Here is a 71,986-nt window from a genome sequence, read left to right on the forward strand (position 1 = left end):
CACTTGACAAGCTAATCACACGCTTGTTTTATTATTTTTTCCATGCTAGAAGCATTTGAGGGAAGTGATGAGTGATGAGCAGCTTCCCACTGGGTGAAACAAAAACTGCTTTTTCCGCTTCGCCTCCTCTCTAACGTGTTTGAACCGAACATCTCTGCGTGAGGATCTCTGTGGTAATCTGCACCCTCCTGCCCACACTGCCAAATGCCCTGTAAAACTTGAGATTTTCCAGGAAAAATTTGTCAAAAGAAATGGTGAAATGTTGTGTTTTTTCCTATGGCATACTGTAAGGCTAAATGATGAGATGATGTCGTAAACAGAGCAGGGATTTTCTTTAAAATTAAACAAGAACAAATACATGTTAATCCAAACTAATGAGGTCTTTGTATGTTCAATAATTTTTCAATATGAAATTAAATAAATTGCATACTATTGCAAAAAGCTCTCACATTTCTTGTATATCAATGCATATCATGCATTTTAAGAGTGAATATAGCACTTTGTCAAAAGTGTGATTGCTAAAGGTGGTGGCAGATTAAAAGATTGTATAAAATCAGATGGATTTCCTAGGTACCTAAATATTTTTAAGCCTGAAAATCCTGTACAATCATCCTTAATTTCTAGAGTTGGTGTGTTGAAATACTTGGCAATATTTAAACCAACAATTAAGAATGAGTTATGAAAACATTATTAAAAATAAAATAATATTATATATATATATATATATATATATATATACCCAATATATCAATTGGGTATACACATTTGCACTGCATGTGTTTTCTTTTTCCTTCCTTCCTTCCTTCCAGCACCAGCAGCTGACCAATCAACAACTTTTTCATGTTTATTTTTCATATTTTATATGTGTAGTGTAACATGCATGTCACTGAAAAAAAAAAAAAAAAAAAAAACTCAATGCATAAACTCGCCTGTGCTGCAGATGTCAGAAAACAGGCACAGTTTTACTTCTCACTGTTACAAAGTGTTGACACTGGAGACTCCTTAATTCCATAAAGGTTACTTAAACATATCTTTTTACAAAAAACATCTTGTTTCATTTAATCTGAGATTCTGCGGTTGAAGTAAATGAGATATTACTATTGAAACGATGTTTCAGAATGAATGAATTCAAAATTGGAAATAAGAAAGGACCTACAATTGAACCATGAAGAATACCTTTTTTTTTGGCAAAAATTAGACATGTTTTGTAGCTTTAAACATTGAAATCTTATATAATTCTGGAAATATTTACCCTGGTGTAGGGACAGAGCGATGTGTGTAATGAATGTGATGCAGCTTCAGTAAAGTTGGAATTGCTTTCAGTCTGATGCTGCTGTTGGGGTTTAAATGGAATGGCGCTGAAGGACACAAGAACGAATCCTTTTTCCTGGAGCCAGAAGTGGCAGATCGATGGAGAGTGTAGGAGTGGAGTGTACCTTTGTGTTCTCTATAAAGCTGCTGTCTGATTGTGTGTGTGTTGGGGAGAGACAGGCCCGACCTCTCCCTGTTCATCTCTCGCCTCATTCAGCAGCTTGTCAATAATTGGCCTTGAGCTCAGCCCCAGACGCCCCCCCCCCCCCCCAAAAAAAAAACCCGAACTCACACACACGCAGTCACACACACATGCAGTCACACACACACACACACACGCACACTGTTTTACTATCCATATAAGGACGTCTCCCTAAATTTTGTTGTTTCTTTCCGTATGGGTCCCATCAAGATGTAAAAACACACCCACACACATAAACAGTCATGTGTCTGTGTGCATTTACTTTAGATGGTGATTTTTATTCTAAACGTATCATGATTCGCTATAATGAAAACAACATTCTTATGTAGTATTATTAAGATATTTTATTATTTTGAACAGCAACATTTTTAGTATACAACTGGATTTTTGTCTATTTGGTTTCAGACTTTTTTTATTTACACGTTTAAGGCAATGAATAAGTATAAAATTTATATAGATTGTCATTATTTTATTATTTGTGCCTTTCTTGACTAGCTTGCATTTTCTTCTTTTACTCTCTTAATTCAATCAGAGTACAAACACTTACTATTCTCTCTCTACCCTCATGCTTCACTCTGCACGAACGTACACTGTGGATTTCAGGATGCAAAAATTTGTAGTCTCTTAAACAATTAAACACAGCAACAGAATATTAGAGAATTTCAATTTCAGGCTCTTGCTTATGATGTCATAAGAGGCGTTACAGCAGTTGAGCAACCGGCAGCTTTGCTGACTGAAAGACAATATTAGTAAAACTTTTCTTATTTTTTTATTTCCAACCTTTTAATCAGCTTCTTTCTTTCTTTCTTTCTTTCTTTCTTTCTTTCTTTCTTTCTTTTTTTCTTTCTTTCTTTCTTTCTTTCTTTCTTTCTTTCTTTCTTTCTTTCTTTCTTTCTTTCTTTCTTTCTTTCTTTCTTTCTTTCTTTCTTTTTTGCATATTTTACTCCATGTTACCTCAGGAGGACTCTAGGCAGGAATCATACACATGCACCCAGGCACGGTTTCCATGGGAACCTAAAGCAGCAATTTGGCTCTAAAAATAGTGTCTTTATCAGGGTAAAATCTGGATACACCTATTTATGTATTCAGTGCATGAATGAAGAATTAAAGCGGCCGCGACATGGAGGAGAGGCTCAGCATGAGACACGTGATGACACGGCTAGTGTCTCTTATCTGTTATCAGTTTGTTGATGTCATTTGGAGAGTTCCCTGCTGAGCAGTATTAATGAAATATGCCAAAAACATCTCATCTCGGCAACTAGAGATACATCAAATAATACCATCATCACACCTGTGTGTTTCTAATTACTTTGGACAGGTGAAAACCTTGAAATGATACCTCTTTCACCCCACCTCACTCCCAACACCCTCTTTCACCCTTATTATACTACCACCCATTGAAGTTATTATTATTATTATTATTTTTTTGCATTCAGTGGTTTTCTTGACTAGCTGTGTCCCTTATTGGAGCCTTACTGAGCAAATCATCATAAGATTTAGTAAATAAGTCCCAGTAATAACTTTTTCCACCACAGCACGATAGAATTCTGTTTCTGTAGAATTCTGGTAGACGATGTTGATAAATTTTCTATAACAGAAATTCTGACATTAGATTTTATCAATATAAAATTGCAAGTATATATTAAAGCACTTGTTGTAATATTTTATTACTTTTATAGTAACTATTCATTTAACAGGACTTGCTACAGCAGACACTTCATATAAGATAATGAATATAAATCATTAAGGTCCCATAAGGAGACATTTATCTGACATTGATGGAAGAAGTCTCCAATGTCAGCATTTCGTAGGTAACTGGATCTACGACATCTTTCAAGACCGAGGTAGAAACCAGTATTTAGCTACACAACCTGCATGGATCACTAGCTAACTAATTACACCAACTACTTAAGCTAATGTTAGTGATAAATATGTGGTGGTTCTCACGGAAATGCTATATTTGGACATGTTTGGCAGCTAGTGGTTTGGTGAGAATGTTATGGGAGTTTAGAATGAGTTGGTGATGATGTTGTGAGGATGATGCTGATGATGATGCAGTGAGTATGTTTTAAGGGTATGATGTGATTAGGATAATGTTTTAAGGGTAATTATGATAATGTGGTTATGAAAATGATGAGAGAGTGAGGATGATGATGTGATATGGCTGTTGTGATGAAGATTATGAAGATGATGATAGGGATGATAATGATCATATGATGATGATGATGATAATGATGATGATGACAATAATGATGATGTTGTGAAAATGATTATGTGGTAAAGCTGTGTTGAGGATGATTTTGATTAGATGGTGAGGTTGATTATGATGTGGTGAGGATGAGTATATCTTGAGGATGTCAGGATGATGTGATGAAAATGGCATGAGGATGTTATGAGGATATTGAAGATTGTGAAAAGGTTATGATGATAAGTTTTTTCGTGTTTCTCAGTACAACAGAACCATGCTTTGTGATTTAATAAAAAGCTGTTATTTTATGTCTTATTAACTAATTTTATAGAGTGATATAAAGAAAGACTGAGGAGGGAATGGATGTTCAACTCAATTCAGTTTTATTTATGCAGTGCTTTTAGCAATGATAATTGTCGCAAAGCAGATTTACATAATCGAAACATTATGGAAAAATATGTTTAAATCAGACTAACCCAGATAAAGAAGCAGAAGTGGTGGTGGCAAGAAAAAACTCCCTGAAATGACAATAGGAAGGAACCATGAGAGGAAACAGACTCAAAAGAGAGCCCATCCTCAATCGATTGTTTATAGTGCAATAATGTAAGTGAGAAAAGCATGCATTCCACAACAATAATTGTAACTGTAAATGAAAGATAATTATGATGTAACACCACAGTTTGGAATGTGCTACTTTAGGTGTTCATTATTTAATAGTGTGTATATTAAAAGCTTGTGTTATAAACTGTCTCTAACTTTAACATTGATTATTTTAGTCCTGGTCAGCTCCACACACTCCCACACCCCTTCCTCCAGGTTTCTTAAGGAGTGCTGTCTTGTATTCATTTACACCTTATCTGTTTCTCACAAGCTCTTCTCTGTTTTCAATGCGAATAATGGTGCTTTCTGGAGAAACGGCGCTCAACACCATTCCTCATTCACCAGCTTTTGTACCTCGCCATTTAAAGAAGCTGTCAAGCCCTGGCTGCACTTGGCAGGGAAAAGGGCCGAATTCTGCAGTGCTTCAGGAATGACAAAAAGGAAACTTTCCCCCTTTTTTGTCTCCCTCTTTTCCCCTTCCTCTCTTTCTCTCCCTCTCTCACTGGTTTGCCTGCCATTATATGGGCCTCAGAAGGAGAGTTTTAGCAACATGTAATTTACTCTCGATTTTTTTTCTCTCCGTACTGTAAAGTGGCTTTAGTGATGGTAATTTCTGCCTTTTGTAGGTGCGGAAAGATAACCATCAATCAGTTGTCAATTGGTCAATTGCAGAAGTGATGAAAAGGAAAGGATGGAACAATCCTCTCTCTCTCTGTGGTTACCTAGAGGAGGGAGGGAATGAGGGCAAACATGGAGGCTGGAGTGGGAACAGTGGAAGGGATCCAGAGCACAGGTGGGATCATTTTTTAAATGGATCTTAGACTTATCAGTTTAGTATCGTGATGTAGCTGAGGTCATAGATTTCATTTATTATTATTATTATTATTATTATTATTATTATTATTATTATTATTATTATTAATTCCCAATGCTTGAAATTGAAAACATTTTAATGATAACTTTGTAAATGAATTTATCTTGTATGGTGCAACATTTCAAAAATAGTCCCTTATCCCACACAATGCAACTAGAAGTTCTTCCACAAGATGTGTGCTCCTGTTTCCAATTTCTTGGGTACCCCGAGTGTAAAAAAAAAAACTATTTTGTGTCCTGCTAGGATATTAAAAAAGCCCTCCTTTCATCCCTCCCTGTCCTAATATATTGATTTCCTTCACTGCAGCAAAAAAGGGGAGGATTACAGGGCCTCGTCCTTGGGAAGAAGAAGGGAAGGTGATATGATCGGCGTGTAATCCGGTCCATGCTTTCCAGGCTGCCGTATTGTCTATTCTGTTCGGCTATGTGAAAAATGTTGAATATCAACAATGGGTTTCAGTGCCGTATTGTTGAGTTTTGTATGAACTAATCTTGCTTCAGTCACAAAAAAAGAAAAGAAAAGAAAGACCTACGGCTTGGACAAAAAGTCTATAGCCTGGTGCATTCCCAGCTCCCTGTACACTCAGTCACAGACAGGCAGAGCGAGGAAACGTTAGTGCTGGTGCTCGGGCTCTCCTCTGGTTCTTCTTTGGCTTTCTTTTCTGATACTTGGATGTGTGTGTGTGTGCACATTTACGGTTAGGCCTTGAGAAAGAAATCAGTAGCTGGAAAGGTAAGCAAACTTACTAACTGTCATAAAGATTTAGGGAGATTTCTTGCTGTCTCTGTTAGTGACAGTCTGTCTCTCTGTCAGTCAATCCACCTGTCTGTCTGTCTGTCTGTCTGACCTCCCACTTTGGCCTAGAGTGATTATGTGTGTGTGTGTGTGTGTGTGTGTGTGTGGTCAGCCTTCAAGGCCCATGCAGGTTGTTTTGATATGGCTGAACTGAAGTGTGTCCTTTGAGTTGCAGCAAGTCCAGGCACTTTTAAACACGTGTGTGTGTGTGTGTGTGTGTGTGTGTGGGTGGGTGTGGGTGGGTGTAAGCACCTGGAAACACACACATCTCCACACACATCTCCTCTATGCTGGTACCTCTATTCCTCTTCTGAGTCGCAGGTGCTCGGTATGTCCAGACCACAAAAAAAGGCAAATTACATCGTCGAAAAAAGTGTGCACACTAATTAAAAGAAGGTTCTCGAGTTGTTTTGTCTTGATGGCGCACGCCTGTGTGAGTGCGTGCGGTGTGTGTGTGTGGTGTGCGTGTGTGAACATTTCTGAACTGTAGTGCAGCGGAAAGAAGGAGGCGGGATGAGGGTGGACTGTTCTCCGATCTTTGAGTGGTGATGGTGAAGTTTGTGCTTTAAAGAGATTTTTGGTGTGTGTGTCACCGTAAGTGTGAGATTTTGATACAGTCAATGAAAATACTGGCATTTCATTGCTCAGCACACATATGGCAGGTGCGAATTAATGCAAATATATATATGTGTGTGTGTGTGTGTGTGTGTGTCTGCATGTGTGTTGTGTGTGTAGTGCTATGATAGTCAATATATAACTTATAGCTGTTAAGAAATAAACTTTAACGCAATGTTTACAAATCATGATGTATGTGACTGTATCACTGCTCTCATGTTGAAATGATTCGAATTTTTAATAAATCCGAGTTTTACTTTGCTTTGTGTGTTTAAGGTCTACTGTGTTTTTATGTATGTGTGTGTGCATATCTGTGTGTTTGTTTACACGTACATTTAGGAATTTGGCAGACACTCTTATCAAGAGTGTCATAGAAAAGTGAGTAAGTTTCTGTATTGGACAGATCCTTATACTGAGTTTCTAGGTTACTAGTAACAACACATATTTAGTTCTAAATAGCCGTATCTAAACTGGATTAAAACCTGAAGAAGTCAAAGGAACTTTTAAAATCTAAAATGTGCACAAGGATTCACTCGCACAGTTCCTTCTTTGTACCAGTTTGTGATATTTTTTTATTAAATTTTCCAAAATATCTGACCGCTTTGCCACGGTCAGATCTTCTTCTAGAGGAGATCTTCTCAAGATGTTTTCCTTCCAGTCTTAATAGACTCCTGTAGTCTTAACCAGGTGCTCTGTGAAACGTTTTTAGCAAAACAGCCCAAAAGAATGGTGCTATGGCTGTTTGTATCTGCGTTTTTTCTACATGATGTGTTCTGTATGAATAATGATTCTTTGGCACTACTACTACTACTACTACACACACATTTTCTCAAAGCATCGCTGCTCTGTGGCCTTGGCCTGGCGCGCTCCAGTCTTGAGCTCCTCGGCCATCATTGTCGCTCAATTATAGGGTGGAAGTGAAGTAGAAAATCTGGTAGCAATCTAGCAATTAGTACAAAAAGGGTCTCCAGTGTGGATGAAGAAATGACGGATGACGGAGAGGCCACAGGCTAGAAAGAACGAGGTGGAAAAAAAAGGAAAAGCCCTCCCTGATTGGGCATGGACAGTGCAGTTTAGTGCTGCATGGATTCATCGTAAAGCCACACGAGCCAGAGGGAGCTCCTTTTCTTCCAGATCCCTTTGTGCCTCCTTGTCGTTGCATTTCTTTTCCCTTTTTTTCAGCCATTACGTGCACTCAGAGAGAGTGGCAGCAACAAAAGCATAAGTTCTGGGCAGCATAAGGAAGTCTGTAATAATAATAGTAAAAAAAAAAAAGCCCAGGAATGTTAATGCAATGAAGGACAGTGAGTGCATGAGACCTTTATCAAGGGAAACAGCATCCGGTTTGGATGCCTGGTTTTAGAGCGAGACATTAACTAGCAGAAAAATACACTCAAAGCTTACCAGATGATACAGATCTTTATTTATTTATTTTATTTAATGAAAAAATATATATTTTGAAATCTCATCTCTTTCTCACATAATAGAGTTTTACTGAAGAAGTCCTATAAAAATAGTTCTGCTTAATTATGGACAGAAATAGTTTTGCGTTATATATAGCTGTGTGTGTGTGTGTGTGTGTGTGTGTGTGTGTGTGTACGTGCGTGTGTGTGTGTGTGCGTGTACGTGCGTGTGCGTGTGTGTATAACGTGTTAGTTTTTTGTAGTTAATCAGTTCTTGCTCTGCAGGAATTTCTTCGGGACTTCTTCATTCAGATAGGAAACTTGCTCAGTAATTAGCACCCTCTCAGACAAATGGTGAGTTAATTGTACAACACTTTTTATGTTTAAATGCAAGAACTATTTAGCGAAGCAAAAATTCCCTTCCCTCTGAATCGTTGAGTTAATGCCAACCAATACAAATTGAAGAGTTTAGCCCCTCCCACTTATATTTGAATCAGATTTGCATAATATAACGTGTGACCCTTACAGCAAACTAGTACCAGGATTGTTTTAGGATGAATGGTGAAATACTCAACAAAGTTTTACCCCCAATAAACTTTATTGAATGTATAAAATATTGACCCATATGATCACCAGAGGTAAAATAATCTTTGTGAGGGTGGAGCTTAAAGTACTGAACGGCTTTGATTTATGATTGGTTGCACAGATTACACATGGAAATTGAGGTATTAAGTTTAAATTCAAGTTTAATCGTGTGTCTAATTAAGTGCACATTTGAAGTGAATATTTGATTCTTTACAAAACATGGCTGCTATTTACCAATTAGATTTCAGTGGATGTCAGAGAGCTGGTGTCACAAAAACTGATCAGGATCTTCACAATTTGTTTTAAATAAAAATGATATAAAATATTTACTTTTTATAAATATATGTGGAATATAAACCCATGCAAAGTATAAATATGTTGTTATAATCAATTATCATATAATGCCATTCTATCATTATATTCACAGCGTTATTACAATGCTACGGTACATGCAGATTGCTCTGCTGTGATTGGCTGGGCACACTTGCTCCAGTTTAGTCCCCAGTAATCATGCATTGATCTCTTTTATTAGAACAGAATGCAGTGTTCAGATACTATCTAAGCCTTATGAACACACAAACTCTCTCTCTCTCTCTCTCTCTCTCCCTCCTCACACACACACACACACACACACACACACACACACACACACACACACACACACACACACACACACACACGCACACACACACACACACACACACAGTCACAGAGCCATTCCAGAGTCCAGTGTTGACCAGCAGGGGACATGGAGAGATGGGATTAGCGAGAAAATCACATACCCGGTTAATTAAACAACAATGCTCTTATTATTGCATGGCTTCTGGATCCAAATTTGAGAGCAACACACTCCAGAGTTCATAAAGCATTTATATAACCAGCTTTGATGTATTATGATCTGGCAATTATACGGATGTTGGTCAAGAGAAGAATGTTGGAAAATAAAATAATAATCATCATCATAAAAACTCAAATGAAGTGTAAGGAATGTAAAAATGTACAGAATTTTATATATATATATATATATATATACAGAAACGGATATAAGAATACTTAAGTGCACTCAGTTATAAAGTTTCTGGAATAGTGAAGTGATAGAAATATTATAGTATACATTATAGAGAATTCTACAGAATACTGATGTGTCTGGCACATTGAAGTGTAAAGAACCACTAATGTGTGTGAAATAAAGCAGATGGATTATCACAGTGTATGGACTACAGAAGTCCACTACAGGGCACTATATAGACACACATATTCACACATTCATTATTTAAGTGATCAAGGCTCTGCCCTCATGTATATGGATTCTTTTGAAAACTATTTTTTTCTGTCCGTTTTGGTCTACACTGAAAACAGTATTTTTATTTTTTCTACTGTTCAGTATACACTTCTTGACATTATCCTGAAGGTGTTAGTATAACGAGAAAACAAGCAGAGATAAAGCCTTGTTTAAAAAAACAGCTGCACAAATGTGAACTGTAAGAGTGAACAGTATTGGAGGTTTTATAGTGTGTGTGTGTGTGTGTGTGTGTGTGTGTGTGTGTGTGTTGGAGTGGGATTGTAGGGATTCCTGCTCTCCCTTTCTCTCTCTCCAGGGAGTCCGCAAGACCGTTTTTGTCCCCAGGGTATGACGAGCACTTTACACTTGCTGTGTGTTCCCATATAACGGGGGTCAACAACAGTTGTTTAATTTTGCTCCCCCACAGGGGGAAACAAGCGACTGCAGGGCACTTGCTCATCACAAAGAGCCTAACTGTCAGCCAAATCAAGATGCATGAACTCGATTCACAACGTGACACAAATCTGGAGAAGCACACATGGGTCACATCGTTCCCAGACTGAGAGAGAGTGAAAGGGATCTCTATGCAGTATGTGTTTATTAAAGCTGTAATGCATCAATTTAGACATGATAGATTGATCAAGAGACCTTTCGAAAATACGTTTGATGGAGGCCAGTGACAGCTGAACTTCTGTCATAAAACTTTTATGGCTAGCTGCGGCTGTTTCGATGAATGTCTTGAACTTGCCCCAAAGGCTATTTAGGCTAAGTCACAAATGCTAGTAGTGTTAAAAGACCTTCCCAGAAGCTGATGTTTATTCCATTCATCTTTAGTGTTAACTTGCATATATTGTTTCATGATGCGCAAGTTATTCCCCTGTGTGCTAGATTGAGTACTTGAGAAACTCCTAATCTTTTGGAATTTTCAAACACAATAGAAAAACAAAAAACTGGTAATGGAGGGTCTCCCGGCTAAACCACCTGGGATCAGAAGAGAATGACCAGACTGGATCCACTACACACCTCAAAACTTGATGTGGGTGAGCAAAAGCAGAAGAAGACCACATCAATTCCATCCAAGAACAAGAATCTCGTGCTATCCTGGTCACAGATTCACCTAAACTGGACTGCTGAAGATTAATAAAAACATCACCAACACAGTTTTGATGAAAATGTGCCCATGATAGCCTCAGATTTCAGTTCTTGGCTTGCAGGAGTGTAACCTGATGTGATCCTTTAGTGTTGTAGCCTCTGTATCTGCCTTTTGCTGTACTGTGTGTAATGAGATGCTTTTCTGCTCGATGTGGTTATTGGAGTTGCTCTATACTTTCTGTCAGTGTACACATTTAGCTCAGACTACTCTGGTCATTCTCCTCAGATCTCCCACATCATTCGAAATAAACTCTTTGTAAATGTCGCATGAACTCGTCTGGTACCAACAACCATGCTTTGGTTAAAGTCACTGAGATCACATTTTTGATTTTCCCTGACTCTTATGCTTAATGTGGAGATTACCTGAAGCTCTAGACCTGTATCTGTATCATTGTTCTGCTGCTACATACTGACTGATGAGATAACTACATAAATGATCATGAAAGTGGACTCCATTTGTGTGTGTGTGTGTGTGTGTGTGAATATTAGTTGTTAATTTACATTTTTAATTCATTTACATGATCAGCTTTGTACAGTTACATAAGCTTCATACATCTTTTTATTTGAGCTAATAAATTGGATTTGTTTGCTTTATTGTTTATACTAATCTTGCATAGAATTGAGAGAACGTTGATCTGTCAAAAAATCAGGAAAGACTCAATGATATAAGGCTTGATATAATGATATATTAGTTGTTAATTTACATTTTTAATTCATTTACATGATCAGCTTTGTACAGTTACATAAGCTTCATACATCTTTTTATTTGAGCTAATAAATTGGATTTGTTTGCTTTATTGTTTATACTAATCTTGCATAGAATTGAGAGAACGTTGATCTGTCAAAAAATCAGGAAAGACTCAATGATATAAGGCTTGTGATGACCATATTGGTTTTGTGTAGGCATCACAAAAGTTTTTCACCCTTTTCCCCCCAGAAGCCTCTTCATGATTCTGTCTGATGATAAGTGAAGCCACCGCTGTGCTCAGGGGGGAAAATGAGTGCCATTACCTGGACAAAAACACTGTCATTTGGGTAAAGAATGAGAGTCGGCAAGGTGAACACGATACTGAGCGTGATATTACCAAAAAAAGGAGGAGGAAGGGTTTGATGCAATTTGTGAGAGCTAGCAAGTGCTCTGTGTAATCACCGAAGGTGTGAGATCGTCTGACTTTTGCATGTTCGGAACTTAAAGAAATGTCAGAACGTGTGTAAAAAAAAAAATTGGTTAATGCAGAGGATGTCAGGAAATATTAAGTGTTAAAGATTTTAAATTACAAATAAATTCTAACAACTGAAATGTCATTATATATTATTACATTTCCAAATTAGTATATAACATTAGATCATGTAATCACAAATATTTTTAGCTAAAGTATACTGTATTCAATTAAATTTAAATATTAAACAAAATTTTTTTAATTATGCTTTATTTTTTAACACATTCACCGCTTTTAAAATATTTGAAAGTATTCCATGGTACAAGTCACATGTTTAAAGGAAGTTGCATCATATTGTGGGAATTTGCTGCAAATCACAGAAAGAAGAAAATACAGCTCTCTTTCCCGAGTTATACATTATTTATTGAAAAAAATCCTTTTTGTGTAAGTGATTAAAATGTCTATAATGTCAAAGAGCAAAATAAAGTTTATAAGCAGTAAAATGAAATGGATCAACATTTCTTTCACATTTAAATGCATTAATTTATCTTATATTAAATATGGTGTAAAAGTGTCAGAAAATCTTTGAAGACATTTAAAAAAAAATCACTTTTCAAGAATTCTTCCAGGGCTAAATGGCACTCAAATCATGGCCTCATCCTTGTACTGCACAAGACCTGATACCAAATCCTAAAAACACTTTTTACCATTGCGCAAAGACATGCTAGTTTTCCTCTTTTTTAAGTGACGAAGATGCTAAAACATTTGGTGTTGCCTCAAAGTCTCAGATTTCACCCCAATTTCCTCCCCATATTGAAAGAAAAAGTGAATTAATTGAAGCGCTTGTCTAAATTGGTGCCGTGTCGATTGGCTCATTGAGGCCGGTTCTGAATGACAGGAAGCGTTTTTGCACTTGATGTTTGTTTAAAAAAAAGGGGGCGAAGGCTCGCGAGATCCAGCTGAATCTCCAAATCAGCGTGAATCTCCACATCTGCCATCTTGAGGGTTAAAGGACACAGATGGCCGACTCGCTGGCACACACCCAAAGCCCCGGTGTGTATGTATGCGTGGGTGTGTGTGCGAATGCGGATGCCAGGATGTGAAGAGAGGGAGACAAAAAAAATTCTCATTTTCTCCCCACCGTTAAAAACGTTCTCAGGTCTGCCTGACACCAGATGTTCCTCGAACGATGCTGAGTGACATCTTGTGTTGTCGCAATCTTGGTTTTTAATCACTCTCATTTATCCAAATGGGGCTCCAATAGACGCTGTGAATAGGAAATTAGCTGTCTGTGCTAACGCTGGTGGCAGGCTAAATCGTTTTAAGGCCGCACATAAACGAAGGAAAAAACGAGAAAGTGTGATGAGGAGTTTAATCGTAGAAGCTATATGGACAGATTGGAGGCGCTAATCGCATTGCTAAGTCTGTTTGTTGCATAGTTTTGACTTTAGAAGTGAAGAAGCTCATGGCTAATATTAATAAAACTCATTTTGAAAATATATCGTTCGTTCTCTTTGGCTTTTTGCCTCTTCACAGTAAACGATATACCTCATTTTGCTGTCTTTTTGTATTAGCTTTATCCCTTCCTTTCAGGCTCTTTTCTGTTGCAATTGCCACTGATCCTCAGCACTGATAATATTAAGTGGCGATTTTAGAATCAAATTGCTGCTAAAATGGCTTTTAAACCACTAACACGTATGAATATGTAAATTCAGTTTAAACGAATATGAAACTAATCCCGACGGGGAATCTTTAACTTGAAAATTCACATCAGAGGTTCCATATTTAGTGTCCCTTTCGCTCTCAGATCAATTTGAATATGACAAAATTAGATTTTCTCTCAGATCTTAAATCTTCACATGCCTCAAATTCTAACACTTTTTGTAAAAGTAAAATAAAAAGAATCACCATAAATTCATATTTATACTGTGTTTATTTGAGGATCTCCTGCAAATGTGAAAATAGTGGACACTTAGTCATGGATAAATTTTTTTATTTAGTCATTAAATATTCTTCTCCACCTCCTTCATCTACTGCTTTTATAATCTATCTATCTATCTATCTATCTATCTATCTATCTATCTATCTATCTATCTATCTATCTATCTATCTATCTATCTATCATCCATCCATCCATCCATCGATCCATCCAATTCCTTCAATTTTTAGCAAAATCAATAATACATCAATAATAAAAAAGGAAATAAAGGAATTTGTGCAGAGAATTATCATCCACAAATCAAGTACCATACGACACAGAAAAGGAACATTTTACATACTTACAAGTAAAACCAAAAATAAACACACACACACACACACACCCACACACACACACACACACACACACACACACACACAGATATACACACATGCTCTACACATACATATGCATATATTTCTATCTTAAACAACTCAGAGGCTAATAAGTCACATAACAGTTTATTCTTATATAACCAATTATTGACTATTGTCTCAAATAAAGGAGATTAAGTCCCACTTTCAGGGCCATATGATCTCCACAGGTATGTATTAGTGAAGTGCTGCTTGACAGATAATTTCCTTCTCAGCAAATGATCAAAAATTTAATTAGCAATATAAATGCCGTAAGTAGGCGCAGCACATTTTGTAGACATTATGTCTTGCTATCTTTCCAGAAATTAGTCTTTTAAAATGAAATTGGTGTATTAAAAATATTTTTCATTTGATCACTGAATTAATTTTTTTTTTCATTCTGTTTTTTTCCCGCCATTCATTGACATAGGTGATTGGTTCTTAATTACTACAACGGCCTCGGCCCATTCTCTCTTATTAATTCGTGTTTTCTGGCGCAGTCCCAAAAGGCAGCCTTGCCCTATATCTCCTAATTACTTCTGTAATTGAATTTGCTCACTGTGTTTCCCGGTTAGCTTTTTTTTTAAACGGTGCTGTTTGTTCCTGCGCTTATTGTGTCTTTGTGCGTCAGCCCCCTACAGACGGAAACACGCTCGTCTCTCATTAATTTTCCAGAGCATGCATCTCTACCTTTTTTGTTAATTTCTTTATTTCTTTATTTATTTGATATTACCCGCAGCTCTTGAGGCTTAGCAAGGCCGAATCAGAGGAGAAAATTAATTAATTGTGATTGCTGAAACAATTATTCTCGGCCCTCTGGCTCTTACTGTCATTTCCTTGAGCTGTCGCAGATTTGAGAAGTACCAACTGAAGTGCCATCACAGATAATGCATCTGAAGAGATTGACATTTGTCTGTTTACTTTTTTAAAGAAAATTGTTTAATTCCATATACATTGCAACAAAAAAAAAAAGATTTGAAAGTGAGCTGTAAACAAGATGATTTTAAGATTTCCCACATCACTGGTTGCCTCTCCAATCCTTGGATTTAATGGAGTAATTGAATGTCTTGAGTGTCACTTTGGAGGTCGGATGAAGCCTCTGGACTATTGTTGCTTATGTCAGAGGCCATTATCCATCCATGCACTCTTCACTCACTTCAGCAGTGTGTCTATGTATGTGTGTGGGGATATCTTTAAAAAAAAAGAAAAGTTTCCCCCTTTATTGATTTATTTTCGTTTCCTGCTCACTCCTATCTCCCTTCCTTTTGTCTCCTTATCGTCTCTTCAGGTTATTATGTGTAAAGTATTGACAGGGGCAGGAGGCGCGTGGTCAATGGAGAGCTAATGCATCCGTAATCCTGCTTTTGTCACACAGGAATGTTTCACGATGAGGACCGAGAAGTGCAAAGCTGTTGATCCTGTTTTTTTTTTTTTTTTATTTTGTGCCATGGACCATCCATCAATCAAAGCTTGGCCCATCTGAGCAGTTGAATGACATGCCGACTGGGCTGAGGAAATTTGATAACGGCCCACATTGTCACACGGCCCTCTTTTTTTCCCTGATAAGAAATACATTCGACTGAAGCCGATAAGGAGGCTAAAGCCTCGAGGAGAGCCAACAGCGACACACATGCCATCAGACAGGAGGTCTCTTCTTTCACTCGTCTTCTTGTTCTTGTTCTTCTTCTTCCTCTTCTTCTTCAAGGGTTGGGTGTAAATGATAGCATTGGCTATATATATATATATATATATATTTATTTATGTTTTTACCATATTCGTGACAGATATATATATAAATGGAAAGGTTTTGGAAAGGATGCAAGAGCAACAGGATAATTGCATAAGATAATGAGGAGTCCCTTGTGCTTTGAGAGTGCAAACAAGTGCAGACTATAAAAACAAGTATAGAGTGTAATGTGTGTTTCTAATAAATTTGTGACATGCAAAAGCTTTTACCATTTACATCATGCAAGATTAGCAGATAAGTTCCCTTCTTCTGCTAATACCCATTACATGTATACACTGTGCTTAAAAAATCTGCCACATATAAACATAATCAAAACTAAGCCAATTATTTCCCCCTCTATCTATCTATCTATCTATCTATCTATCTATCTATCTATCTATCTATCTATCTATCTATCTACACTTTATTTTTGAAAAAGGCCTTTTGTCTTTACAGTTGTCTGCACAGTTGTTGTTTTGTTTCTGCACAACAAAAAAAACCAGATAAACAAACAAAAAACTAAACTCTACACCTCAGCAGATGGCCAACGGAAAAAAAGAAATCTTTTCAAGGTCAGAATGTTACAAAAGAAACTTAGAAAAAAACTTAAATGATCATGTAAAATATAAAACATGTTGAAACAATGTTTTAATGATATAAAACAATTGGTGTCCCACAAGGGGCTATTTTGGGTCCTAGCATATTTGTATTAATATTGTTTTTATTTTTTATTTATATAACTGGGTGATTCCATTATTGAGGTGCTATTTAACCCAAACATGTTTTCTTTAAAAATTTACATTGAATTCTTTCTCCCTGAATCAAAGGTAATTGAAGCATTTATTAAGGTGTATATTTTTTTTGTACTTTTATCACAAAAAACATGAGGTCTAAACTTTTCTGTCGCGAATATGGTAAAAACATAAAATTGTAGTTTTACCTGTAGAGATTCCTTGCATAATGTTAAATAAACATCTAGTATAAAACTTCACTAGTAGTCACAATGTTTTAAATCCAATAATGTGGAGTGTTTACTTTACAAGTCCTAGTGAATGAACGGTTACTATATAAACATCTGATTTATTATAAAATTTATATATTTTTTGAGAATTCTCTGGCGCTGTGCTAGAGCTAATGTTATCAGTTTACGAAAAAAGATAAGTGACACTCACCTCACGTAAACATAATTTCCAATGATTTTTTTTTCTAAAAAGTATTCTTTCAGAAAATAATGGATGGCCTCGGACAACCCCATCTTCAGAAAAGAGAGGCCGCTGACCTATAAAAAAGATTTTTAGAGCAAAGCTGTATAAAGGAACAAAATTACCAGAGGGCAAGAAAATGGACATCATCGTGACCCGTACATTAACACACCGTATGATTAAGTGTGTGTGTTTTTTTGTGCCTGTAATGACTAGAGGCTAAAAAAGTCCAAAAAGGGAGGAGAGAAAAAAAATCAATGCAAGAGTGCTGAAGATTAGATTGACAAATTACACACACTCGGGCTGCTTCATTGTACAGTATGGCCTCGTAAGCCACAAGATGGAGCGTATGGACTCCAAGATCATTTTTATTGATTTTGTGTGTGTGTGTCATGTGTGTGTGAGACAGCTCTTTCGACTGTCTCTGCAACAATTTTTGGTCAGTGTGATTGTTCTTCACTCCAGCATGGGGTCATTTCATCTATAGTCAAATCTTGATGAAAAAAACAAATATTTCTTTTAAACTTTTTCTGATCAAGTTCAACTGGTGCTAGATTTCAGCCTGGTAAAACAGGTAGAAGTGGACATATATTTTTAAGCTGTTGTAACCTTTGAAGTTGGAAAGACAACGTAAATAACCACATAAAGCAGGGAATGTGTTGATGAAATGTTTTGCAGATTAAACAAAAGGTGCCCCACAGAGATTTATTTTAGGCATTTATTATATTTTCATATATTTGCTATTTTCTGCATGAATAACCATGTGATCCAAGACAAAGGTGATGTTTAGCTTTTAAATATTAAAGTTTTTTTTAAATAACATTTTAAAACCATCTTAGCTTTTTACAAGGTTTTTCTAACAAGCTAAATTTTGCTTTTTCAATCACTATCCAAAAAAACTAAAGTTGGTGGTTATGTGCCACTCTGATGTTGCAGCAGAAAAGTAATATTGATATTGTAATTATTATTGTTAAAGCTCGCTTTTGACAGAATTTAATACAATAATAATGATTAATTTTAATACAAATGAATGATCTCAGACTATCTCTCAACATTTGTAAATAATATTCAACATCATATTAATAATGATTAATAATTAACTAAGCTAATTTGAGTACTTGGTGGTGTTAGCATGAAAGCTTAGGAAGCTGAGCTGTTTGAGCAGAGTGTAGTATAGATGAGAAAGTGGAAGAACTGGACAAGAATTGAACAGACACTGTTCAGATTTGGTTTATAAAACCGGGCTGAATTTCAGCCCAACTGGTGTGGTGTATTGTGCAGTGTGAGAAGGGTTCCATTACCCACACTCTAAAAAATAAAACTGTGCTGTACTCAATTTTTTTGGTGAAACATTTTTACACTTAAAAATATTGAGTAAATATAAAAAAATATAAAAATCATGTAAAATATACTTCATGAATTGAGTAAAAGTCAGTAAAAAAATTAAGTAGACTTGAATAACTATATTTAGTACAATGATGTACAAAATTGAGTAAATGTAATGAAAATTAGAAGTTAATGAAAAGTGAAAATGAGTAAAATAATTGAGTAGATATAATTGAAATGGAAGGAAGAAGATACTGAAAATTATACTATTATTTAATAAACAAATGTGCTACATTTACTAAATATTTTAACTGAATGAAAGAAACAATACACACATTTTCATTTTAATTAAACATTTATTTGCCAAATTGGACAAGACATGAAGTCTAAACTCAACCTGGTTTACTTTGCAAATGACATGTAACAAGATCATAAACAAAGAGCTGAATTTATGTTATTAGTAAACAGTTTCAGAAACAATACTCCTGCCACAAGTATTATACAGTTAACACATGGAAAGTAGACTTTTGTATTAGAATCTAATGAGTCACATTTTACATCTGAAAGATTGCACACCTTCACACTTCAGTTTCCTGCAAACTGTGGGATCCATACAAATGTGTGTGCAGACCTTCTCAGGTCTTAAAGAAGCAATGACAGTCTAAATGAAGACAGGACACTAAATATCCATGACCAACAGTACCATGCTTTACTCGGTAATGATCGAAATTCCTTTTGATGATACGACAAATGTGCAGAGCTTACACCGCCATCCCATAAGCTGGCACCTAAAAAAGGAACAATAGTATACAAGTAAGTACAAGTGTGACTGTTACTGTAAAGTCTACCAGACTGGTAAAATAGTACTTCCGTTCAAATACATACTTTTTGGACTAATAGTCTATTTCTATCTTTGATTCAATGGTTACACATTTAATACTTCTGTAACATTTAAAAAAAGTTGACATTTACCTCCTGTTTTATCTCTATTCAACTTCTCTTCATTAGTGGTGTTGGTGCTGTGAAAGAGATATAGAAAATATATAACATGTTTCACACAAACACACACACAAAATCAATCAGTTTTAGGTTCTTTTACTTACATATCAGAACATACATAATGTTTCACTTCAATATTTTAATTTCATATTACTTTCTCCCAATTCTAATTCTGAGATGTTGTATTTTCACTAAATCTTTATATTTCATAGCTTTAGTTACTAGTACAGTACTTAGCACATTTATTTTATAACATCTGCTGCTGCTGCTTGCTTAGTGTTTAATCATGTTAAAAAATACTCATATACAGTAACGGATAAAACAGTACCAGAGTCCGGACACTGCACCTCATTTCTGCTGTTTAAACCTGCTTTGTTCTGAGTTTTTTCCTTAAAGTGTCGGAGTGACCGAGCAGACTCGCGGTTCAGTGTGTGAGGTGGACCGGTACACATGCTAGTTTTATATCCTCGCCACAGTGGCGGTAGGCTGCGCAAAATCACCGCATTTGGCGGGAGAAATTCAAATATTGCGGCACAACCGCGGCCGGTTACACCGAGAAACCCGGAAAAAACCCGGACATGCACGCGCTGCTGCTCGGTGTTAAATCTCTCCTTTTACACCAGATTTTAAGTGTCTGTATTAAACGCGCTTTAGCTGAGCAGTTTGGTGGTTGGAACAAACAAGCTAAATCACTATGAACCCCAGGACTGGCCTGTTGCTAGCTATCGTTAGCTCTGGAGCTCGGCTGTGACAGGATTCAGAACAGTAACTCACACACTATAAAGTTGTGTGTGCAGGCAGACAGTCATTATTACAGTAACTTGTGTTAGCTGTTTACTCACCAGGATTTGTAAGGAATGTTCCAGAATGTTCCAGGTGCCTCATGTCCATTCTCACATCCTCACAGCCTTCTTGTCTCTGCTCTGATGTTACACCAGACTTCCCATGAGCACTTGCACAGGGCAATTTACTCAATTATTTAAGTTTTTGTTGTTAAAAATAAAGAATATTGAGTTGAAATAATTTATAATTGTAGTTCTTGAAACTAATCAGTACAATTACTCCATTAACAGATATTTTGATTGAAATGTATCAAAAAATATTAAGTGCATGTTAAAAATATAATTCAGTTAGTCAAATACTGATTTTTACTAGTGAAGTAAACTTAAATTATAGTGTAAATTTAAGACAAAATGAATAATTGTTTTTTTAGGCATTTATTTTGATTTGTCTAACTCAAACAATCATGTATGTGACTTTTAGAGATTTTATTAAGGTAACATAACTTTTTTATAACTGTGAAATTTACAAGGCCACAGAATCATTTTTTAGAGTGCAAATAATCACCTGAATGTCTAAAGATTTTGCGCCTGGATGATCACATGGATATCTTGCAGTTTTGAAATTTTGATTGGCAACTGGCCTGCACACATACCTCCAATTCTTACAGACATACTGTACTCTCAATTTCCATACCATACTTCTACTATACTTTTTTTAAACAATGTAAAATCGCTTAGAGTAACTCATTTTTCCTCTGGTTTGATGCAAACGTTGAGGATATGGATATCATATTTGAATAGAACTTCATTAAAATTGTGTTTTTTTTTTATCAAATTCTAAAAAAAAAAAAAAAAAAAAACCTTATACAGAAACCCCATTTAAACATACAGGGTAATTGCTCACATCATGCTCCACTGCATAAGCAGAGAGACTACCACTTCAGGATGGCCAGCAAGGCTGAGTAACGTGTGGTGTGGGTTAGCCACAGTGGCTAATTCCCACCGCACCACTGTAAGCAGGTAGTCAAATAGAACTGAGCAATAAAGAATTACATGTTAATCGTAAAAATACGTGTTAATGTTGTGGTTTGTCTGTGTGCATACGTTTTCTAAGTAGCTTCTGTAGATCATTTCTAAGTAAACTGTGAAAACTGTATGTGTGTGTGTGTGTATGTGTCTGAGTTCAGGGTTATTAGTGGTGATCCATCAGCACGGCTTGTTTGAGGCGAGTGTGTCGGGTGATAAGAGGCGTCTGATTCTATTAGCATGAATCAGTGTATCGGAGTAACACAGCGGCATTAAACGGAGCAGATGTTAACAGTGGGAGGTGAAGGAACTGGCAGCCTGAGGGTGTTTGCCTCACACACACACACGCTTGCACACAAATACAGGGAGAGCAGATGTTGCAAACTGTTGCATGCACTTGTCATCTGTGTGTGTGTGTGTGTGTGTGTGTGTGTGTGTGTCTGTTGGATTGGGTTGGGTTTTACAATGCCAGTTAAAGAAGTGTGAACTAGATAGCTTGTTCCCATGGAGGCCCCGTCGTTTAGTGAGTGTTTCCTTAACTCTGGCTCTCTTTGCATTTCACACACACACACACGCACACACACACACACACACACACACACACTGAGAAAGTGATGGTTTGTTTTCCCGCGTTTATGAGCTTGTTGTGAAATTCTACAACTGGAGTTTAAACAAGGCGGGAAGAAAAGCTCAGGATGCAGAAATGAGAGTCAAGTCACGGCTCGTCCAGACGCTGAGGATGAGACCTCCCTGAAGCTTCCTCACTAGTCATTAGACACTGTGTGTGTGTGTAAAACAGTGAGATCCTGAGTCTTACATCAGATTGTACACAACAGACTGTGATGTTCAGCACACAGGATAGTAATATTTTTAAAGAATATTATAACTAGGGATGCACCTCGCATTTAAAAAAATTAATTTTTAGTACATACTAATACTAAAATTTGTGTGTGTGTATGGGTTTGTGTGTTCGCACACACGCATGTGCCTTGTTATTTTTTATTTTTTTATGTTCTTCTGTAAAGAGTGTGAACGCAGCAGGACAGACACAGATCTCATACCTCAGTAAATGACTGTCTGACGTCAGAGGAACATTGTGTACACACGTAAAGAGACAGTTTGCTCTTTTAGGTACAATGCTAATATAGCTAAAATGTTGTGGAATCTTCTAGCTACCAGTTAAACATTGTGCAAACTACAACTCCCACAAAGCATTGCACACTTATCTGGAATGCATAATTTAGTGAAACGCGGAAAAAAAAGAGTCTTTTAACTCATTCTGGCTATTTCCTTTCCGCAGGAAAACCCTTTTTGTAAGTCACTCTGGATAAGATCGTTTGCCAAATGCCTAAATGTAAATGGTTGTTTATATAACCTTTATTTTGGAAACTGCTACATATAAAATTTATTTAAGCTTTGAACTTACCTACTGTATTGAAGAGTTAATTGCATGAATTCATTCTGTTATGTGATTGGTTTAGCGGAACTACCAGCTTGGCAAAGTAGCTGTGAATAAAGCAAATAAATTGATGGACTTTTGGAGCAAGTTGAGGCCTAGAACAATGATGTTTACATTCACTGTCAAAGAAGTTTCCCCAGTACTCATGGACTTCTATGACACGGCACTGGATTATCGAAGATTATCAGCTATCAAAGTGGTAGTGAATATTGATTTTTGAAGTGTTTTTAATTATCTACAACTATTTATTTACAATTATATTTGCAGTTAAAGTTTTTTTTATTGTGCAAGAAATTCCTTCCTTGTTTCGGTTTACTTTTATTATTTTATAAAAACTGAAACACCATATTATTTTATTGATACTAAATTGTGTAAGTTACATTGCCAGAAACACAATTACAGAATAATTTTTTTATTTAGATAAAACTGGGAAGTGGAGTTATGGTGTTTTGCTAAATCACACTGATACAAGCAAAAAGTTTTGCCATTCTATACATATAGTGCTTTTTAACTCCTTTGTGACTCTAACAAACCATGCACAAAATGTCAGTTTGGAATGCTTTCTGCATATAAAAAACTTTTAAAACTGCCAAAAAAAAGAAAGAAAAGAAAAAGTAATAAATGAATATATATTATATGTTTATACAAATCATATGACTAGAACTAGAAATGCTTTGAAACCAAACCAAAGCAATTTCATCCTTCTAGATACCAAAATTCTCTCCACCTTTAGTTTCTGCTCATTGATCGTTTTTCTATCTGTGAGAGTGTGCTCTTTATTTTCCTGGATTTCCCTCATTTAAGGAAAAAAACGAGAAAGCTATATTGATCTGGCTCACTGGCCGACCATCAAAACAAAACATCCAGAGGACTTCGACAGAAACCCTGACGGAGTGAGTCTGTGTAACTGTGAGTGTGTGTGTGTGTGGTGTGTGTGTGTACCTCTCCACGGGCTTACAGGACATCCATTTAAGATTTGATAGAAAAAAAAATTCCCAGTGCATCTAAGATGTTTTCTTTTTAAACATCTTTAGCGACGTTCAAGTGCAGAAATGTAGATGCTTCATATCATAGTGAAAATATAAAACTTTTTTTGCAATGTAATGCGCAATGTGCAGAGTTCTAACTTTGTTGGTTGCTAATGTGTTTTACAAATAAATACTGTAAAATAACTTTGATTCTGGGGAAATTGAGAAATATAGTAAACGTGTTATGTATTGAATAAAAACAATGTCAGCATGAGATCATCAGTTCCAGATGATAGATGTAGAGATGAGGCACGCGCTGGATGGAGATGATCCGTAATGTATCCCCGTGTCTCCAGGGACTAAAAGGTATCATCCTGTGATGCGTTGGGATTCTCAGTCTCGTCAGGAAAAATGACTCTCCACACTTAATTACAGAGGAATGAGTTTCTCTTTGTGATAGGCTAAGCTCGCAGTAATCCCAAACAAAGAGGCCTGGCTGTGCGGGATGTAGGATTTACGGCCGGGATTACAGTCTGTCAGATAATGATGTGCAGTCAGCAGAAGCAAAGCTTTATTTGAATTCAAATTGGCCGGTAAACAAAAAACCAAAGCCCATCGGTATGTCTGAAAAGAAGATGGCGATGATCTGTCTAGTGATTGCACATTGGCCATTCTAGCGTTTTTTTCTATTATTAAACAGAAATGATATTTTCATTATGGCAACTGTTCCTCAAAATGGTAAATTCTAATGAATTCATCTGTATGAAATGAGGGTTTATAATTTTTTTCTAGAAGTGGCATAATGCTCCATTTTCTTTTCTGATAAAAATGCAGATTTTCAAGTTTATAGTATCAGACAATTTCTGTCTGTTTAACTAAAAACACATAATAAAAGGTATTATTAATGTTTCCAGTCCCAACTTTGCTTTATTATGATATTTTTAAATAATAATAATAAAAAAATATGCATTCATGTGCCTGTCGCTATCTGATATATACACATATTTAACTTTGAAATTTGTAAATTATATTTTAAGTAAAAATCTGAACCCTAAATAGAAATCTACAAATTTCAAACTTCAAAAATATTTATTTGGAGTAAATTAGGTCAAAGGTGAAGTACCTGTACTTCTCATAGTGTAACATAGAGGCTTTCAGAGCCTTTTTCAATTCTATTTATGTTTACAATTTATTTGCTTTTGGGAATGGTGAAGATGTAATGATTTAGGTACAACCCAGCCATATTCCATAATCTCATCTTTAACCTTAAAAAGTTATTGTGGGTCCAATTTAAGCAACATGATTCAGCTTGCATTAGACAACTAGTTTTGATAATCTACATAGATTTGTTAAACCAGTATAAATTAGAGCTGTTCCCTAACTTTACTGATATAATACAGTAGATAGTGGTTAAATGAAAAGGGTTTTGCACAAGAGATATTGAAACAATTATAGTCTCCCTTTATGTGCCTTGAGTTATAACAATTTAAACTTCTGTGTATTTTAACTTCAAACTGGAAAACATATACATGTTTGTTTTATTTAAGCAATGATTTTTTCACTTAGGTTTACCTCCTCAAAACAATGCACTGTATAGTCAGTGGTTTATACTGAACATGCTAAAATGCCTGAATGCTAGTAAATCTACAACAACAACAACAACAACAACAACAACAACTTCTAAATATAGTGTAACTTAGTTTGGAAGTTGTGCTAAGGACATGCTGTGAGGATGCTGAGGGAATATTTTCTTTGAGGAGGAGGCCTTCATTTAAGTAAAATTGAAATAAACAAAAAAAAAAATCACATGATATGATATGACATAATATGATTTTCTGCTTTGACACTCCATATAATTTTGATAAAATGTTACCACACTGCAGTATAGTGCTGTAGTGGTAAGAACTGTGGCCTCGCAACTCCAGGGTCAAGGTTTTGAATTTTGCCAAAAGGTCTGTGCATGGGGTATGCATTCCTCACCATGCTTGTCGGTGTTCCTCTTAGTGCTCAGGTTTCTTCCCACAGTCCAAAGACATGCAAATTAGGCTAATTGGTGTTTCCAAATTGCCCATAGTGTGTAAGTGTATGCATGCCTGTGCCCTGCAACTGGTCGGGACCCCCTTTAGGGTGTATAAAGGTTCATGGAGGAAATTCATTTGTATATTAATGTAACCTCTTGAGAAGGGTAGTTGGTAGTATGGGACATACTTTTGGACCATATTGTTGTGACGTAATATGTATGATATATGAAATCACTCATGTGGGCTGTAATATTTACAGTTCGCAATTTTTTAATGTAAATATTTAACTTAAAATTGTAGTATTATAGGAAAACTTATGTAACACATGAAATATTTCATACTTGACCTGGTTTCTGTGTCACGACTTACCGTTTAATTGTAATGGATTTCAATTTGCCCCCTGGTGCCAGTGGACCAAAAACACTGCAAACGTGTTTATGTGGTTTTAATCAGCACTGATAGAGCAGGTATCATGTTGTATCCCGCTCCGTCGGCTCAGCAGCTCTCGGTTCCTGCATTTCAGAGTCTTTTTTAATTGAATGCAGCTGAAGCGAGACAAGATGTGCAAATATAAGACATATGTTCTTTGCTCCTTATTTACTCTGCCTGCTGATTTTCTAATAACACCTTTTGTGTTTCGGTGCAGCTCGGACCGAGTGTTTTTTCCCCCCACACATATCCTCATTCCGGGTTCGTCACGATAAAGCGACGTCGTTTAATTAAAATGTTTCAATGGGAAAATAACCTTGAAAAGGGTGTGTGATAGAAAGTAGCAAAGAACAGCGGGTGAAAATCTATTATCATCTGTAAATGTTGGAAATGTTTGTGAAACCTGGTCACATGATGTTGTCGCAATATGGAGTGAATGATACATCATTACAAATATATATTTTTAATATTTATGAGGACTTCATGGACTACTGTACCTTATGTAAAGAATTATATATTTATAATGAGACGAAAATCAATGAATAAATGAATGAATATCTTCCTTTTTTACATAATTATTTTCTTAACTCTATCAAAACAAGTTTGCTTTATTATTAGCAAAACCTTAAAACTTATAAGTAATATTTTCAATAATAAATTAAATATTTAATTATAAGCCAGCAGAGCAATATAAACAATATGTACAAGATTATAACCAAATGTTATTTTAAAAAAGGCATAAAATTATGCAAATTTGCAAGCTGTCCTTGTTTTCTCTACTCATAAAGATTGCACCAATACCAACATCAATGAGAGTATGTGATGTAAGGCTAGTGCACACGCTTATATTAATAAACAAAGGAGATGAATCATGGTGATGTGGATGTATATCATAATTAATATTCCAAGCGGACTGCAAACCGTGCAAAGATTGTGGGGAAACAACACCTGAGTGCCAAGAGCAGTATCAGCAAAGGTGCCCATTAAAATGAGTGCAAGGTGCCTTGAACTGCACACATGCAAAAGTATTAATGAACAAGAAAGGAAATTCTTACACATACAGTAAGGTAAAGCTGTACTCTTCTGTGAGCACTGAGCACTGAGCATTTTGTCTTAACAGCATCTAAACTTTGCTCAGCACACTAAGGTTGTCTTTTTTTGTTCTGTCTTTTGTACAGACTATTTAAATATAATAACGTCTTAAATAAGAACAGCAGCATGCGGAGTTCATCACAAACAGCAGATGCCATCAACTAAAAACACAAACATCTCTAAATAAAATTTTCTTTCATGTACAAACTAGTCTATGATATAACATACATTTATCAAAACAACAGAGGAGCTACACATGAACCTGTGCAATGTAGTTAGAATTGTATAATGTTTGTTATGTCCCAATACTTTTTAATATTGTTTTTGAAAAACGTTATTATGCTTACATGTATAAAATTAGCAGGAGGGTGCCCATATGTCAAGAAATATTTAATGTATAATTAAAATTCTGATGTAAATGTAGTGTTAAACACTGGACATTGTTTGTTTTTAATGCCAAGCACATGAGTTTATGTTGTGACCGGTATCACGTCACATCTCTACAGCATGCTCACTTCCTACGTCAACATTCTTTGCCTTTTTTAAAACTTCCTCTCAGGATGTTATGTCTAACTAGTCGCTAGGAAGAGATCATCTCTCTAATCTTTATGCTTGACGAAGAAAAAATTTTCTTGAGCAGACAACATGCTCTTTGTTGAGCTGCTGAGACACGCGCACATGCATATACACACACATCATTACTCAGGCATGACTAAAACGCTGCTGCTTTGCTAAATGGCTTAATGACTGTGGCTGATTTGATAACATTTTCACGGCAGATATGCATGTCGGAAGCGATACACAGCGGTCTGCTTGTCTGCTGTGTTGCCTGTACTCGCACTCGTTTCGATGATTAATTTAGATCAACCTGATGGACCTAATGCAACATTTATTTATTTGCCAGTTGTTTTAACTTAAAATTATTTATCATCAGAGCTGGTCTTGGTTAAACAGCTTGTGTTTTGAAGTCATAGCCATCTGACTCTAACACTAAGCACCAATGTATCCATTATCCAACATTTTTTTTATTTTTATTTTTGCTCCTTGTCTAACAAATAAAAAGTTAATAATGCTAAAAAGTTTTTGTAATTGTTATTTTTCTTTTGGCTGCTACTGTTAGGATACCCAGACTGGGCCATCCAATTTGCTAATTGGATTTGGCACATGTTTTGTGCTAGATGCCCTTCCTGACACAATTCTCCCCATTTTACCTGGGTTTAGAACCAGTACTGAGAATGCACAGATTTTTCCTTGAGGAATGTAGAAATACTTTCATAGTACTAATGCGGCCTAATATGTAATATAACAAACAGAGTAACAAACCAATGTAGCAAACAAGAAACAAGCAAATATAGCTAACATGTGACAAACTAATATCGCTAACATGTGACAAGCTATTATAGCTAAAGGTAAAAAGCTAATATAGCTAACAAGTAACCTTGCAATATAGCTAAGAAGTAACTAGCTAATATACCTAAAAAAAAAGAAAAAAAATAGCAAACATAGCTAACAAGAAGTATGGCAATGTAGCTATGAAGTTACAAGCCAATACAACTAAGAGGTAACATGCTAATATTTGTAGCTAGTAAAATAACAAGTAAAATAATACAATTAACAAGGCAAAAAAGCTAAGAAGTAAGAAACTAATACAGTAAAGAGCTTGTAACAAAAAGCTAGTATAGTAAAGAAGCACAAGCGTATATAAAAGGTTATTACATACAAGTAACCAGTCTATTAATATAGGTAACAAACGACAAGCAACGTCATTCAAAGCCTCTGCCACAAATCACATAAAGATCTTGATTTTCACATCTTCATCTGGTATGTCTTCGCATCTTAGCTGCTGTCTTAGTTTTTGTGTTATTGCAGGAAGTGATGTAAATGATGGTAAAAACTAATTTTGGTAAAAGCAAATGGGTGAACATTCTGCACACTAATAGTACTACAGGAATACTCTGTAATTACAGAGTTTAATGATGCTGTGTAAAATAAGCACGTAAAAATTAACACCTGTATCCAAGACACAAAACGTTTCGATAAACTTTATTATGAACCATTCAAAAGTTAGTCAGCAAACACATCATGGTTTATTTACTACATTTTAGGTACAAACCATATTTTTAAGGAAAAAAGAATTAATTCTGTTTAATATTGCAATCAGTGCTGTTCAATATTGCAATTTTAATCCTTATTGCTTGGATAATAACAGCACACTCACAGGAAACTTTATTTAACATTTATTAAAGGAGTCTCCAGTGTCAGCACTTTGTCTAATTGGCTTCAAGAGAGATCAGAAAAAGAGAGGCTTGGTAAGGGAATTACTATTTATAACTTCTATTAGGGGCATTCAAGTCAAAACAGGACTTGAAATTTATTTTGAATGTAACATGATAAATTACACCACCATAACGCCAATTACCATATGTCACCCTGTCTGTAAAAACGCAGTGAAAGTAATTTTTGTGATTCAGTTATTGCCATATTCTTCCTACATCCCTGACCTCTCTAATCATGGATCCAGCTTGCTGAAAAAACTTTCTACCTTGATAGTTTCCAATCACTAGGAAAACACTGGGATAAGTGCATTAGTGTAGCAGAGGATTATATTGATCAAGTAGTTTTTATTTTTATATCTGTTTGTTATATCAAAAGTCCAAGTTTGACTTGAATACCCTTCGTATAATACAAGAGAGAATATGGACAAACCTTATGTCAGAGACAACTTTTTCTTTAATAATAATAATAATAATAATAATAATAATAAACATATTGCTGCAGAGTAAAAGAAATAGTTAGATAATAACTGGAGTCCTTAGGTAATAGTTATATAGATAGATAACAGTTACTCTGATGCATTGACTTTTTCTAGCATCACCACATAGTTTTATTCCTTCACTCTCACGTTTCTCTCTATTTTTTAAGAGGAGGAATTCAATTAACAGAAAAAAACAAACCACACACTGAATCTTTTTTTTCTTTAATGAATAACACATGGATTGTGTCTGTTCTCACAAATGATCAGGACAATCCCATTTGAGCTGAGACAGGGGCCATGACCTCCCTCATACACACACACACACACACACACACACACACACACACACACACACACACACACACAAAATGCATCCATTCAAGCGTTTAAGAAGTTCACAATGTGACATTGAGTGACAGGTCTCTGTTTCCTTCGATTACTAATTCAGCTCAGTCCATAGGGGGAAAGTGTGGGGTCTGAAGTGTCCCCCTGCCTCTACCAAACTAACCATAAAACACACATACATGCATTAGCGCTGACAACACACTCATGCATATGGAAATGAAACGCCCCATCATTCATATAGGAGTCAATTAGCATGCTGTGATTAGAGATGGAGTATAGCCTTAAGTACTGATGCTTGCTATCATTTCAGACAGTTTACTTAATGATCATTAATACTGTTTATCATGTGATTAATGATGAGCTCACTAGCAAATGTGTTCATCCTCTAAATCTAAAATGCTTATTTTACAGTAAATTCCTGTTAGTTCTTAAAGACATTTTTCCTCAATAATCAGATTTCCATGTTGTTATCAGTCATTATTAGACTTGGTGTAATCTGTGTGCACCTGTGTGAGCTAATTAGCAGCGCTGCTATTTTGATTGAAGTCATTATTTCCTGCTTTAAAGCCTTAATAGTGAACAGAAGCATTGGTGCTGTGAGAGGACAAAAGTTGTAGAGTGGATTAATGTCAGAGTGTAGAGAGTGAAGAGGGAGATACTATACTGTACGTAGAAAAAGACACATGCTTACCTATAGTCAGTGATGAGCAACTTTCCCTGCTTGGGCTTTTTTGTCTTTACTCTATGGCTCTAAAATGAATAAAACTTAGTTAAGCAGATGAATGATAAAAATATGATGAAGTTTAATTAATCAAACATTGTCCTGTTGTATAAGGGAATAAAACATGTGCTACTAAATAAAAAAACAGCAAACAAACAAGCAAGCAAAAAAAATAAATAAATAAAAATAAAAACATTGATATGAATTAATTACAGCGTTGAACTGCATGTTATCATAGGTTATTAAAAAGCACAACTTGGTCTTTTGTTTTGGATTATCTGTATGGTTTAGTGTAATAGTAGGACTATTTCTAAATATCAGATATATACAGTGCAATATGTTGTCAATAGCAGAGTGAAGGGAGAATAACATTCCTTAAGATCTCTTTGTTCAGAGCATTATGCATAATTAGGGAAAATAAATTGTAATGCTGATTGAAAATTTGAAGCTTTGTGTGTGTGTGTGTGTGTGTGTGTGTATGCGTGCGTGCGTGAATTCTGGTTGAGTGCATGTATTCTTAATTGCCTGTAGAAATAGATGACAATGTTGCAGGAGGTGGCTTTGAAAAAAAATTTTTTAATCTTTTTCCCTCTCTCTCTCTCTCTCTCTCTCTCTATCAAGTAAAAATGAGAGCCATATTCAATGTTGCATTGCATTTAACAGTTAAATCTGAATGTAAACACATGATTGTACACGTGATTGCAAAAGAATCACGTGTAAAAATCAACATGTGACGTTTAATGTTTGATGTGTAATCAGACACACAGGCATAAATAAACTATGCAGAAACAATAACATGAGCAGGAATTTAAGAAAGAAAATGAATCATATGGAAAATTGAATACATCACGTGCACACGTAAAGTGTGAATAAAAATGTGTCAAATGCAGAAGAACCACATGTGAGGATAAGTGAATCTAGTGCAAATTGCATAAAAAGGAAACGACATGGTAAAATAAACGAATCATTAAAACCACGAGAACGTGGAAGCCACAACTTCACAGCTGCATGGACAAATCATTTGTCCAAATATCAAGTTCGCATGTGGTTAGTTGTTGTTAATGTTAGATTTATGTGTTTTTAATTTGATATTGCAGCGTTATTGTATTTTATAATCATATATTATAATTACAGTGTGCAGATTTATTCCTAAAGAATATTTCATTAATCAAAATGATTTACATAAATAAATGCAAAAATAACAGAAGAAAAGGGGAAAACAGAAGACGTGGAGAAATGTAAAAAAATATAAATGGGCAAAAAAGATAAAATAAATAAATAAATGAATACATTTTATCAGTATTTTTTTTATCAGAGTCTTCTTTGGCTGCTCTTTGAGAGCCCATTAGCTCAGGGCTGCTTTTGTTGCTCCTTTACAAAAGTGAACAAAAATGGCTTTAGATTTTCTGCTTTTTTTATATTGTGGTTCAGAGACACACAAAGAGACGCGTGTTATTGTATTAGAAATAAAAGAACCATCTGTGCCAGAAAACAATGGCTTCAAATTATCTTTGAATGGCCGCCGAATAAAAAAAGGAAGATAAAGCTTTTATTTCCTTCTCATTATGTTTGGAGAAGAGGGGGTGGCAGTGCTGCTCTAGCTAACTGACTTTTTTGTTGTTCTTGATGCATTCTTGCCCCTTTTTCAGATTGTGTATGGACATAAAACGCCTTTTTCCCGTTGCAGATGCGCGCAGAGAGAATGAGAAAGAGAAAGAGAGAGAAGCGGAGAGAGCGGGCAGCGGGGCGCGGCGTGACCGGGAGAAACGCACCGGAGAGCGGCTACAGCTCACAGGATTCCCCGCTGAACCCAGGGCGGACGCTTAACCGAGTCGGAGCTCCCTGCTGACGGTAAAATGACCTCATTGTATATGAGCATAGGCTTCTACACCACTGCATATTCATACAGCCTAATTTACTAACTTGGCGTTTAAATTATGATACAGACCTGCAAGTACTTATTTTATTCTGTTTGTGTTTGAGAGTAAGTGTTTTTGTTTATGCCTTTATGACATTCACATTGTGTAGATAGTAAGAATGATATAATAAAAAGCATACGAGTATAATCATAGGCCAATAATTAGATTCTGATTAATAATTCGGCTACTAATTAATAGGATTAATCATTGTGGTTCAACAACTTTTTTGCTATTGTTAAGTTGTTCTGTCTACCATTATTGCATTATATTTTTACATTTTAAATGACTTTACCTTATGTTAAAAAGTGTGTGTATAGGAATATAGGGTAAGTAAGGAGTTTTAATTAGATTCAATTAATAAAAATAGAAAGTGATGTTTCATTAATAAAGTAAAATAATGATAACAACATTTATTAAGATGTTATGTTTTTTTTATTTGTTTTTAGGTATCTGATTTACAGGGGAAATAATAGTAAAAAAAAGTTTCAAATTTTCCCGGAAGTTTCAGTTGGCGCCTGAGGTGTCTGGAGGCGTGGCTTATTTAAATAGATTTAAAATAATTGAACTCCCTGTTTTCAATTAAACACTTAAACGCTGTTTAATGTCTGTAGGATAAGAATTATGATAAGAATAATTTTTGTCATATATATAAGCCTTTTTGGATAATATAATTATATCATATAACATCATAAAATATACTAAATAATCTCCCTTGGTGTTATGCTGTATTTGGACATTTTCCCCACAGACAGCATTATCTTATTTCACTGTAAAAAAATATATTTTGTATTTTTTTCTTCAGTTCATATGGATAATATTAGAAAAAAATAACAAAAAGGAAAAAAAAATATGTATATTTACTATAAGTATTTTGAAAGTTTCTTCAAATAAATGTTAAATGATTTTAAAATGCTTCATTAATCGTTTTGCCATAAATGTGACCTTCATTTATAAATTATGTGATATTCTTGTAACTTATATAATAGTTATTTTTATTATTTTATTAATGTGTTCCACATACATATAATATATAATTATGCAATATATTAAGTATAATTAATATAACGACAGAATCGTGCTTTGAATTCGTCACGTTTTACGTACATTCAGTTTATGAAAACATTTACCGCTGAGGTTCATCTGCAGTCACCGCGACCCCTAGTGGACATATGTGTGTTTTTATCGCGCGCGCTCGCGCATGCACGCACGCGCACACACACACACACACACACACACATAGATAGATAGATAGATAGATAGATAGATAGATACTTTTCTTATTTTGACCTTTGTCATGCACTACATCTTCTGATTATGATTTTTAATTGTTCTTCTGTTACTGAATCAGGTTACATAATACACCATGGTCAGTTGTGTATCAAATATGTATCAAATACAGTATGTGTATTTGTATAATTGCGCGCGTGTGTGTGTGTGTGTGTGGGGGGGGTGAATTAGTACAATTCCAAATAACAAAAAGATACACTGTAAAAGTGATGCAGTCTCCCTGCTGGGCATCACATCTCCATAAGCAGATTAGGAAAAGCCTGAGTGAGAAAGGGGGGTGGGGTTGGGGGGGGGGGGTAGACATGCATTATATACATTTAAATCATAATGGTTTTCTGCATTACTGTAGTCTAAAGAATAACAGAGACTGGAACAGAGAGAGAGAGAGAGAGACAGAGAGAATATACTGTATACTGTAAATACAATGCCACAGATTTCTATCTGCCCAATCACATAGAAAAATCTATTACATAAAAGTCTATCACATAATATGTTACTTAACTTCCTTTTTTAAATAAAACATCTAATCAAAAGTGGTATTTTAAGTGCCACATTAAGATGCTTGTAACGCTTTCTCTCTCTCTCTCTCTCTCTCTCTCTCTCTCTCTTTCTGTGTGTGTGTGTGTGTTTACATACAAATATAGCCTTATAGAGACAATCACACAGGCTTTCATAAACAGTTGAAAGAGCAAGTGCAGTACGATATATAAGAAGCCATTTTTATTATAAATAGCACATTATATAACACATTAACAAGTTCAATCCTCCTTCTCCCCTTTAGTAACTATAACACACACCGAATTTGTTTTTTGCTAATCCTATATTCACGAAAACAGCCAATGTAGGATTAGTAAATACCAAGAAGGGTAACAAACGTAGATGGAAGCACGTCTCTCTCTCTCTCTCTCTCCCTCTCTCTCTCTCTCTCTCTCTCTATATATATATATATATATATATATATATTTTTTTTTTTTTTTTTGGTAAACCCAGACAGAAGAGGGCGCTGTTGAAGCGTTTTATCAATTAAAAGTTCCTCGCACATGCTGCTCTTAACAATAAGTCTGTTTTGCAAGTCGAAATGTTTACTCCTCAGATTTCCTGAGATTTTCCTCTATGAGTTTGGGTTTAACTGAGACTTACTTCTTTGTCAAGCAGTACCCATACGTACATGCAAATGCGCGCGCGCACACACAACAGTATGATGTTATCTGGTAGATCTAGATTAATGTTAGATTTATTCCTACAGCTGCAAGTAGTGTGTAAAATAGTATTTTGAGCAAATGTAGGTGCACCTGCTGTAAAGTATATTGCTCTTTTTAAAGTTTTGTTTAGCATCTAGTTTTGGAGTTTTAGTTTGTTTCAAAAACATTTACTTTATTCGCTTTTTTCTTTCCTTTTTGATGTAGCGACAGCATGCAAAACAAAAGAAAACCAAACAACAAAAAAAAACTGCTTATTTTGTAATGATTGACACCAATGTCTATTCAGTCGCATCTAGGCGCAAAAAAACGCATGTAATACAAGTCAAAACTGAGATAAACAAGTGATCAAATAGATAATAATCCGCATAGCTGTATTTAAAGTAGATTTTATGTTTATAGCCTGTTGCAGATGTCAGATGCAATGCAGGGATTTCCTTAGCTATAGTATTTTAGGCTGTTTGTAAGGAAGATGAATTTAAATACTACTTGTTAGAGTTATTTGTAAAAAGTTTGTAGTTGGTAGCAGGGTCACAAATAAGTGTTCACTTAAAACTTTTATTCACGTAAAACATCGAATTATTCGCTTTTGTGAGAACAACTAGCCGGCTGTTGAACGAAAACACATCCGTAAAATATCAAACATGTTTAACATAAAATATCCTGTCATCAAATAAGGATAATGTCGTAATAATTCCAAGTTTTTAGAAGATTTTCACTAAAATCTTTTCCATGATTAAACTCTTTGGCGAGTTAGTGCTGTGTGCGCTTCGATGCCGAGAGGCTGGGTAGCCCCGCCCATTTATGCTAATCAAACCCACCCAGGCGAGCTCTGATTGGCCAGGTGGAAACCCATTTATATTCGCTGTGACAGTCGCTCCATGAATGGTTGTCTATTAACTTGTTCAAAAAGTATCAGGAGTTGTCAAGGCTTGTGGTGTCGGAAGAGGGGAAAACGGAGGAGTTTTGATTTCTTTAAGACTCAGAAAGAAGTTTTGTGAGGGCGAGAGGACTTTTTACTGGGAGCAAAAGAGAAAGAAGAGAGTTTTTTTTACTCCGAAAAGGGTTGGAACTTTGTAATTTTTGTCTTGATTTATTTTATTTTTACTTTCGTTTGGTCGGTCGAGGAAGAGTTTTCCCTCAAACCGGCGTTTTAAATGTACAACATGATGGAGACCGAGTTGAAACCCAATCCCGGGGGTAATAACACCGGCACCGGGAACACCGGAGGCGGCACACCGGGACAGAAGAACAGTCCAGAGCGCGTAAAGAGGCCCATGAACGCGTTCATGGTGTGGTCCCGTGGTCAACGGCGGAAAATGGCACAAGAGAACCCGAAAATGCACAACTCGGAGATCAGTAAGAGGCTGGGGGCTGAGTGGAAGCTGCTGTCCGAGTCTGAGAAGCGACCGTTTATCGACGAGGCCAAGAGGCTGCGCGCTCTGCACATGAAGGAACACCCGGACTACAAGTACCGACCGCGGCGGAAGACCAAGACGCTCATGAAAAAGGACAAGTACGCGTTGCCCGGCGGGCTCCTAGCACCGGGCGGTGGCGGCGGTGGAAATCTGGGCGGTAACGGCATGAGCGCCGGCGTGGGTTCGGGCCTCGGCGGCCTCGGCGTCAACCTCGGGGTCAATCAGAGGATGGACGCGTACGCGCACATGAACGGCTGCTGGAGCAACGGAGGCTACGGGATGATGCAGGAACAGCTGGGCTACGCGGCGGCGGCGAGTCCCATGCAGCAACAGCAGCAGCAGCACCACGTCCACCGCTACGACATGAGCGCGTTGCAGCCGTATGGCTCCATGACAAGCGCGCAGACCTACATGAACGGCTCGCCCACCTACAGCATGTCGTCTTACCCGCAGCTCAGCTCCATGGGCTCGTCTGTGAAATCCGAGGCCAGCTCGAGTCCACCCGCCGTCACGTCCGCGTCTCACGTTAGAGCCGCCACAGCGCCCGCACCTGCACACGCACCGCCGCCGCCCTCGTGCCAAACTGGGGACCTGCGGGACATGATCAGCATGTATCTGCCCGGGGCGGAAGTGGCCGAGCAGACGGGCCAGAGCAGACTGCACCTGTCGCAGCATTACCAGAGCGCACCTGTGCACGCCACCACGATTAACGGCACCATCCCGTTATCGCACATGTAAATGAACTACTTTTTTTGTTTTTATTTTTTTTATCACACAGAACTCCTCTAGACTGGACTATATTAATTTTATTTTATTATTATTTTTTGTACAGAATGTTTTTTTTTCTTGGTGAGGGAAACATGTAAAGGACCCAAGGAAAAAAGAACACAAGCCTTTCTTTCTTTCTTTCTTTCTTTCTTTCTTTCTTTCTTTCTTTCTTTCTTTTCTATTTAAAAAAGAAACGGTAGGATCGCCAAGCATTTAAAAAAAAATTAAAATCTATGAGATTTTTTTGGAAATGGAAAATGGGCAGTGTGTGAGTGGGATCGGGAAAAGGGATAATAATCAATCAAATGTTTTATTATTGCAATCAACTTTTGTACAGTATTTATCAAAGAAACATAACAATCAGTTGTAATGTTTGTATAAACTACAGTTAAGAGTTTTTTTTATTGAAAAAAGATAATGACAGAATTGACACTTATCATGCTCCAAACTGTGCAAAAAAAAAAGAAAAAAGAAGTCAAGACAAAGTCGAAGTAAAGAGCAGGTCAAAATGTTTCACCTCGAGGGTTAAATAGTACTAAACCATTTTAATTTAGTTTCAGGTGAGAAGCGCGTTAATTTATATATTTTTGTTTAATCTCCAACCCTCCATCTGTTAGAGCTATGAAGTTTGTGTTCTTTATTTTCTCATGGTTTTGTAAATTTTCTGTATATTTTACTGTGAGTTTTTATTTTTTAAGAAATTTCCGTAGTTGTATTTTAAAGAATTGTGGCCTGTAGGCATATGCCAAACACGCGACATGTACATATCTGAACTAATAGCGACATAACAGTTAAAATTTGAGCTGAGGTTTTTTTTCAATATGCAGTTTGAAATGAATAAATTTTTGAAATTTGGATATTTGAAATTGTTTCGGGTTTTGATTTGATTTCTTCTTTATGTTGTGAAGTTTGATTTTATCATCTAATGCCTCTTTTATACTTAAACTTACTATTCATTCATGACAGTCATTTAAAAAAATCAACACTGATATTTACAAACGAATTACGTATTTGCTGGTTTTACTTATTAGTATAATTTCTTTGTTTAATTTATAGTTTTTTTTTAACTTTTGTGAAAAGCTTGATTGCAGCAAACTGACAGTAAGTATTTATTTCACTACATCTCTCTTTACGGTCGTGTGTTGGTGCACACGCATGTTTGTAAACTGATCACATGTGTTAAAGTTGAGATGGAAACGTAACGTATTTTTCTTACATTATTTATGTTTTCATTTTGTTTAAGGACTTCGAGACTCATTGCAACGCTTAAAAGTTTTTTCGAAGAATAGAAAATATTGAAGACGCGTGAGACCAGGTAGACGTTCATTTCTTTCATTGAACTGTCTATAATCACGTTAGTATTTAAAACTTGAAAATATATGCACATAAAATGTGGATTTGATTGGTTAAAACAAAATATTTTTTATTTATCAGATTATTTTTGCACATGCAGAAGACCGAACAAATAATAATAATAATTATCATAATCATAATAATAATATTTAATAATAATACTATTTATTAATTTCTAGATTGTTTTTTGAGTGGATTGATTATGCATCTTTTAAATGGACATTGTTGCATTTTATTTGAGCATGACTTGCATAATAATAATAATAATAATAATAATAATAATAATAATAATAATAACTTCTACCGACATGTACCTAAATTAAATATTTAATATTTAAACTACGTAAATATTTTATGTCATTTAGGCATTGTAAACTTTATAATGTGTTATTATTGTACTAGAAATACCTTATGAAGGTTATAATGATTTTAATGCGTTTAAAAGGTTTGCGTGTTGTATGTTACATTTCGGAGTTTATTTTTTTAAAGTGTGTGTTGCGATGTCGGAAAATCAGTAGAGTATATCAACTGAAGTGCATAATTGATATAAATTCATAGCCGTAGAATTTTAAATGATTTTTAAAATGTGAGTGGAGACAATATAGGTTTAGTGGTTTTAAGTTTTCAACGCCGAAATCTGAAAGTTTACAGAGTGTACAATTTACAAATATGCAAATTGTAGATATTATATGTATACATTTCTCAAAATATGTAAACTTTCAAAAATATATAGTTAATTTTTTTATTCTATTTGGTTTATACCTTTTACCTTTTTTAAGTTAACTTCAAATAATATTGATCCTCCTCCTCCTCCAACTACTACTACTAATTATTATTATTATTATTATTATTATTATTATTATACATATGCATTATTATTATTATTATTATTATTATTATTATTATTATTATTATTATTATTAGAGTGTATGCGTGTGTCAGTGGTTTTCTCAGAGGATTTAATTTCACACACAGAGGAGGAAAATCTCTCTCTCTCTCTTGCTCTCTCTCTCTCTCTCTCTCTCTCACACACACACACACACAAACCGAGTGCTAAATGAATATTTGACGAAGGCTTCTTCTACATGCGCGCGGATGTTAAAGCCGACAATTCATTATTTAACCAAACACCAATGAATCCACCAGAAATTAAAGCATATTAAGGACTTGATGTTAAATGGGCGCCTTAGAATATAATTTGGTACTTAGTTAAGGTGTTGTTATTGACTGTGGACAAAATACACAAATATCAATAACAATCAATCAATATTAACCAATAACAATCAATATTAATCCTCGGTAAATCTTCTTTTGAATCTTTTCACTTTTTGCAGCATTTTGTTATTTCTCAATTTTTCTGGTCAGAGAACTAAAATATTATTAATTCATAAAAACAACATGCTTGATCTTTATGCAAACGTGAAAGCTGTATTTAAGGGCATTGTCTATTGCTTTATGAATAAAAACATTTAGTTTTATACTTATAACGGGATGTTATAAGTGCGTTTATACATATGAAGGGCTGATATAATATTGGGATGCTAATGTGATTGCATTTAAAAACAGTTTACATTCTAATTGTGTGCGTGTTTTGCAGGTCCCGCTGGAGCCTCGATAAGACCCGGATGCAGAAACGGCGCTGCAGCTGATTTACCTGCAACAGGTGGTGAGCGCGCGCCTTTTACTCAAACTCTTTATCAAGGCTTTTATCTAAGCGCCATTTGATACTTGTTTTAAAGAATAAAAAGGAAAAGGAAAGCGATCGGAGTGTCTAGTGTGTGCTTGGTAAGATTTTAAAGACCTTGTGATTATGGCTGAAATTTAGCAAAAAAATTATTTAGTATAACGTTTGAAAAGTTGGATGCTGTTAGGGGGCGGAGCATAGCGTCATAGCGTTTTAATATGATTTCATTCCGCCCTTTTTCTTTACGATCCTTGTTTTAAGAGATTATGATGTAAAGGCGGCAATGCTCATGGCCAGTTGTCTAAAAATGTTGCAGACTGAATTTCTCTGAATGCAAAGAAGAAGTCTTATTTATTTCATAAGGCAATGCGTTATTTTATTTATATCACGGAACTCTGCTTTGTATTAAGATGCGAGAAAACATTAACATCATCATCATCATCATCATCATTATTATTATTATTATTATTATTATTATTATTATTATTGTTACCATTATTATTATTATTATTATTATTATTATTATTATTATTATTATTATTAATCCAATTATTATTTCAATTAGATTTTTGTAATATTGTTGTTTGCTGTGTTTGAACAGGAAAAAGGAGGAAATAAACTCTAGACTAATAATTTTCTTCTGCCCTGCGTTACCCCACTACTTTTACCTGCCCCCTTTGGGACGAGGGGCAGTTGATGTAGTGGGAGGGGCAGTTGGTGGGGTTAAGGTTAGTGATTATTGCAGTTGACGGGGTTGTTAGTGGGACGAGGGGCAGAAAGTGGGGTGAGGGGGTAGCTAGCCGGGTGGAGGGGTTGGGTAGATTTGGGTGCTTATTCCGGTTAGTGAAGGTAATTAGTGTGTGTGTGTATGGGGGGGACATGGGGACTTATTTAGTGAGCTTAGATGGATAGGTTTTGGGGTCTCCAAAATCCATGGTGTGTGTGTGTTAATCATGCCAGTTACTGAATATAATACAATTATAGATTTAGATTTGATGTAGACGATTTCTCACATTTTCCCCAGTTTTATAAATGATTAAGTTTTAGCAAAATTATTAAACGCAAGCAGTAAAAATCTTGAAAAGCAGTCAAAATACAAAATACAAATTCAATGTATTTTTTTGAAAATAAAAAATTAAGTAGAGACATTTACACAGATGACAGTCATTAGAGATGAGTTTAAATTGTTTATTTATTGATTGATTGATTTATTTACTTCCTCTGCCATTTCAGACTTGATGCATTTTGCTGATGGTGATTTAAGTATTTTCTTCCTTAATTGTTTTTTTTAATTTTTTTAGATATCCTTTTTATTATTGTTTATCCTCCCATTTCTTTAAACCATATCAGCATCACAATATATAATAAACACATCCTTTTCATGAATTATGTTCTCATGTATGTGATATAAACAGCACTGTGGCAGTCCAGGATATAACACACACACACACACACGCACACGCACACACACACACACCTCATCTCTTTAATTCCCTCCTTCTGAGTGTAAATCTGCATTTTTTTATTATTTAATCAGGTCAAAATGCTTTCTTTTCTGTTCCCACACAGCAATATGGATCAGGTTACTTCTAGTTTTCACAAGTTTTGGACCAAAGGTGAACAGCCAAAAATTATTTTGATTATATTTTTTTTATTGTTACAAACATCTATGCAATCAATTAATTTACAAAATTTACTTAATTTAAGCATAATTATATGTTTTATATAAAATGTTAAGATGTTAAGCTAATTTCAGCTCAGATTGCAGAGGTGGTTATTTAACAAAATGTTGTGCATGACTGAATAAACTTTTGGGATTTTGTGTTTAGAATGCAGTTTAATAGCAATGTTTCTGAACTGAAAAGTTAATTACTGTATTTAGACATTTTTTAACATTGGTAAATATATACTCTGATTAAACTTTATTGCAGCAGATTTTTCTTGCAGTTTGTGTATATATATATATATATATATATATATATATATATATATATATATATATATATATGTGTGTGTGTGTGTGTGTGTGTGTGTGTGTGTGTGTAAGAGAGAGAGAGAGAGAGAGAGAGAGAGTTCTGTCACATGTGTTCTGATTATTAAATGTGCTTCGGAGAGATTCTCGTACTAAATTGATTTATGCTCTCTATTATAGGAGAAACAAGTGTTTTCCTGCATTTCCACACACACACACACACACACACACACACACACACACACACACACACACACACACACACACACACACACACACACACACACACACACACACTCTACTGTGGGAACAATAACGCGCTTTGATGCAGCAGTTCAGTCAGTGAGGGGTGTTTCACACAGAGATGCACATCGAGCTTTTAATGGAGCTGAGGGGGAGATAAACTGAGCCGTGTGTGTGTGTGTGTGTGTGTGTGTGTGTGTTAGGGGGTTGGGGCAAATGTGGCAGGACCAAGCTTAAAGTGAAGTCTTTGTCCGTCCAAAAAAGTTGACACAGAATGTTATTTAGAATTAAAAATCTTTAAATATTTATTGCTATTATTAAATAATATTACATGAAATCCAATATTAAAAGTTACAAAGAATCATTATCATTTGAGCTCCCAGAATAATTTATGATTCTAAGACTTTTGGAACGGAATCTGCAGATTTAAAAAATAATGTATTAATTATTTATTAATGTATACTATAATGTATATAACTCCTTAAATTTAACTTAATCTATTTGTCTAGATTATATAGGATTAATGATTATAGCCTGAAAAATTACAGAAATGTCTTAAAGATTTACAAAATAATTTTTATTTAAAAGATTTTTTATTCAGCATGCAGATATAAGTTTTAATCAAGAAACACATCCATCCAAAATAAAGTCTTAAAGTTTTTAAAAGATTTGCAAATATTGCTATAATTAGTCTATAATAGTCTATAATTTAAAAGAATAAATGTACAAATGTACAAAAAGACTAAAAGATTAACTTAACATTTATAACTCAGTGTATTACAACTCACAGTATTATAACTTAGAATAATCACTGCGTTTATTGTAAACTAAGTCCTGTGTAATACTGTGTAGTGCTGTGTATTATTGTGAATTGAGAGCATTGGGTGGGATAAATTTCTATTAAGGGATGTAAAAACATTATCACGAAATGTTAAGACCTTTTGTCTATTATGTAATAATGTTGACTGACCTATAGTCTCACTGAAATATCATTACATTACAAGTTCTTGAAAACAATGATACTAAAGGTTGTGCAAATAGGACAAATAACTGACAGAAAATTTACTTTTATTATAAAACAATAAAATATTTTAAAATTAATAATTTTCTAAGGATAAAGTGAGTGTATTATATATTTTTTAAATAATGATTACACTATATTATCACAAAATAAATAATAATGCTATGCATCATGCAATGTAAATGTTTATAATAATAATAATAATAATAATAATATAACACCCATAATTAATTACAACACTAAGATGGTATTATACAATATATTCTCAATTTAATAATTAATTATAATAATTATAGAATTCTATGTATTATCTGTCATTTTAAGTTGTAATTATACTTTCATAGCAGCATGCTAATTTCAATAATTGTTCATTGGTCTTCCCCCAAAAAACTTTCTATATTATATGTGCATACATTGTATTTAAGAAGGCATTTAGTTTTTTAGGTTGAGAATGTATGATTAAATTAATAGTTTACAAATTTATAATTTAACAAAAAAGTTTTAGCTCTATTTATGTCAAAATTTCGTCAAGCCACTGATTTGCTTGTCTTTTCTTATAAATTATTTTACATAAATAAAAAGAAAATTAAAGAAAAAAAATGAGTTCTGAGTTGATCTTCAGCTGGTCATCTATGAACACAATATCAACAATACATCCTTAAGCATTTTGCAGTAAAAGTTATGGGAAATTTATAATACATTTATGGGAAATTATCTTTCCCTTTCTTTCCTAAATCCATATTGATTCTCCTTCTGACTTCAGCTTTCACTTTTGCACACCATTCTGATTAATGACTTTAATATGCTAATTAACATATATGTTGATGAATGGCCTTATAAGCGCCTGGGTTGCGCCACTTTAAATGATAATAGTAATCCACAATTAACACTATTAGCCCATCATTTATTAACTGGAAGTCTGCGGGGTCTTTTCACAAGGGTTAGCTCGGTCAGAGTTGCGTTCAGATTCCTTCAGAGACTGCACATTGTTATAAACGACTGTTATTGATGACATTGATTCAGGGTTTGTTTTTTCTGTGTGTCTTGCTGCGTTTGTCAGTAAGCCATTTCAGACAGGAGATCTCATTTTTCATTTATTTTTGGCATGAAGACATTTTAAAGGTAGTTATAAGTAAAAATAGTCAGCCAAAAAATGTTTACACACTTCAGGAAAAAAACAAATTGTATAAACATTTAATAAGGAAGAAATAGGAAAATTCCTAGCCTATTATACTTTAAATCTTTTGTCTTTTTTTGTGACAGTAGCAACAAGTAGACATAAATGACAGTACAATGTGGACAGGATTAGTTTTCCAGACATACTTGTCAGAATACGTGATATCTGTATAAATCACAGAGATAGGAATAGCTCCATGACACACGACTCTTTTTCATAGAAATTAATTGTTTTAAAATTTATTATAAAGGTTGTCGAAATTCAGTAATTTACCAGAAATCCCAATTGAACATTGATTATGTTATTATTTAACATTTTACATTTACATTGGTTTTAGTTGGACGAGAAAAGAAAGGGTGGTCACTTCCTGAAGTATCTTTGTACTGAAGAGCAGATGCAAAACCCCTCAAAATCTTATATATGTAAAACAAAAAATACATTACCTAGAGTTATTATATTTAAAATGCTCCTCATTTTATAGAAACTCTTTATTATATGCCAGGAACATACACACATACAGCCTATAAAATGATTTGGGACAATTTTGGAAAGAAAGTAATTCCTAGAGATAGGTCAGTAATAAACCCCACCTCCTCATGCAAAATCCCATAAGAATAGGGTAAAAGTAACATAGCAAGTTCTAGGAAATGGTGCATTGAAATCTGTACACACATCTATCAGCAAGACTTTTGAAGGAAATTGGCTTGTGTATAATTAACTTGTTGTTGTAACCTATTACAGATAAAATCTATAAAGTCATGTTTATACTCATTGGTTTATACAACAGCTAGTGAGCTGGTGAGCCAAAAAGTTCATATATTTTATATATATATATATATATATATATATATATATATATATATATATATATATATATATATAAGCTTTTTGAAATTGCTAAATATACAGTATATCTGTTCAGTAGTTTAATACTAAACAAACATGACTATTGTTGTCATAGAATGTAGTGTCAGGTGAAAACAATGAAGCTTTATTTAAACAATTTTAAACTTAAAAAAAAAACACTATATGCGTGTGTTAAATATATTTAATTGAACTTTACTGCAACTTTATTAATATTATTATTATTATTATTATTATTATTATTATTATTTAGATGATTTTACTCACTCACACCTATATAATTTATTTTTCTTTCAGTAGATCATTAAAAAAAATATTTTTACCAAAAAATGAATGCTTAAAATTGGAAAAAAAAACAAGATATTTTTTTAAAGGTTGAAGATTTAAATAAATAATAAATATTTACAAATTGCCATAATAATCATATATTTGGTTTTACTGTAATCATATTACCCAAAAAACAGAATATATTTTTATATATTAATATGATCACATGCAAATGATGTCAAGGTCTTTGCAGTTTGCATTAAACTGAGCTCAATCAGCTTTCTTTTATTCCTATCTTTATTTTTGCCAATTCTGTCATCTAATCGTTTAAAGGAACTCAGCTGAGTACTAGGCATGTAAGCCTAAGCCGAGCTTGCTAAAGCATTAGCATATGTAGCAGCCCCATGGCCTTCTGAGGTCACTGCATTTGATTGTAAATAAGAGTTCACACGCTGATCGAGTGACCAAGTGGAAACAGGCAAAGCATTTTAATCAGCTGGCCATCTCCCTATCATGGAGATCAGAGCTCCGTCATTGTGTCCCCTCAGCCAAAAGGACATCTCCGTCCGACGAAAAGTGAATCCACTCTCAGGATGAGATTTCACTGTCTCACCCATTAGCATCCCTGAGCACAAGGAGCGCCATTAAGGCCAGTTTGTCCAACTGTGTGGAGTCCAGAAGGGTTGCTGATTTTTCTCGCTCTTACACACCTGCTGATTGCTGAATATGGTGTGTTACTGCTGAACTGTAACAAAATGTTCTGAACTGTGGTCATCAATGAGAATATGCAAAAGTATGCAAATACCTGTGTGCACATAAGTTGAGAAAATTCTGAATGTTGTTTCTGAGTTTTGATTAAGCTTCAAGCTGATTTTAATTACCACAAAGCATAAAATCCAAGTAGGTTCTGGGTGAACACTTTCAATATAGGAAATATCTCAAAAAACTTTGGAATATATTCATATAATGTTGTAATATATTCATAAGTAATTATGCACATCATTATTATTATTTACCAATTTCATTGTTTATTAAGAATTTCTTAACTTGTAAAACAATAGATTATAACTAGCATGTATAACACCATGTATTACTGTTATATATTTTATTAATGTAATATGCAAATTAAGACTTTAAGTTACTATTACCACCACAAAAGTTTAGCATCTCAGTTTTATTTGAATGTATTGTGTTTAATGTGGAAAGTGTATTCAATCTAAATTAGCTCCTGTTGTCACTTATGTTATAGCAGCTACAACAGCTCAGTTCTCTCTCTCTCTCTTTCTCTCTCTCTCAAGAAACACAATGTCAGTAAACCTAAAGTTACTGTACCGCTTTACTTCTGAAAAGCACTGAAACTGAACACCACAAATCTTAAATAAGTACATTTCTATGTCACCAAAGAAATGATTTTTAAAGCTGTTTTATGTGACATGTTTGCTGTAAGTCCTTGTGAACGAGCTGTTACTATAGAAAAAAAAGTATTGACACATTAATATAAACCTGTCATTTGTATCTGCACTACTATCAGAACTGTTGCTAGAGAAAATAATTAAGACCTTCTTACTTATTGCAATCCAGTAGTAACTGGTCGAAAGGTGTGTAGAAAAACGTACAAGTGTGCCAGGAGTATTCATGTCTCTGGAAGATACAGTGATCTGATGTTACAGAGAGCATGTACTGTAAGTAAAAAACAACAACAACATGACAGCTAATCAATGAAACACACTGGCAATGTTTTTACATGTCACACCCGTCAAACAGTATATACAATTCAGTCGTTCAGGATTTCTGCTGGATCTGCTTCATTTATGAACACATGGCAGAGACTGAAAAAAGTAAATATTTATACTTAAGTTTAAAATTTAATGTTGTATTCCTGAAGACTCCTAAAAAAATAATTGGCAGTTGTACAGTATATGTATATTAACACAAACATACAAATGTTCTTGTTATCTACATTCCTTCTCTACCTGTCCAGCAATATTATACCTATATATGAATACCTATATTCATATTTACTTTTTAATTTATTGTAATGTTTTTTATGGTTCTTCATATAACAAACAGAAAGCCTTTTGTACAAGGTTATTCCTAAAGGCATTAATCCTACTTTATTCTAACATTTACAAAAGGAGTTTCTAGTGTCAGTGCTTTGTAACAGTCAACTTAAAGGTTTCTGACATCTTTATAACACTAAATTTGACATTTTTATGGTTTCTTAATAACATAAGTATTTTTTCTTCTTTGTTTGTTTTATTAACTTTAAAACAAAGAGTGGGCTGTAAAAACATAAGTGAGAACAGGAATTAGCTTATGTCTCTGCAGCATGAATATACATCTAAATGGATAAAAAGTATGACCTGAATCCAACTGATTAAAAATATTTCAATAGTGGCCACATTGCTGTGGTATAAGAGAAATAAAACACTTGCCTTATTCACAATATTTAGGTTATGTCTTTAGGTTTACAGTTGGCCATATTTAGGTTATGTTTTAATAAATTAAAGTAAAATAATTAACAAATCTATTATAATAAAATCATAGTAGAAATCATTTGGCTGGTTAGCAGAAACTTTGTTCAATTTATTGTTAATTTATTGTGTACATCATTATGGTCTAACTATAATTATATGATGATTTTATCATCATTAATTGTGCAATAGGAAGGTATATTTATATTTAAATAAGGGTATTATGAATTGAACAGATATGCTTGTTCGTTAAGTAAACTTTATCAAAATAAATTAAATAAATAAAGTAAATAACCACCAATACCATCATGTGGCAAAAAATTTATTAAACAAGATAAAAAAAGTCTTTTTAAACATTGACAAAAATATAATTTTCTTTTTACTTTTTAAAGGTTTTAAATGAAATAAACAAAACATCATATATATTTATTTATTTATTTTTTTTTACTTGTAAGTTCCTCCCCACTGTTCATTTGCGGTAAAACTGAGTCACCACATTTGCATCATTGCCCGTAGTGAGCTGTCGTACCCTTTTTGAGGGTAAGAAGGATCAGCTCGAAGCGCCCCGTCACCCTGGAAACTGCCAGAACAATTCAGTGTAAAGTTTGAAGAGGTCAGCGAGTGCCAGCTTCTGCTCGGCCCGGGACGTTTTAGCATCGGGGGCGTGGGAGGGTGGATTGGGGAGGGGGTGTTCGGGAACGTCGGGAGTGGACGTGTTCTGCTCTGAGTGAAATTTTTTAAGTCAGTTTGTAGCTCCGGCTCTCCAGGTGGCCTGTGAAATCGATTTTAACCCCATGACCCTGTCGAGCGAAGCCTGAACTCACAACCTGGGCGACGGTTTAGCCGGCCATGACAGATTTACAGATTTACAGATTTGCCAGAGAGAGAGAGAGAGAGAGACTGAGAGAGAGAGACAGAGAGAGAGAGAGAGAGAGCATGAAAGATAAGCACCCAGGATGGCGCTGAACAGCTCTTCAACCATGGGGTGTGTTTTAGAAGTGGTCATTAAAAGCTTATTAAAGTTTTGAATGGCCAGGAGGAGAAGTGCAGCTGAAGAACTCAGGGAGAATTTAGAGGCTCAAGAGAAGAGAAATGCAGGTTTTAGTGGGAAAAGCAAAATTAAGGGTCCTGTAAGGGTTGAGGTTTAATTTCCTGATGTTTGGTTGCCAACAGGTTTAGTGTTACAATACAAGTACATGCTATACATTATTGATATGTTTAGTATGTATGATTGTACTACAGCACTGTTAGATTCTTACTGGTCAGAAGGTGATGGTAAACTTTGTATAACAGCAGCTCTGACTGTAGTAAAGCTGAAAATCACAGGTTTATTTATTGTTAATGTCCTTATCCTGGTTGTTATCATTTCTGTATTAGCATTCCATTTAAACTGACTTTTATGACAGATGCACTACATAATTCACCAAAAAGTCATTGATATGGTTAAAAAAAAATTTCTAAGCAAAAATGTCTTTATTTCACAGTTTTGTAAGAAGTGTCCAGTGTCAGAACTTTTTAACTGTCAAAGGGAACAAAAAGGATTTTTTTAGGCTTAATTGTATTTATTTGTTTATTTATTTAAATAAATAAATAATTCTTTGTATTTTCCACCCTTTCTTCTTCCCTTTATTTTGACTTACTCTAAATTAGACCATTTTTAATTTCATTTTATATTTTTAAAATGTATAACTTAACTTAAATGTATATGATGTTTTTTCTACAATTTCAGATTCACCTCCTGATAATTGTTTTTCTTCACAGGTTCCTCACATCAAGAGTTTAAACTTTGTCCTGAGCTTCCTGCATTCTGGCAAATAAGCAATAATCTTCTTCACTAAAAAGATGACGTGATCAAGTGGATTCTAAGTTCACCTGTCAATCAATGAAAACTGCACTTGAGTGTGGTGAATATGCTAGTTTCTGTAGCTTGGTGCAGCTACTATTGTTAATTCCTGTATATTATGTTGTGAATGTTTATGGTTATTAAATGGGGCAGGGCTTTAAAAGGGGTGTGGTCAATTAACATGAACTGTATATGAACTTCTTTGCTTGTATAACCAACATTTGCGTCTAACGTGTTCATACTGCTATTAAAGCAGGGTATTAGCGGTGTGTGTAGGTGTGTTTACCTGAAGCTTAGCTCACCTTTTGGCCATTAACACACACCTAACAATCGCGCCACACTGACTGCAGGGTGAAGGTGAAAGTAACTGAGCTGTTAAGTAAATAAAACTTTAAAGCTGCATGAACTCACAGCTCCTTTTTGCTGTAATGAGTAATGAAAAAACATAAAGTACGTTTTCGATTATGATTTTTCCCCCATAAAATTGACATTTAAATCACACTTTCAAGAAAAAAAATTAATAACATTAAAACATTCTTCATTTTCCACAACAAGTATAAAAACAGTGACAAAAATTATTTCCTTTCCTTATGTTTTACTCCTCTTATACCACAGCAACTTGCAACTGCACATTTATTTATTAAAACATTTCATTTATAGTTACATTTAATATTGTGGAAGGTCATACTATAAACAGTTGTTCTGTTACCAGCCACTCCTTCTTTCTCTCTTAAAGTTAATAAGCCAAAAACACTTTGTCATTCTTACCCAGAAACTGAAAAGTACACACTCCTCTGGACAGAGGATGTTGGAAAACTTCCAGTAAAGTTCCACATTTACCTCTGGCTGTTATAAATTGCTGACACTTGAGACTTCTTGTCTCAATGTTTAATAAACAAAGAAAAACTTTTAGAAACTGTCAGAACTGCTATAGGAATATAAATAATAGACATTCAACAATAATCAGATTCACAAATTTAACAGCACAATGGGTTTAATAGAAAAAATATTTTACTATATCTGTTATTTGTGATATTGGCGGCTGTAACATGATATATTTTAGAATGTATAACCTGTTACACATGGATATTTCTGCATTCAAAAAAATGTAAATCTGTTAATTAGAGTGTTATATACATTTTATTTACATTTATTTCCAGCACAGATTAATGATTAAAAACAAAAAAAGTAAGCATAAATTAAAGTATTTTATTTCACTTCTGCAGCAGTTTCTACTGCTAGTCGTTTGGATTGATGTGTGTATGGACAGGCCTGTTTAGCGCATATGTATGCGTGTGTGATGATTAATGAGGTATTTTTGGCAAGTTGGCAAAGCCGGCCAATGCCACGGCAGTTTTGTTTGAAAAGTGCTGGTGCTGGAGAAAGAGGGATTTGAGTGCCTGAGCACAGCATGATGTCAGCATGCACCACAACAAAAGCCAAATGTGTGCTGTTCGCAGCATTACGGGGCCCGAGCTAGGCTGAGCACAGCCATCTTTTCACTGAGACAAACATGCTGTAGTGTGTCACATACACACATACACACATGCTTACACACCAATACACAGAGTCAGGGTTTTGCATCCCAACTAACTCAACTCTCTCTCTCTCTCTCTCTCTCTCTCTCTCACACACACACACACACACACACACACACACACACACACACACACACACTCTCTCTCTCTCTCTCTCTCTCTCTCTCACACACACACACACACACACACACACTCTCTCTCTCTGAGAGGTATTTAATGCTTGTTAAGGAGAAATAAACATGAGACTGTTGACTTCAGGCTAATGATAGAAATATCAGACTTATAACATCTTAAGTACATCACATTGCACGGTTTTTATGTTCCCAGATCCATTAATCATCAACAAACCTTTACAGCTTATCAATTATTTGTATTAAAAGAACTAAATCTACAGCTGACTGTAAAAGTTTGCTCACCCTTAGGAGAAAATTAAGACAACACAGACATATGTTTCATTAGTATCATGTGTATCATGTAATGAATGTATATTAATCTCAGACAAAACAACAACATGGTGCATGTAAATAAACAGATACAATCTAAATGATTGTAACCGTTATGCAGTGTTTATATTTTGTATTTGGTACATGGTAATGTTGTCCTGAATCAAACTAACCCGGGTCATATGATTTTTAAGTAAAAAATTGTAAAGTGTATGCTAAATATTAAAGTAAAATAGGCCAAGAAGACCAAGTTAAAGTACTTGTTAGCCAATACCTGGCCCATCTTAGACAGCTAGCTACGTTTAAGAGAATAAATCAACACACAAATGTTAAAATTACACCCACCCACTATTGTGCAAATTAAATAGGAAATAGTTGACACTACCACTAGTTGAGTAGCGAAAATGGATTAAAAACTGTCTAACAATACAAATTTGGAGGCAATAACAACAGCTCAGAAACATCACATTATACTGATTATACAGTAATCAGGAAGCATGTTTATTTCCAAGTAAAACCTTTAAAGTTATATAATGCTAACATGCTGACTAAAAGAGTTTCGGAAAGAAATTGGTTAAATAGTTTAAAAAATGACATACAACAAGAATGAACAGACATATTGACACAAATATAACTAAGTTTGAAATGCATAATTACACAAAACTCTCAATTATAACTATTGGCTACTAATACAAAGGTCACGCTGACAGCGTCCTCCCTCTTTTTCTTCTTCTTTTTAAACACATGCAACTGAGTGCAAAAGTTTGCACTCCATTAGGACAAGGGACTCAGGTTATTAGTCCTTATCTCAGTGAAAAGTATCAACATGCATTTTACTAATTACAGGAGACTGGCTATGGTTTAAATGCTAATTCCAGTGAAAAAATGGTGAGTAGCAAAGAGCAAACATGACTAATTTTGCTCTGAACTCTTGTGCGTGCCATTTATTAATTTCTCATATCCTCAGACACACATGCCATTTATTAATTTCTCATATGCTCAGATATACACACCTTTGTTTGTTGCTGAGCTCTGACACACTCATGTTTTTACTTGCAATTCAGGATTATGGGCTGCATGAAGGTCCATAATGCTGTGCAGGAATAACTTATGTTTAATATGCTTGTCAGACTTACTCCAATCGTTCACTGCTTTTTGGGTTTTGCAGCTCAGAGATTTGCTTGCCTTTTCTAAAAATGAAGAGAAACTTTAAAATGAAATTTAAAGTTAAATCTGCAAGTGTTGTCTTTGCCTCATTGTATACCAACAAATTAATTAAAGTAACAGGAAATAAAATTTTTGAATTTCACCCGCTTCGGTAGTAAAAGTACTATTGCAGGTTTTAAGTGTGTTGTCATGCAATTCGGATTCAATGAAAATAAAAAATCCAGAATTGCATTACTTGGTTTAAATAAAAAAATGATTTGTGTCTAGCATTAATCATAGACATTTAGTGTTCTAAGACAGTTCTTTATTACAACAAGTAACATTAATGGCCAAATTGTGTATGACAATATGCTAATATGTAAATTAAATTTAAATTATATTGTTTTTTAAAGTTTATACTCGCTTGTATGATTTAAATTATTTATTTTTGTACTCTTGCTACAGGATATATCCAGACTTAATGTGTCCTAATTTTAGCCATTGAAAATCAGAGATACGGTTTTTATTTTCCTACATTCTAAAAGTTTGCCCTAAAGTATATTATTTTCACCTAATTCTCTTCTGAACTTTAGTCTCCACCCTTAAACTTTAAGCCACTCCTCTATGTTGTATCTGCTACTTAGAGGTAAGAACATAGTACAAGCTGTAAGAAAAAGGTCTGAAACCTATTTAAGACACTTAACAATTCTACACAGCTGACTGAGGCTAAATTGGAGATTATAAGCTTCCCTTACACGTTAGCAAAACTAAAAATGTACATGCCTTGTCTTGATATAATGAGAATACTGAGGCACATAAAAAACATTAAGAATGACTGTGCTGCTTTTCTCTGTCTTAGAAAAAAACCCAAAACACAAGAATCGAAAGCACAGAGATGTCCTAAACAGGGATCATTGTGAACAGCGTCAGAAAGTGGACAAGCCGTCTTTATGTATGACGGGAAGCGTTATGATGGAGAGAGATAAGGCCTGTGATTGTCACATACTGTAACACAGCAGTCACCATTCATTAGTGTGCAATAAACGAGCTCAGGAACGAGTGGCAGCTGGACGACGAAGCCTCACACAACGGTGCTCTTTCTCTCCGTCCAGCCCCGAAATTTTGTCAAAGGCCAAATCGCTCTGTGAAGTCCTCTGTGGCTCGACAAGCCTGAGCTGGGATTCCAATAGACGTTTGCTTTGGGGGAGCAAACAAGGGCTTCTCTTTGACTAAATAAAGAAAAATAGGCTCTTCAAGAAGCAAAAAAAAAAAAAAAAATCAATACATGCTGCTGTAGCTCGTCTGGGATACATTAAGTAACCTAAAAAGATACCTTTTTTGCTTTAAAAAAGCACAAATATTTTTCTTACTTTTTAGCAAAGCTTCTGAAATGTTCAAACAGAAAAAACTAATAATTAATGTGTTTCTTCCAGTATGTTAAAATGTCTATAGTGATTAGAAGATGTACATTAGACACTTCACAGAAACACACACACACACACACACACACACACACACACACACACACACACACACACACACACACACAATTCTGTCTAGCATTAGGTTTTTGCAGTAACACTATGCTATCTATTAACATAAAGTTCACCATATGGCCCAAAACAGATCATATTATTTATAAAGGATCCCAACGGTAATAATAATAATAATAATAATAATAATAATAATAATAATAATAATGCAATAAAAATCTCTGCATCCTTGTGCTTCTCCTCTCGAATTTGAGAATTCAAAGAATTTCCCACTAATAGATTATTTTTACTATAGGAGTGACACTACCAGTCTTAACAATGTAATAGTTGAAGATTGATAAGCTACGAAGTTAGGAAACTAAAGAAGCAAATCTCATACAGTAAGCATGGATAATCAGCTACTTTTGTATTGAAGGAAGCATAAAAATGTTAAAATGAATAAGGTAACTTTCAGTGAACTGTTCCTAGATGCATGGATCTTCATTCACGATGGTAATGGTTTTAAAACGAAAGAAACATAGAAAAACCCACATGGGTGCGCATTTTTCACATAATTTAATAATAAATGTGGCTTCAGTGAAGCACTGCATCTGAATGCTTTTCGATGTCACATAAGGAAAAAGAAACTATTTTCTCACAATTTCAGCCATTTCACACATTTAGACATTCTCTCACACACTTGCATTCTTCACATACACAGGGTAGCGTAAATGTGAATGTGATTTCTCCTGCCTTCATCTCATTTTGTTTTTTTCACTTGTCAAATGGAAGCCTGGATCTTACAATTCCAATTCTTATAAATCATCAGGAAGTGAGAAAATTTGAAAGAAAAATGTAGGTTAAACTTTAGTCTGAGATTTATCATGGTCTGACAAAGAGAAATGTAATATGACATATTGTTGAAAATTATGCCATAATAAATTTTTTTGACATATCATGGGATATCATTAGCATTTTAAAACACAAACTTTTATCTAAAGCAATTTTATACAGAGTCTATGTTGTTATCTAGTGTTATTTTTTCACACAATCTACCACACCTACTATATGTTACTATAGCTAAAGAAATGTCTCGAATTTTTGGTTCTGGTTGTCCAGGAGGACTTCGTTTAAATCAGAAGGTCATGCACCATGTAAATGGATTTTGAAAAACTTTTCTCATAGTGAAGATTTCTGTACAGGGCAATGTGTTAACATTCAGTCTCAGAACTCCAGTGTCAGTTTCAGTCAAAGTAAAGCTGAACACTTTTGAACAGTTTTTTGACATGAGAGGATGTTGGAGGTAATGCTGTTTTGCAGTTTTTTGGTAACATGAAATGCTAGTTTTATATTATTTTTGGCATAAGAGCTAGGAACATCTGTCACTAGCTGCTTTAGTGTAAATGAAGAGAGGAGTTAACTTGTTACGTGTATGATTTATGTACAGTTATGTGTTGTTTCTAAACCATGGAAATATATAAACTGTTAACCTAACCTATGCATTTATTTGTATCTTTATATTGTTCTTTTTAAAATAAAAACATTTAATCCAAATGTTATATTTAATGTTATTTAATTTCAAAAATACGTTTATAATATATTTTACAGTATATGAGGCCTTCGAGGTATTTTTTTAGCTATTCATTGCTGGATGCTACGCAGCTTTGGTTTCCCATGTGGCTGTGTTTTAGGGGGAGAATCTAAGGTTTCTGCCCAGCCAGGGTGCTTTAACCCAGGCATGAAGGGTCATCATGGCCCCCGTTCCACCTTGTCCAGATGGATGGATGGATGGTTGGGGGTGAGGAAGGGGAGGTGGAGCAAGGAAGTGCACTTGCTCCCAGGAATGTGGCGAGTCTTTGCAAACTATTTTCTTTGTGTTTTAACTACTGTGGTGCTGCTTTCAAACACCTCAAGTGTTTGACGGAAGAAAACATGAGACATTTATTCAGTGATGTCAAATGAGCCTTGTGGCTCAACAAGGTCATGCTTTTTCCTCTCTATTCTATCCATCTGTGGCAATATGGCTATGATTAGTTTTAAAAATACGTATTTACTCTACATGCAAAGATATTTGCTTTTTAGTTCACTATAGAAGCTTAATCAATTTCAAGATTAATTTGATGATCCTTTCAACATATTTCTTTATAAAGGAGAGAGACTGGGATCAGACATCTCCTTTTTTGCCTGCTAATTAACAAAGCTTCAGTTTACAGTCAAGCCATGGTGGACTGTCAGAGACATGTTCATCAAACCGTAAACACACAAAGACCTCCACTGGAGGCTAGAAATGACTCGAAATAACTCAAAATGACTCAAAATAACTCCAGCAGGGGAAAATCATAGTGGATGAATCAAACAAATCTTCAACAGACAGAAAAATCAATATACGCTCCAGCAAATCTCTAAACTCTAAATCTGAAAGTTTTATTGTCTTTAGGCGCACGTGACAAAACTTGTGAATGTTTTTATGTTTCTTTTGATGAATTTTAGCTTTCATTTAAAGCAGAAGCCCCAAAATTAATGTTAAGAGGTTTTAAACGGTGGCAGCAGGTCCAAGAAAGGGCAGAAGAGTAACATCCTAAATGAATAAAGCAAAATGTATTGTTTAAACTTGTGCTGTAAAAAATGGGCTTTTGTCCATTTAGTCTTTATTAATTCCTTTTTTATATTAAAAATATAACTATTTTTAAATCTAATATTTAAATCTTTCATTTGATTCATATTATTTAGGCATATATATACTCTTCTCCAAACACCATACAAGAAAAACAAGAGTTCAGGCCTCATGATTCTGACTGAGGCTGTGTTTGTGTGTGTGTGTGTGTGTGTGTGTGTGTGTGCGTTGTCCACCCCGATTTACTCCCACAGTCCTCAGTATGGGGCTTGGAGGAGGAGGAGCTGCTGTCTGAGAGCTTTTGTCATTATAGGGGAAGTAGCGGAATCCAACAGGGAAGGAAACTCTCTCTCTCCCTCTCTCTCTCTCTCTCTCTCACACACACACACACACACACACACACACACATGCACACACAGTCCAACGACAGCAGGAGGGGAAAGAAAGCACGTTACATGCTTGCAAATCAGCCTGCTGGTATTATTCTACTCACCCGGGATGTTGGGGACACTTTCTCCTCCAAACATACACACATACTCCCCCCCAACCCACCCCCTCACACACACGGGCACACATGCATTACAATAAGTTGCACTGTAGTATAAACCACACCTGTTTGGTAATCCTGCAATTTAATTTAATTTTCATAAAATTTGCACTTTTTCAAAAATTTGCACTTTTTCAAAAAATTTGCTATCAGTACACTGTTTTTCTACTTGTGTTGCCCTGTATGTTGCTTGTCTCATTGTATGGGTAACCGTTAACTCTGTTCAATTGTATGCAGGGTGATCTCATAAAAAGCTAGCACTTTTGAAGGCTGATGTCCGTCAACATTCCTACAAATTTAGACTAGCAATTATGTCAGTATTCAAGCAGTTAGCGAGTTTACCATACTTTTTTAATTGCAAGGTAAGCATGTTGCTAATTTTTAAATTTAGTAGCTTGAAATTCAGCAAGCTCTTTAATTTAGTCTTTGCAAGGTTTGTTGGTTGGTTGTTGGTTTGTACACGTTTATGTGCTGTGTATCTGCTGTCCCACTATACAGTAATGTTCAAAGCTAAAACCTTGTAATTGGCTGTAACTATCAACATCTTTCATATTAATACTAAACTTTAGCTACTATAGCTACAGTGGGTACTTGAACTACAGAGAACGCTTTAGCAAATGTACATTTTTGGTAGCACATACTGCTTTAGGATTTCCACTGTGTACAACATTCAGTTCAAATGCAAAGGTAGAACTTGCAGTTACATCATCTCCGATATCCACTTGCTCGAGCTACAAAGTGGCTTGAAACATGCAAAAGCTAGTCAGATAACATTAGTGATATGTATGATAACTTTGATCTTCACAATAAATTATAAAAAGTTAAGAGTTAATGGGTTTAATGTTTTATGCAATGTTGTACAGTAGATGATCAGCCATGTTGTTGAACTCAGTTGATGAGATTTAAACTTTCCGAGTAGGAGGGCTGAGTTTTCATGGAAACTCCATGATGGGAGCACGATGGCGTAGTGGTTAGCACTGTGGCCTCACACCTCCAGGGTTGGGTTCAAATTTTGCCTTGAGTCTGTGTGCGTTAAGTTTGCATGCTCTCCCCGTGCTGAGTGAGCTTCCTCCAGGTTCTCCGTTTTCCTGCCACAGTCCAAAATCGATGAAGATTGGGCTAATTAATGTTCCCAAATTGCCCATAGAGTGTGTTTGTGTGTGTGCCCTGTGATGGATTGGCATCCTGTGCAAGGTGTATCCCAACTCATGCCCAAAGTCTCCTGGGATAGGAATAGGATATAGAAGATAAATGAATGAAATTCCATGTTATGAGTTATGAGTTTTAGTCAAATGGAGTTTAACTGTTTGTGTAGCACACCCAACCCCAAACACATTCAGCGGTAGCTCAGTGTGTTAATGCTCCAAGCTCCTTATCAAAAGGTCAATGGTTTAAGCTACAGTTCTACCAAGTTGCTACTATTGGGCTTTTAAAGGCTTAATGTAACATAAGTGATGTAAAAATAAAATAACTCTGTTTCTTATAAGAAGAAGTTCTATTTTTAGTTGAATAACTCAAATTATCCTGATAAAATCTAATGATCGTCTAGGTCACATTAGAAGTGTAGCTAGAACACTGGCAGAGGTTGTAAATAAGTGTATATCTACAGATACACCATAGCATGTATTAGTATATTTTTTGGAAACATGATATTCAGAGTAGCCATGTAAATAATCTGTCAGGGGACTCAACCCACAGCTTTAGAATACTGTACTAATTTGCTAAATGGAAATGTTGGAGCTTTTTTCTATTTATTATTATTTGTTTGTTTATATAGATGTTGTGAGACAACAAATTTTCCATTCGTTTATTCCCCCCATATGCTTCCTGTACTAGCATGGTTGTGCTAATTATATTTTAGGGGCAGCTGTATGAGTGCACATTATCCATGCAGAATAAAAAAAAAAGTGATGAATGAGTCAACTTGAATTATTTTGAATTACACAAGTATTATGTTTTAGACAAGATTTGGGCAGCTAGCACTTTTGTGATTTGCACATTAACACTTTAGTTAAATAACGTGCTTTCCTGATTTATAATTCACAAGAAATCAAGTCGCGATGACACCGTCTACTTGGCGGATCTCGGTGTTAGCGTAGTGCTGCCAAAAGCTCTTGTCCATGCTAGTCAGGGCAGACGTTGCTAGCACGGGTGTGTAAACAAAGTGCTGTGTGTATGTGTGTGTGTAGAAGAGGGCAGAGGTGCCGAAACAGGAGATGTGTGTAGTGAAACTCAAGCAGCAGGTGAGGTCCACTGTAGGAAAGAGTGATTAGCAGAATTAGCACACAGAATCTCAACTCAAAGGTGTTCATGTTTCTCTGGTATCTGTGTCTTGTTTGTTTTGATAAAAGCAGTTTAAAAATGGGTAAAAACACAAGTATGCACATGTGAAATACCAGATGGTGAGCTCAACAATTGATTTGAATTTCTGCAAGAAAGCCTGAGTCTTTTTTTTTTTTATTTATTAGTAATGCTAGTTAGTGAAATGCTAGCATGGTTTTGGTGCTATAAACCTGCAGCTGAACTAAAAGTCTGAGGTAAATGCTTTTTTTTTTTTTTAAGAAAATTGGCAGTGACTACTGATATGAAATCTGATTCCACCCTTTACATTGCTTAATTTAATTAATGAAATTTAAAAGGGTGAATGTATTTCCAATATTTAAACATTTCCAGTGCTAGAAGTTTACTAGCTACAAGCTAACTATCAATGATATTCTAACCAATGACTAACCATTACAATTATATATTTTCTTTTCATCACAGATAGGACAATTCTCTCTCTCTCTCTCTCTCTCTCTTTCTCCCTCTCTCTCTCTCTCTCTCTGTATATGTGTGTGTGTGTGTGTGTATGCATGCATCAAAATGATCAGTGTAATTCTGTGCCTCTGATGGCGTATGGATGCCATAAAACTTCCCAGAAAGCATAATTTACCCAGAACTCCTTTGGATCCGTGCTGTTCCAGCATTGGCGATTTGGATTTGGTAAGTTTATTGAACAGTTCTAGAAAGGACTAGAAAAAAAAAACTAAAAATTCAAAGTATTTAGGGTTTTATAATAATGGGTAACTGCAGAAAGGTGCAAGAAGAAGAAGAATGAACATTAGGAGGAGTTTCAGTATCAGTGGCACTCAGGTTGTCAGTTAGAGAATTTTAAAGCTTGTTGCCGTAGTAACTTGTCATGGTAATATTTTGCACATAAAAAAAAATCTCCCAAAACTTCCCATGGTCACCTTCGAGTGCGAATACGTAATGAGCTGCACATTCGACATGGCTGATTAGTCCAGAACAACGAGGCCAAAGACAGGCAGATCTCACACTGAGGATGGGGGGGAAGCCTCAAGTATTTACTGAGAGAGAGAAAGAGAGTGAGGGAGAGCGAGAGAGAGAGTGTGAGAGAGAGAGAGAGAGAGAGAGAGCTACAGGCTGAGACAGAAAATAAAAGACAGACATAGACATACACAGAAGAGAGAGAAGGAGAGAAAGAGCAAGAGAAAGACAGAGGCAGAGGAAGAGAGATTTAGAATGAATAGGAGAGAAATTGAGCCAGGTCAAGAAATAGGGGAGGAGAGCAGGAATAAGAAAAAAATAGAGAAAGAGGGTAAGAGAGATGAAAAATAACAGGAGAGAGAAAAAAAGAGAAGAAAAGTGAGATTCAGGAAGAATGAGAGAACTAATGAGAAAGAATGAGATAAAGTTGAGAGTATAAGAGATAGGACAGAGGGAAAGAAGAAAAAAAGAGTATGAGAGAGAAGAAAGAGCGATAGAATGAGAGATTTGGGCTTGAAAGAGAATGTAAGTGCTTACAGGAATTATACAGGAATTATTAGAAAAGGACAAGAATTGGTGATAGAGTGACACTCAGATACATGAGAGAGATGTGATGCATGTACACAGAAATGTACAGATGCACAGTACATTACAATTCTAAATCTAAATATATAATATATTATATTATATATATAATACTGTATAAATAAATTGTCTAATATTGTATATTAGTATAACTGATTAACAGCTGAATAATATTCAAATGATTTTGGCTGTCTGGTTAGAAGAGAGAGGAAGAGAGAGAGAGAAAACTCAAAGTAGCTGCTTATCACTGTCATATTTATGTGGAATATTAATGTTCGACGGCGCTGTTTAAATTAACAATCCTTTTTCTGACCTGTCAAATACTTCAGAATCTTAACTGTGTAATTAGTTGGGGACGGCTAAAGAGATCAACTTCATTAATATATATTTTGAGGCTGGTGCAAAACGCAGAACTGTTCATTTCGAGTGAGAGGCATATCTAAGCGCTGCTCTAAATGAGTTCCTGTATCAGTTCAAGACCATTTGCTTCCTGACTTACACTTAGGGTGAGATAGTGGAAACCTCTGGAATATTCAGTGTGTGTGTGTGTGTGCGTGCACATCTGAAATTTCTTAGTGGAAATGTTAAACCCTAAAAGACAATTTTCCCCCTTGCTCATGATCTGCTTATGTGTTTTTTTTTTTATGTTTTATTTTAGAAGAGCAGAAATGAGTCAAGCTTAATTGTGATTCATAAATTATAATAAGAAGCACTGTGGAATAAGCTTCCACAGTCTTTTTAATGAGATGATAAAATGAACAAGTTCAGTGCAATAATTTTTTGCTAACCACAAACCTGAGAGTCACCGTGTAGAATAATATAATATAATATAATATAATATAATATAATATAATATAATATAATATAATATAATATTATATAATATTATATAATATAACATAATTTGTATAAAATTATTACTTTTAATCAACATGACTAATATGTAAATAATAACCTGTTACTCTTCCTTTTCTGTCACGGCAATTTAAAAATAATTTAAGGATGACATATTGGATGACTTTTTATTCATTTACAGTTATATGTAATGTTCTGGTTGATTGTCCCTGAACCAAGTTATGCTATAGCAACTATAAACAATAATTTCCTCTCCAGCCTTATTTTTGTTCTGAAGTTAATAAGCCAAAAAAATGCAGCTCATCATATTAGTGAGAAACCACTTTGTAAACTTTGCCTTTTTTGTGAAGATATTATAGCTTTACCTGTTTTACAAAGTACTGACCGTGGAGTCTCTTTCAATAAACTTGACCATACCATATCAATGATTTTTAAAATCAGTTTATGCAGAACAGTCACTGGTCAAGTCCTTGTGAATGAGCTTTTATTGTAAAAATGGTAATGTAATAGAACATGTGCATTAATATAAACCTTTAATTTGTCCATTAAAAAAATCCATAAACACATTCCGACCTCATTCAAAAAAAGGATGTTACAACACTGTTATTAGAGCAGCTATTAACATGATAATGTAGGTTGATTAGTAAATGTTATGTAATTATTTGTGTGTGCATGTGGGCGTGTGTGTGTGTGTGTGTGTGTGTGTGTATGTGTGTATGTGTGTGTATATGGGGGCTGGGGTTTGTGTGCTCTTAAGGCCATTGGTTAGACTGAATAAACACATTTGCTGTCATTTTTGTCAGAAAAGTGTTTACTATGTGAAACTCTGACCACCTATCACAGACATGCATCACTAAACCCTCAACCTCCTACACACCTGATCACTGACAAGCACACACACACACACACACACACACACACACACACACACACACACACACACACACACACACACATTCATTTGCAGTTCATTTAGAATGCACATATAATTCAAATTCTAAAAAATATTTTTAAAATTATTAGTAACATATTTATTTAGCTTCATGCCATTTCATGTCTTCCACCCACTTGTATAAAATAAGCCCTTGAAATATTGTCTTTCTTATGGATAAAATAATTTATGTGGAGTTGTGATGATGGATGTGGTAATTGAAGTGATCAAAATCTTAAAAAAATTTAAAAAGGTACTCAGATAATGATGTCGTTTTACTTCCATATATTAACTACTGTATACAATTAGATGTTATTCATGTAATTATTTATAATTTTGCCATTTATACAATAATATATTCAATATAGAAGATAAATTGGTATACAATTATGTAATAACAGAGATTATAATGTCATTATCCATAAGTTTACACCCATTTCTGGCTTTATAGTTTGATGACTGATGTGGTTCAACAGTTTACTTACACACACACACACACACACACACACACACACACACACACGCAGCCCTAGACAGAACCATGAGGCCTGAGCCCTTGTTTTTCTGGTTGTCTGGTGTTTGGAGAAGAGTTACGCTTCCTAAGATGCTTTCTCAAAGATTTATATACATTATATTTAACAATTAAATATTCTAAACATTAAAAATAAATTATTAAAGAGTCTTAAAAAAGCAAAAGCTTATTTCTATAGCACAAATTCAAACACTGCTAATCACCCCAGTTCTGGGGTCTTGGTTTGGGTATGATACCTTCCTTTTGGGGAACTTTTAGGTGCTCTTGGGTCTCTTAGGTCTTTTGGTGGTTTAGAGGTGTAGGGACAGAGGGAAGTTTATTTAAGCAGGTCAAAGGGGTGTATCTTTAAATGTGACAGAGGGTGTATATTTAAGTGGGACAGAGGGCATATCTTTGACTGTGACAGAAGGCATTACTTTGAGTCTATGAATGGGACATAGGGGTTTTTCTTTTAGTGAGACAGAGGGCTGTATCTTTGGGTTTGACAGGGGTGTGTGTCTTTAGGTGTGACAGGGGGTTTTGTCCGAATGGGATAGGGGTTGTGTCTTTAAATGTCAAGGAGGTCATGTTAGCTTATAATACAGCTGCCTAAAGTTACCAAATCAACTCATAATCACTGACACACATACAGTGCTTTTATTTACAGAAAACGGCAGTGTCTCCTCAGTGCAGTGTATACTCAAACAAGTCTCAGTGGCTTTACAGGGCCACCCAGAGTAGGATCCACCTGCCATAGTAAAGTGCACGTAGAGGCCTCGTAGTGGCAGAGTGATGAGCCGAGCAGGTGAGGAGCATGGCATGGAGGCGCTTTAGGGGCAGAGGTGGCAGGGTGCGGTTGAGGGCACGCAGCAGAAAGCGTCCCTTTTGGCAAAGTCTTTCCTGAACTAGCTCACTGGTCTGGGAACATTCTACAGTCTTTTTAAAGGACGTACATGACAGTGGAATGGTGAGAATCAGCACCCAGGCCAGGTGAGGAAGGGTGTTCTGCCCCTTTTCTATACACCCAGGAGACGCTGGATGCCAAATGCTCCAGGTGCTCTTGTTGTAGGGTTGGAATGCAGAGTTGTCCGATGTATGTAGGCAGTGGCTTTTAGTTCACTGTCACACAGAATGGACAATTTTAATATGAACATATTATTATATTTAATCTCATTGTCGAATATAGTACAAACACATACTAACATTTCCAGCTAATTCTGTGTCCATGACCACTGGGAACTTTGTTTAGAAAAATGTCCAGGAGACATATGGGGTCTGTTTGGTTAATGCTTCAATTAAAACACTTAAACCAATCACGTAAACCTATAACTTACAACATAGCAGCTATAAACAGTTGTTCCCTCAGTAGCTTCTTTCACTCTCTTTCTATCTCTTTCTCTCTCTATCTCTTGAAGTTAATAATGAGAAAAAAACACAATTGCCACAAATCAGCATAAAAGCTGTAATAATGTTATCATAGCTGTACCTCTGATGTAAGTCCATCACAGATCATCATGTGCAAACATTCACACACTTTTAAAAGATGCAAGAGAACCAGACTAACCAGAGGAACCCACACAGTCTCAGGTAGGACATACGAAATTCCACACAGGCAGTAACCTGAGCTTAGGCTTAAACCAGGAACCCTGGAGCGGTGAGATTTCCTTTTAATTATATTTCCTAATTTTATTCTCCCTCTGTTTTTTTTTATTTATTTTTTTTATCACAGGTTTTAGAAACCTGGTCACAAAATTTGGAAAACACACACACACACACACACACACACACACACACACACACACATTGATATTGGCAAAAACAATTATGTTTCCATCTTTAGTTCCAAATTGTGCTGCATGTTATTCCGGATTAACACAACCTGTTATTAAGACGAGCTGACCGAGTGGTCACAAAAAGAAAACACTGCTAAAAACAAACAATTCATTTGGCACAGAGGTGTAATGGGATAAATTCCCACTAGAGTTGGAGTCCATTGTTTGGCTGGAATTAAGTGTGTCAGGTCATGTGTCACTGACTCTTGTGCCATTCACCAACACACTTGCATTAGACGCTGCACGACAAGAGGTCAAACATAGTAACAAGGTGACTGAACCACATGACATCTCGCCTTCTATCTCTCACAAACTGACACTCTTCAGTTTAAATCTATTTACTAAACAAAAGGAGGAAAAGGAATATGTGTGTTACATGCTCTTTTCTCTGCTAAATTAATAATGAACCTGGTGAAGGCTGGAGAAGTGAATCACGCTAATGTTCTGAAGGACTGCACTTTGACACCTGAGACTCTAAGGTTAATAAAATGAGAGCTGCTGGGTTTTAATGTGTGTCAGCTTCTTCATCCCATCATCCCGTGCTGCTTTGCCTTATCTGTACCTGTGGTAGAGACTATGTGGTCATAGTAATCACTGATCCACATCTAGCATCATAGTAAACTATACATCCCAAACTAGCATCATAGTAAACACTAATCATCAAACTAGCATTATAATAAATCTTAATCCTCAACCTAGCATTTACATAAACACAATACATAAACTAGCATAATAATAAGTAGCCAACAAATATATATATATATATATATATATATATATATATATATATATATATATATATATATATATAAGTTGGCTACTTATTATACTTAAAATATTATATATATATCAAACTCCAACTATTATAAAAAAAACACACATTTCCAAACTTGCATTTATAAAATCACAATTCCACAAATTAGCATTTAAGTTAAAACAAATCGCATTATACTAAACATTAATCAACAAACCAGCCTTTAAATAAACATAAATCCAAAAACTAGTGCAATAATAAACAGTTATCAGCAAACTAACATTTAAGTTAACACAAATCCATAAACTAGTGTTTTCGTAAACACAAATACACAAATTAGCAATATAGTACACACTAATCCACAAACTCGCATTTAAGTAAGCATAAATCAATAGACGTGTTTAAGTAAACACAAATTCACAAACTCACAAAAATTAATGTAAAATGAAATATCTCACAGATAAGCAATTTAGTAAACACCAGTGCAGTAAACAGTTCCATAACTGGTTACACTAATCCACAAACTGGTACTATAGTAAGAAGACTAACTCACTGATTAGCATATTAATAAACACTTATATACAAACTATAGTGTTATAGTAAATATAATCCACTGACTAGTATAATAGTCAATAGACTCACAGATATGCATTGTAGTAAATAATATCCCACACAGTTCTATTACAGTAACCAGTAATCAATAAACTGGTACTATAGTAAACATCCTACTCACTGATAAGCATTACAGTAAAAAATAATCTGCAAAAGCTAGCATTATTGACCTTTTGCACCTCATGTCATTACGTCTGTCCGCCATGGACCTGCACACTTGGAGGGATAAAAGGGGGTGTTACTTGTTGGCCAGTCCCCAATCTCACATACAGTACAAAACCAGTCACAGTAGCACTTTCAGCAAGAAAACACATCTTGTATCTTGTGTTATGCCATCTTCAACAACACTTTGTCTCCTTATTAATTGCTTCTAAGTCATGCCGAATAGCCTCTGAACCATCCCTGCTACCTCCTTTTTGACATAAGGGCACTACTTAGATTATGGTACACAGGACATAACACCCTACATAGTGTATATAATTTATTTTATAGATTCATTGAGAGAGGAAATGAAGATAGTTGGTTTGAGAAAAGAAGATCCAGAGGATAGGGTTAGATGGGGGCAGATGATTTGCTGTGGCGACTCCTTAAAAGGCATAGCCAAAAGACAAGAAGAAAATAGTGAATGTACTTTATATCTCTTTTATTTTTTGGCCCAGAAATACACCTCAACAAGAAATTACCAATGAAAATACAGTACATAGTAGCCTAATGTCAGTTAACAATGCATCTGCTATCCCATGTTGTGACTGATATCATGGCAGTCATGGTTCTGCAAAATATTATACATTATGCATCAATCCAGAACTTTCATTACAGTAAATATTTATTACATACTAGCACTACAGAAAACAATAACCAATAAGTAAAATTCAATTAAATAAACTGATGAAAAGAAAAAACATATTAAATCAAATAAAGAAATTTTAAAACTAGCATTATAGTGAATCTAACGATCAGTTTGCATTAAACTGAGAAAACTGTATTATAGTTCCATTTCTGGCACATGAATTAAGATATTTGTAAATCAGCTACAAATGTAGACACATAATGTGACTGAATATTGAAAAAATAAAATGTCTAGAGTCCCGAACCATTAGGTTTCATATTCTGATAGATATGCTTGTCCATTTCCCTCTTCTTGTATGTAGTTTTGGCTATGCTCAAAGTTGTTGCCATAATTTAGCGAGCAGCGCTCAGGGACTAAGAGCCTCTGGCACATGGAGTGTTAATTACAGAGCAGCCGATCGACAGATGCACGGCGTGTGTGTTGTAAAAACATCTGATACTTTTGCTTAAGGCCACAGATACTGTGAAATGGAGAGAGCGACAGAGAGAGAGGGAGAAAGAGAGAGAGAGAAAACACATTATACAATCTGGTGACTGTGCATTCACCTCTTAGTTTACATACAGCTGCAAAATGTTTGTCTGTGCTTTTTATCTCGAACGCTCAATGCACGCATGTGGCAAATTATTAATGTTTTACGATGTATTAAAATAACAACAGCTGGACAATGGTGAGAGTGTTTTACACGCCACTGAGGCATGGAAATAGAGAAAGAGATAGACAGAGCAGGCTTACCAGCTCATTTCAGGGGAAAGTAACTAATTCCTGCTCAAAATCTGACCAGTAATCACCGATGACGTCATTGAGTAATTTGCATATTCATTGACTCATCATGATCATTTACAAATCACAATGTTTTGCATGAAGTAGAAACCATTTTTTTTATAAATATGTTGAAAAAAGAGTGGATTAGAAAATAGTGAAATAGATTTATCCATTATCATTTATTTATTTTAGGAATATGATCTTTTGTTACATACATATTTAAAAAGATCTATAATCTTTTTAAAAATGTAAAAATTGAGAAAAGGTAGTGAGAAGCTGTAAATTAAAACAAATGAAATGGACGGAATAACAAATTTTTATTTGTGTAAAGGACAGCGCAGTCTTTCTTTCTGAAAAGGTCACTAGGATTTTTACTAGGGGGTCTAAAACTTCACCAAATCTACTGTAGCAACAGTCAATAAATTGGCAACAGAGAGAGAGGGAAAGAGAGATATGTACATATGTATGCATGTATGGGTCTGTGTCTCCGTTAATTGATTGGACGATGGGTGGGTGGGACAGAGTGTGTGTATACCCTCGAGCACCGAGAGCCGAATTAAAACTTCAATCCCACTGCATAGGACTCAATTTCATCCCTGAGACGACATTATACAAATGAGGGGGGAACGGGAATCTCCATCACAGAGGGAGCAGAAGTGTGCACTCTTTTCCTCCTGTCATGGAGCCGAGTTGGGAACCGGCTAGTGGGTGTGTATATTTCTTTCAGATAATATGATGTTTGAAAAAGCAAACATTGTTACGATATAATTTTTGCAATACACCTCGCTTACTGGGGTTGACAGAATCAAAGGCTAATCCCACATCTTCCTTTTTAGGATGGACAGTTAGAGAAGCACCATCTCTTTTAATTAATGTTACAGAAATGAGAGTTACAGATTGCATGCCCCTTACACTGGGATTGACAGGTACAAAAAACCCACTCCACCTGCACAGTGTAGGACAGGGTCAGAAGCCACGTCTTCTTCTTTATTGGGACTAACAAGATCAAATGCCATGTGACCCTTGCTAAGATTGACACACCACCTTATCTGAGATTAATTGACAGAATCCATGCCTCGTTCCCTGGACTAATTTTTGAGACGATATAATTTGTAAATGCAAAGTAACAAAATGAGCACTGTTAAGAACCTAAACAATCGATACCCCACAGCTCTGCTGATTTCTGAATGGTGATTCATCAGAAAGTGTAGATTAATTTTCTAGAACAGCAGCTCTGAGAGTAGTGCAGTTAAAGATCCGGGACCAGTGCTCCATATAAAGAGATTTTAAAAATTGTTTTCTGTAATTAAATGATCAAATTTTGTAAAAACGAAATCTAGTCAGATTTTTCTACTTTTAATGTGTGTTCAAGTTAAGAATAAAAAGGTTTTAGGTAAAAGAAAGATTAAAGTTTGTTGCAAAAGTATGCACACTATTGTAATGGGTGCTCAGAATTAACATATCGTATTGAAATTTATAGATCAATGAAGAAGTAATTTTATTCTCCCCAAAGCATTACCTATAAAATGAAACACTGTGAATGCCAGAATCAATAAATGGAAAAAATAGTGCACTATAGTGACATTACGAAGAACAGGATGTCCCTCCAAAAAAAAAGGAAAAGGAAAAGGACAAGAAAACATATCAGGGAAGTAAAAATCATATCTGGCCAGTACTAGACACTTCCTGCATGTGACAACATTCTCTCAAATCTCTGGGATACAGGGTAGGGTGGCTATACAGAAGAACTTTCTTATTTAAAATTACCCCAAACCATGTGGAAAATGTGTTATGTTCTAATGAGACCAAGGTACAACAATTTGAGCATAGTCCTTGAGTCCTTGACTAGATGTTTGGTATAAAATGAAAAACACAATCCCCACTGTGGAAACGTGGTGGTGGAAGCATCATACTATTTTCCTCCTTCAATTGGGACAGATGATCTACTTAAGATAAAGTGAATCAAAGATAGCTCTAAATAATTTTTCACAGGCCCTAAATAGACTACTGAAAATGAAGACTTTTACCTTCCAGCATGACAAAGACTTTAAACACAAATGAACACATGAATGGCTTCAGAAGAGGAAGATCAAGGGCAGTCCCAGTTTGAGCATGGAGTTTGCTCATGGATGTTTTCCCCATGCTTAGTGGGTTTCCTCTAGATGCTCTGGTTTCCTCCCACAGTCCAAAAACATGCAGAGTAAACAAATTTCTATCTGGGGGTGTACCCTGCCCCTGCGATAGGCTCCAGGCCTCCTGTGACCTGCCACAGGATAAGCAGTGTATGGCTCAGAATGAGTGAGTGTTTTAAGCTCAGCTCTAAATCCTATCGAAAAATCTATGGAATGACTCCAAGTTGGAAAATATCTGACATGATTTATCTTGATTTCATTTTTTGCATCACAAAATGCTGTAATTTTAACACTTGC

General features: G+C 35.2%; 1 protein-coding gene and 2 long non-coding RNA genes across 3 annotated transcripts; 2 read left to right on the forward strand and 1 right to left on the reverse strand.

The window, feature by feature from the left end:
• The first annotated feature begins 5,795 nt into the window (after positions 1-5,795).
• LOC128543085 (uncharacterized) lies at positions 5,796-52,456 on the forward strand. The gene is made up of 5 exons (XR_008365696.1): positions 5,796-5,907; positions 33,037-33,200; positions 39,184-39,255; positions 40,891-40,959; positions 50,757-52,456. It is a non-coding gene; the product is annotated as an uncharacterized LOC128543085 (long non-coding RNA).
• On the reverse strand, positions 18,958-20,677 carry LOC128543086 (uncharacterized). The gene is made up of 3 exons (XR_008365697.1): positions 20,594-20,677; positions 19,725-19,771; positions 18,958-19,540 (listed from the first exon to the last, which is right to left on the reverse strand). It is a non-coding gene; the product is annotated as an uncharacterized LOC128543086 (long non-coding RNA).
• On the forward strand, positions 36,654-38,789 carry sox2 (SRY-box transcription factor 2). Its single transcript, XM_053513399.1, has one exon. It carries the CDS (start codon positions 36,912-36,914, stop codon positions 37,908-37,910), a length of 999 nt encoding a protein of 332 aa, XP_053369374.1. The 5' UTR covers positions 36,654-36,911; the 3' UTR covers positions 37,911-38,789.
• Positions 52,457-71,986: the final 19,530 nt, after the last annotated feature.

This window comes from Clarias gariepinus, chromosome 15 (assembly GCF_024256425.1).
Source record: "Clarias gariepinus isolate MV-2021 ecotype Netherlands chromosome 15, CGAR_prim_01v2, whole genome shotgun sequence".
Lineage (NCBI taxonomy): Eukaryota > Metazoa > Chordata > Actinopteri > Siluriformes > Clariidae > Clarias > Clarias gariepinus.

What these genes read in the sequence shown, in the direction of transcription:
- sox2 (XM_053513399.1), top strand. Translation starts at nt 36,912, where the DNA reads ATGTACAACATGATGGAGACCGAGTTGAAACCCAATCCCGGGGGTAAT.